A 60,948-nucleotide genomic window follows, 5' to 3' on the forward strand; every position below is an offset into this window, starting at 1 on the left:
TCAGGAGAAAAGTAACGACCTTTAGCTGCAGCTTTGCCCAGGTGAACCGAAACTTTTCCTTAAGAAATATAAAGGTCGTCGTGTGACCAACGCTCGGAGATATTGATCCTATTGCAGCTTTTTTTCGTCTTTGAACTTAGACCAAATTCTGCTGGCCAAAACAAATACTGCAGTCACGTGAAAGTCACTGGGCCTACCGGTCCTTGGTGGTCAGCAGGACCTGAGCTTAACTCTGGTGGGAGACTAAGAGAAAGGCAGGGGTATGGAGCTTTTAAATTTTTTAATATGAAGAAAGGAGAGTGGGAGTAAGAAGGAAAAAAGAAATGGGGTGCATGCTTCCACTGAAGGAACATTTAAAACCATACCCACCAGTGTATGCAAATTAAATTTTTTTGACTATATGAGAAAAAAGAAAGCAAATGTAACAAAATATTGACAATGAATCTACGTGAGGGGTAATTGAGTGCTCATTATTTTATTCTTTCGAGTTTTTTGTAAAAATTTTTAAAACAAAAAATTGAGAAAAACAAGAATGAAACAATCAAAAGCCTCCACTCAGGCTTTTTTTTTTTTTTTTTTTTTTATCAGAAGATCCCAGTGTTACTAACTTTGACAGGAGTTCAAACCGAAATTTTTAAAAGCAATCTCCCTCCACATTAACATCAAAAAATAATTTCGATAATGAATGAAAAAGTGAATTTAAATATTGAATCACTAATGATGTGTGCATATCAGCAGGGCCTAACAGAAGAATGGATGGTAGGACATGGGGAATTTGTGGGGTTTTATGTTCTGCTTTGCTTTTAAAGTATCAATGTTAAAATATTGTTTAAGTATTCATCCTCCTGACTTCCAATCTCCACCTTCTTGTGGGTTTAAATGCCAGAAATTTGTTACTAAATGCCAGATGTTTATTTTCACAAAAACCAGTAATCCCATTGTCACATGTCACCATGGAGACTAACAGAGGCCATTTCTTTTTACTCCAGCTCTCTTCCCACTGAACAACAATCTGTACCCCAAGGATGGAAAAAAAGTAACTAACTTTCAGCATTTTGGAATTGTTCCGGGGGTGGGTAGGATAGTAGAATTTATTTCTCTATATCAGAGGAAATCAACCTTATATTCAGTCAATAACAGTCCATTGTCATCTATTTTTCTGTCACCTGCTGGTAATTTTTGGCAACACATGAGAACCTAGGAAAGAAAGTACAAGTTCTGGGAGCTAGTCACCCTTCTCAACATCAAAATACCAGGAGAGGCCTCATCATTCAGGACAGGATTAAGCCTCCTCCTCTTCTGGCATCACACACCTAAGGGAAGATGGGGGAGGAGTGCAATTCCTTCACTTCACTCCATCTTCTATTTTCTTTTTTCCTTTTTCCATACATTTGTAGATCATATGCCAGACTAGGCATTGAAGTCACAAAATATACTTAATGAGCTCATAATCAGGGGGCACTTAGCTAGTTCAGTCAGAAGAGCATGCAATTCTTGATCTTGGGGTTATTGAGTTTGAGGTCCACATTGGGTATAGAGATTAATTAAATAAACTTTTTTAAAAAAAGCTCACAATCAAATGGAAAACCAAATAAACAAGTGAATAAAAGAATATGGATCAGGGAAGATTGAGTAGTTGTACTTTTCCCTATTCCTCCTGCTAATACAACTAAAAAGCTTGGACACTGCACATAAAACAAACATAAGAGACTTGAAAAGGTGGAGAAAAGGAGGCAGACCAGCTAGGGGCCTAAAGAAGCTAAGGAGCCACACATTGGTGATTTCCTGGGGTTTTCTTTTTGTCTCACAAATCCCAGATGTGGTGCTGAAGAAGCCAGCAACCTGGAAATGCCAGTGGGGACAGCCAAAGGAAAAAACAAAACAAAACAAAAGCAAGCCTGTTCTTTCTAGCCAAAGGACCAGGAAAGAGGCAGCCTAGCAAAATAGAAGACTTGTAGATAATAACACTCCACTCCAGCCAAACACCAGAGAAAGAACTGTTGCTCACTCCAACACACACTAGTAATGGTTGAATGGGATGCCTAGACATCCACCTTCACCAGGCCTTTTAGGAGGTGTTCCTTCTCTTCTCTGCTGGATTAGTTCTAGAGGAGATGTGATAAAGAGCACTTTCACCAACACCCAGTGATATCAAGGTGACCCCCACCCCATCCCTACTATCAGTGGAGACCACGTGGGAAGGAGTAAAAAGGCCTTCCTACTTCTCCCAGGCAGGTTGGTATCAGTGGAAGCCTAATGGGCAGCTGAAAAACCCCTGCCCTCACCTAAGCAGTAATGAGAAGCCCCACTCCTCAGGTATCAGAGGAGGCTGAATGGGGAAACTGGAAGCCTACACCTACTTGGCTGTAATAAGACACTCCCATTTACTTCCTCTGCCACAGTAGTAGCGGAGAAAGCCAACTAAGAAGTTTTAAATAGGATCCAGAGTTCAAAATGTCCAGGTTTTAATAAAAATAGCACTCATCATACCAATGAGAAAGATCTTCAACTGAATGAAAACAGACCACACCTAGATACTAGAATTCTCTGACAAAGATTTTAAAGCATGGGGTGCCTGGTTAGCTCAGTGGGTTAAAGCCTCTGCCTTTGGCTCAGGTCATGATCCCAGGGTCCTGGGATTGAGCCCCACATCGGTCTCTCTGCTCTGCGGGGAGCCTACTTCCTCCTCTCTCTCTCTCTCTGCTTGCCTCTCTGCCTGCTTGTGATCTCTCTCTGTCAAATAAATAAATAAAATCTTTAAAAAAAAAAAGATTTTAAAGCAGTTATCATAAAAATGTTTCAACAAGCAATTACAATGTTTCGCTTGAAACAAACGAAAAAATTAGAAAGTCCCAGTAGAGAAATTAAGTTTCAGCAAAGACATAGAAGCAAAGAAATAGAAAAAGAAAAAGAAGAACTAAAAAAAAGAAAAAAATAAAAGAAGAACAACAACAACAATGATGATGATGACAACAACAGCTAAATGGAAATTTTAGAACTAAAAAATACAATAACCAAACTAAACCAAACCATCTCCGTGGATGGGTTCAACAGCAGAATGGAGGGGGCAGTGGAAAGAATCTGTGAACTAGAAGACAGAACAATAAAAAATACTCAACATGGACAACAGATAACAACAACAACAACAACAAAAACAGAGTCTCAGGGACTTGTGCGATTATAACAACAGATCTATGATATCATTGGATTTCTAGGAGGAGAAGAAAAAAAGAACAGGACTGAAAAAAGTACGAAAAGAAATAGTGGCTGGAAATTCCTCAAGTTTGGCAGAGGGATAAAACCTATGTGTTCAAGAAGCTGAGCAAACCCCAAAGAGGATAAACCCAAACCAAGTCATGCCAGAACACATCATAGTCAAACTACTGAAAGCTAAAAACAAAAAATATTGAAAAGCAGTGAAAAATGACACCTTACTTGTAGGGGAAAAACAATGGCAGATTTCTCATTGGAAATCGTGGAGTCCAGAAGAAGGAGCACAAAATTTTTCAAACACTGAAAGAAAAGATTGTCCACCGAGATTCCTATATCCAGAGAAAATACCCTTCAAGAGTAAAGGGAATACATTTCAACAACAAAAAGACAAACAACCCAATTTTCAAATGAGCAAATGAATAGAACATCTCCAAAGAAGATACTTAGAACAACCAGCAAGCGTATGAAAAGATTCTCAATGTCATTGGTCATTAGGGAAATGCAAGCCTATAACTCAATAAGATACCATTTCACACTTTGGGGCTGGCTACAATTATGGAAAATAACAAGTACTGATGAGGATGAGGAGAAATTGGAACACTTACACTTTGCTGGTGGGAATGTAAAATGTTTCAGCTGCTGTGGAAAACAGTTTGGCAGTTCCTCAGAAAGTTAAACATAGTATATATGACCCAATAATTCCACTCCTAGGTACATTATACCACAAAGCACTGAAAAGAGATACTCAAAAGAAATCCTATACATGCACATTCATAGCAGCATGCTATTAACAGTAGCCAAAGTAGAAACCACCCAAATGTCAATCAATAAATGTCAATCAATAAAGTCACAGATAAACAACTATGGTATATAAATACAATGGCTTATTGTTTGGACATAAGAAGGAATGAGGTACTGATACCAGCTACAGTATGGATGCACCTTGAAAACGTTATGCTAAAAGAAAGAAACCAGACACAAAAGATCACATATTGTATGACTCCATTTATATGAAATGTCCAGAACAGGCAAATCCATAGAGACAGGAAGCAGACTGGTCATTGCCGGATGTTGGGGAATGACTGAATAATGGATACAGAGTTTCTTTTTTGGGGAGATGAAAACATTCTGGAACTTGATAGTGGTGACTGCTGCAAAACATTTTGAATGTATTATATGCTACTGAACTGTACACTTTGGAATGATTAAAATTGTGAACTTTGTTATATGTGTATTTATACAATAAAAAAAAACAGTGAAGGAGAAATCCTAGCAAGATTTTTTGTGGATATAGACAAAATTATTCTAAAAGCTAAGTGGAAAGGCAAAGGAGCTAGAATGATTATGTAAAATGAAGTTTGAAAAAGAAGAATTAAGTGGGATGGGGTGGGAGGGATAAGGTGGCTGGGTTATGGACAGTAGGGAGGGTATGAGCTATGGTGAGTGCTGTGAATTGTGTAAGACTGATGATTCACAGACCTGTGCCCCTGGGGCAAATAATACATATGTTAATAGAAACATTTTTTAAAAGATAAATTAAAGAAAGTTTTGAAAAAAAAATTAACTGGGAAGAATCAGCTTACTCATTTTTAAGACTTATAATAAGACTACAGTGTCAGGATGGTGTGGTATTGGCAGAAGAATAAATGTACAGACCAATGAAACAGAATAAAGAACCCAGCAATAGACCCAAACAAATATGCCAAACTGACTTTTTTTTTTTTACAAAGGTACAGAAGCAATTAAATGAAGAAAGAATAGCTTTTTCAGTATACTTTGCTGAAGAAATTGGACACCCATTGGCCAAAAAACCCAAAAACAAACAAAAAAATCTCTCAACTTTAGTTTCACACCTTATATAAGAACTAACTCAAAGTGGATCAACAACTTAAATGTGAAGTGTAGAACTTTTAGGAAGAAAAAAAAGCTCTTCATGAGCTAGGGCTAGTCAAAGATTTGACACCAGAAGCATGATCCATAAAAGGGAAAAACTGATAAATTAGACTTCATCAAAATTAAATACTTTTTTTTTTTTTTTTTTCAAAAGACCCTGCTATGAGGATGAAAAGACAAGCAGTGATTGGGAGGAAATGTTTGTAAACCACATACACAACAGAGGACCATTACCTAGAATATATTAAAAAACTCTCAAACTCAACAGTAAAAAAACCCAGTCTGATGAGAAAATGTCAAAAGACATGAAGGGACATTTCACCAAAGAGGATATACAGAGAGCAAATAAGCTCGTGAAAGATGTCCAACATTATTAGCCACTACGGAAATACAAATTGAAATCACAATTAGATACCACTACATACCTATCAGAATGGCTAAAATTTAAAAAAAAAATGACTATCAAATGTTGGTGAGAATGCAGAAAATGCAGAGAAACTGGATTACTCATCCATTGCTTTTGGGAATGTAAAATGGTGCAAGTCACCCTGGAAAACAGTTTGGCAGTTTATTAAACAAAAAACATCCTAAAGGGGTGGCTCTCTGCTCAGCAGGGAGCCTGCTTTCTCCCCTCTCTCTGCCTACTTGTGATCTCTGTCAAACAAATAAAATCTTGAAAAAAAAAAAAAAAAGCTAATCCTGAAAGGTTACACACTATATGGTTGTTTATATAACATTCTTCTTCTTTTTTTTTAAGACTTTATTTATTTATTTGACAGAGATAGCAAGAGAGGGAACACAAGTTGGGGGAGCAGGAGAGGGAGAAGCAGATTCCAGGGAGCCTGATACAGGACTTGATCCCAAGACCCCGGGATCATGACCTGAGTTGAAGGCAGATGCTTAACAACTGAGCCACCCAGTTGCCCCTATATAGCATTCTTAAAATGACAAAAATTATAGAAATGGAGAAGATGAGCTTTTACTAATTTTAAGGTAGGGATGGAGATGGGAGGGAAGTAGGCATGGCAACATGAGGGATCCTTGTGATAGAGTAACCTATTTTGAGGTTACTTCTGGGGGTGATTGCAGTATCACACTATAGCTTCCTGTTATGCCTGAGTTTTCGCATCTGAGAGACCACCAAGGAGCCAACATCGATACAATCACACAAGGGTTTATTTGACAAGCTTAAGCTTGGGCCCAAGTATCCCCGACACAGCAGAGTCGGGACTTGGACCCTGAACCAGACTACAGTCAGAGTTTTTAAAGGCAGAGTAGGTGTGGACTCAGAGGTGGGTGAGGACAAGGGGATATTCAGAAGGGCTATCAGGGTAAAGAAGACTGTCAGGATATTGGAGGCCTGGTTATTATCAAGCCAAGGCCGTTTTTCCCTCTAGTGAGGCACTAACATGAAGACAGTTGGGAGTTTCTTGGTGGAATGTCACATTCCTCCTATCAAGTGTCCTTGTTAGTGAGATTTAGCACTGGGACATTTGTAAACTGAGGGAGACTCCTGTCTTGCAGGATTGTGATTCTGCAAGTTAACTATTTGTTCACACATACTACCGAGGGGAGGGGAGCGGGTGGAGAGGGGGTGCAAGGTGCCAGCTTTTGCTTTGTCAAGATGGCTGTACTTATGTCAGGGCTAGACTCAAGGTAGGTACAGTCTTGTTTTTCTTGGCCTCCACATTTCCCAGGGGGTTACCATCGGGAGAAACTGTGTAAAGGGTACATGGGATCTCTCTGTATCATTACAATTGCATATAAAGCTATAATTACCTCAAAAGGAAAAGTTTACATTTAATGAGTACAGAGTTTCAGTTTTGCAAGATAAAGAGTTCTGGAGATTTCATTGCACAATGTGAATATACTTAAAACTACCGGACTGTAGACTTTAAAATGGTTAAGATAGTAAATTTTATAGTATGTGTATTTTACTACAATTAAAAATTTTATAGAGAAACAACAAAGTAACTAAAGAGTAGAAAGATTTTACACACAAACAAAACTAGAACTGAATGAGACAAAATGCAATTAATTTCACCAGAGGGAGTGAAGAAACTCTGGGAACTCTGCTGCACACCAGTAGCAAAGCTTGCAGTAGAATTCATAGCTCCTCTCCAAATTGTTTGAGATTGTCTTTTACTTGGAGCTTTAAGATCCATAGGATTGGGACACCTGGGTGGCTCAGTCGGTTAAGTGTCTGCCTCTGGCTCAGGTCATGATCCCACAGTACTGGGATGGAGTCCCACATAGGATTCTTTGCTCAGCAGGGAGCCTGGGTCTCCCTCTGCTTCCCACTCCCCTTGCTTGTGCTCTCTCTCTCTCTCTCTGACAAATAAATAAAATATACTCATAAGATCCATAGGATCTCCTAGCCCCTTTGTGACATCAGATTTTCCCACACAATGCCAGATGGCATCAATCTCAACTCTTCCTACTGCCCACAGAAATTCCTGTCTACACAGACTTTCTTGTCTTCATCATCCCTTTAGACTAGTGGTTCTCAACTTCAGCCACACGCGAAATTGCACAGGGAGTATTAACAACAAGAATACCCTGGCAGTTGTGTTCCACCCCCAGAAGTTCTGATTTAATTGGTTTGGGGTATTCTCTGAACATCAGAATTTTTTCAACCTCCTCAGATGATTATAACATGCAGCCAAAGTTAAGAGCTGCTGCTTCAGGCACTGAATATACACTTTTCCATTAAGTGCGGTATTACATTTACTTTGCATTAGACTGTTATTTTTCATCTGTGTATATTCATCTCCACGGCAAAACTGTATAATCTCCTAGAAGACCTTCATTCTATCAAATATTTCTAGCAAATTTTAAGTGCTCCATCAACACTTGAATTCTCAACTAGCTGAGAAAGTTCCTTGGGTTGGCACCAGGATCCAAGTTAGTTTTGGCTGATTAATACAGTACAAATCTAAGATGGAACAAAGGAAGGAGATAAAATCTAACATTTGGTGACAAGGACAGACATTATTCCTGATACAGGAGTGGCTGAAGTCCAGGCCTAAATAACTGAGAAATCTTCACCTGATTAGCAATAAATGTCCGGGGACAAAAACAAAAAAACAAAAAAACATAAGGCATCAATCATTAACCCTAATTATCAATTGCCTCTCATGACAAATTCTTCTACCAGTTCGATTTGTTTTAATGACATCATCTAAGTATGCCAAAAGCTCTTTGGTAAACAGAGGAGTTTGTGTATGTTTGGAGTCCAGGAATCATTCAAAATACCCAAAGTCCTTTTGAGGAACAGTCCAGGTGAATATCACCTCTGTAAAACTAAAAATCCAGCAAGTAGACCCAAAGGAGTAGTAATTCACAGACTGAAAACTCACCTTGAAGTATCTCATGAGCTCTGCTAATTTGCAATAATCTATACCCAAGAGGCCTAAAATGTCTGACATGGAGGAGATATCCTGCTGTGTGATTTAACAGTATAAATGTCTCTGGAGCCCACTCAATTTCCAAGTTCTGCTCAAACGATGGGACTGGGGAACAGCCGTAATTATAAAGACTTGGAACCAAAAGAGATACTTAGAAACATATAATCTGTTGGCTTTTCAATCCACTTAAGCAATAGAACTCTTTTTTTCTTAATGAAAGCATGCCCCAAATCCCAAAATGTAAAACAGCTCAAACCAGAGCTGCTCTGTTTAGACTGGGGTGTAGGAAATCCCTACAGCTCTGGGAGCATGGCTTTGAGATCCAAATCTACAGGGAAAGGGGCTGAGGGTTAAATTTGTGTGTCCCCAAGCTTGGGAGGCTCCAGAGAGAAACCAAGAATGTGAAGTAAAAGGAATCAACCGTCTCTCTTATATGAGAGTACTGGGAAGGTCGTGTCCTTGAGCTACACATACACACACCCCAAACCTGTTTCCAAAGCAAGGATGATCCATAATGTAAAAACGCTTTCAGTAATCCAGTTTATCCAGTTTAGGTCATGGTAGTGTGAAACCACTTGGGATTGAGAATATCTAGAAGGTTTCCTCAACCATGGTGGTATCTTTGGGGTAGGAGTGGGGCTTTGGAAATATGCAGGGGTATTTAAAAATTTACAGTGACTGGGTTGCAAGTGGCAACTGGATGCAAGTGACACTTAGCAGGAGAGGGGAGACAAGAATGCTTACTGTCCTGTACTAGGCAGGACAGTTCCACAAAACAAAGAATTGTCCCTTCTCTAATGTTCATAGAGCTCGCACTGAGAAGAACTGCAGGCAAGGAAGCCTAAAAGATTTGGGTTACTTTATACCCAAGATTCCCATGACACGTTTTCACAGAGGATAATACACTCCTAAAACTTGTATAGAACCATAAAAGATCCCAAGTAACCAAATAAAGAAAAGCAAAACTGGTGGCATCACAATGCCGGACTTCAAGCTCTATTACAAAGCTGTAGTCACCAAGACAGTATGGTACCGTACAAAAACAGACACATAGACCAATGGAGCAGAATAGAAAACCCAGAAATGGATGCACAACTCTATGGTCAGCTAATCATTGACAAAGCAGGAAAAAAAGAGTCTTTTCAACAAATGGTGTTAGGAAAACTGGAGAGCAACATGCGAAAGAATGAAACTGGACCACTTTCTTACACCATACACAAAAAATAAACTCCAAATGGATGAGAGCTCTAAATGTGAGACAGAAATCATCAAAATCCTAGAGGAGAACACAGGCAGTAACCTCTTTGACCTCGGCCTCAGCAATTCTTGCTAGACACGTCTCTGGAGGCAAGGGAAACAAAAGCAAAAATGAACTATTGGGACTTTATCAAGATTAAAAACTTCTGGGGCGGGGCGCCTGGGTGGCTCAGTGGGTTAGGCCTCTGCCTTCGGCTCAGGTCATGATCTCAGGCTCCTGGGGTCGAGCCCCACATCAGGCTCTCTGCTCAGCGGAGAGCCTGTTTCCCCCTCTTTCTCTGCCTGCCTACTGTGATCTCTCTCTCTGTCAAATAAATAAAAACAAAACAAAACAAACAAAAAAACTTCTGGGGCGCCTGGGTAGCTCAGTCGGTTAGGTGTCTGCCTTCAGCTCAGGTCATGATCCAGGAATCCTGGGATGGAGTCCCCCATCAGGCTCCCTGCTCAGCGGGGAGCCTACTTCTCCCTCTCCTCCCCACTTGTGCTCTCTGTCGCTTGTGCTCTCTCTCTCTCTCTCTCTCTCAAATAAATAAATAAAATCTTAAAAAAAAAGATAAAGACTTCTGCATAGTGAAGGAAACAGTCAACAAAACTAAAAGGCAGCCTATGGAATGGGAGCATATATTTGCTAAAGATATATCTGATAAAGGGTTAGTATCTAAAATCTATAAAGAACTTATCAAACTCAACATCTATAAAACAATCCAGTTAAGAAATGGGCAGACAGGGGTGCCTGGGTGGCTCAGTGGATTAAGCCTCTGCCTTCGGCTCAGGTCATGATTTCAGGGTCCTGGGATCGAGCCCACATCGGGCTCTCTGCTCGGCAGGGAGCCTTCTTCTCCCTCTTTCTCTGCCTGCCTCTCTGCCTACTTGTGATCTCTGTCTGTCAAATAAATAAATAAAATCTTAAAAAAAAAAAAAAAAGAAATGGGCAGACAACATGAATAGACATTTTCCCGAAGAAGACATCCAGATGGCCAACAGACACATGAAAAGATGCTCAACATCACTCATCATCAGGGAAACAGAAATCAAAACCATGATGAGATACTACCTCACACCTGTCAGAATGGCTAAAATTAACAACACAGGAACAATAGATGTTGTCAAGGACTTAGAGAAAGGGGAATCCTCTTACACTGTTGGTGCAAATTGGTGCAGCCACTCTGGAAAACAGTATGGAGGTTCCTCAAAAATTTTAAAATAGAACTACCCTATGACCCAGCAATTGCTACTAGATAGTTACCCAAAGGACAAAAAAATACTGATTTGAAGGGGCACATGCACCCTGATGCTAATAGCAGCACTATCAACGATAGCCATATTACAGAAAGAGCTCAAATGTCCATTGACTGATGAACAGATAAAGATGTGGGGTGTGTGTGTGTGTATAATGTATATATTATATGTACATAATATGTGTATATATAATACATATTCTATATAATGGAATATATAATGGAATATGTGTTATATATAATACATACACACATACTATATACATATAAAATACATACTATAATGAAATATTTATTCAGTCCTCAAAAAGAATGAAATCTTGCCATCTGCAACAACATGACTGGAGTTTGGGTGTATTATGCTAAGTGAAATAATTAGTCAGAGAAAGATAAATACCATACAATTTCACTCATATGTGGAATGTAAGAAACAAAACACACGAACAAAGGGGAAGGGGCAAAAAAAAGAGAGAGGGGCAAACCTAAGAGACCCTTAACTATAGAGAAAAAAACTGAAGGCTGCTGGAGGGGAGATGGGCAGGGGATGGGCTAAAAAAAGAAAAAAGATCCCCATGACACACCTTATTATGTTCCACCACACCTGAACCCTAATCTCTCTCTCTCATTACTCTCACTGCCTTTGTTCTACCCTCACCAGTTATGCACATTCACCTTCTCATTCAGGAGACTAATCCTTTTTTTTTTTCAGTTGTTAGAAGATCTGTAGCTCCCAGGAGGCCAGGAGCCACGAACATAATCAAGGCCACTATAAAAAATAAAGTCTTTTTAATAGTGTGCCTAATTCTTCACCTGAAGGTGGGGGAAAATAAAGCATAAAAATATTTTATGGCAACATGACAGAACTGAGTTCTTATCCAAAGAGTTAATAGAGATTTTCCCCCTCTGTAAGACCTCAAGATAGAAATTAATATAAACCAAATAAACAAAACTTAATCTGTAAGGGCTATAGCAACTCAGATATTTTTCAGAACTACTTGATGGCCAGAATAGAATTGCTTCAAAGCCACAGGGAAACACTCTTAGAGTGGGAAGAGCAGAATCTGCCCATGGTTCCATTACTGCTTTGAGCTGGGTATTGAGAGCCTTACTGAAGTGTCTGCCTTGCTCTCTCCACTATCCATAGTAAAGAGGTAGCTCCTTGGTGGTCTGGTGGCCAGGATTGAGGGCTTTTGCAGTGAAGAGGAGTCATGTCTATTCTAGACCCCTTGCAGGAGGTATATGTACCCTCAAGAAATTGTAGTTAAAAGGTCAAGGCACATATTTGAACATTTTTCTGAGGACAGGGCTAATATCTCTTATTAGATTTTCAAAAGGAGTTTGTGATCCTCCAAAGTAAGAACCACCGATTTGTAAACTCTCAATCCCAAATAATCCCATACTGCTAACACCCTAATAAATTCAACCAAAAGAAACCCATCTTTTACTGCATTAGCAGTCTTTGATTTTAGAAGCATTTTATTTTTGGAACTCTCTTCTTAATGCAGGGAAGGGCAAGCACTGCTTTCTTCACCTTTCCAGGAAATGATAAAAACACCAAATGTGTAGGTAAAGGTGGTACAAAGTAAAGAGTCTATCTTTACGGAATAGTTCCAAATGGGTAAAATTCCAAGCTATGAAAAATGACGCCTTTTTATTTAACTTTAATTTAAATTCACACTTCCAAAAATATTTGATTTGTTTTCATTTTAACTTTAATTTATCCACAAGAAGTTTAAAGAGAGTTGCAAAAATGTAAGCAACACCTCACATGCAACCAAAACAAATATAACAAAAACTAGCATAAAGATAGAAAATTCAAAAGCTATAGAAAAAAAAATAACAAAAACCCAAGTGTATATAAATACTATAACTAGATTATATTTTCCTCTGAACTTCAAAACAGTTAAAACCAAAAGAGAAAGAAAATGAGTTATAGCATTCTCACCGCCTCTTAAAAGGAAACATATCAAGCTGCCAAAAAAAGTCAAACTTTCCTTAAATGGTGAACTTCTCAAATAGGCCCTTCTACCACAACAATTAATGACCTAATGACCATCACTGAGTTTATCTGAAATTAATTTTGAAAAAGTATCATTTCCTTGTTGTTTCTTTCATTTGACACGAAATAAAAGAGGCTATCCAATGATGATCTTCTATGTTTTCAACATACTGGTAGAAGTTAGAGGGTTAGTTCAAACGTGTTGAACTATATTAGAATTTTGTTTAACTCCTTGGGTATATAAAAGCTGGTTGCCAGCCATCTCTCTTCTTACCCTCAGTGGTGGACTCATTCTCTGAGCCAGTGTTCTAACTTGAAGATCTCGGGACTGTTTTCTCTGGTCTACCTTCTCTCGCATCCTGCCTAAATCTGTATCTTTTGTTTTTTTTTTCCCCTTTTCTCCATCTAAATTCAGCCACCTGGGAGCCTATAGAAAAAGCTATAATGCAAAGAATATTGACTTCTGGGGCAGATAAATCTGGACTTGAATTAGGCAACCTGAGACAAGATGGTCTCTTCAAGCACTTCGGTTCCTATAAAATGGGGATAAAATTTGCCTTTCAGGGTTGTTGTGAGGATTAGAAATGCTATCACCAGATCACTCAGCATAGCATGTGGCACCAACAGATATTCAACAATAATTAAACTATTTCCACTATGATGAGTACCCTTGTCCAGGTGGATCTGATATTTTTGTTTTGTAGTAAATAAGGCAGTGGTACTCCTTAGTACCTTTTTTGAGAAAAGCTATCAAGTCTGCTCTTCCCCTCATCTGCTTAATGCCAGTGGAGATCATTTTTATTCCAGGGAGGTACTTCTTGGGGTTCTCCAAATACTCATCAGTGTCTCCTCTCCCCAGGTGATGCCTTTGTTCTTGTTGGCATCTGCATAAAACAAGTCAGGCCCTTGGTTTATCTTTTGCCCAGAAAAACCATGGAGCTTTGGCCCAGTTTTGTGCTTGCCTCCCTTTTCCACAGTATGGCACTAGGGCACAATTCTGAACAAAAATCTTCTTGCCCTTCTCAACATCACCCATTTTTAAATCACTCTTCTGTTGCAAGTGAAACAAAGGGGTCCATTCACAAGTCAGAGGTCCCTCTCTCTGTAAACTCAACTTTGTTGACTATAAATTTGTTCTGGGCGGCGTTTGGTAGATAGGTTTTGACAAGGATGATGATTAAACACACATACTCAAACACACATACACATACACACACACAAAGGGCTCACAGATAATTTCTGACTTTAAAATTTTGTTATGAAAATTTCAAACATTTACAAAAAGATCCTAGGGTAATGAATACCTGAGTTATCTATCACCGAGTTTGAACAATTATCAGTGCATGTTTCAATCTTCTGTAAGATTGAATGCCTATAAGCATTCCAGCTATCATATCATTTCATCTGCAAATATTCCAAGATAGATAAGCTCTTGCTTTTTAAGAAGTACCACTTATCACACTAACTTTATAAATCATTAAGAATTCACGAATTGTTCATTAGCACTCAAATTTCCCCAACTATCTCATAATTTTTGTTTGTTTTCTTGAATTAGAATCCAATAAAATCCATACTCTGCAACTGTTTGATGTCTCTTAAGTCTCTATTAATGCCTAAGTTCCCTCTCCATTTTCTTCTTTTTCTTTTTCTTGAATTTGTTGAACAATCCAAGTCATTTTGTCCTGTAGAGTATTCTCACAATCTGGATTTGTGCCTCTGTGTTGTCATTTGATGTCTCCTGTATTTCCTGTAAATTAGTAGTTAGCTCTACACTAGATCAGATTCAGACTGAAAGGGCTTTTTTGCATGCCTGCTTCAATAGGTGGAATTTATAATCCACCTGTGATCAGGAGGACACAATCTTTGTTTCTCCCTTCATGATGGATAGTAGCCATTGTTGATCATCACCTAGACACATTAATGTATTAGGAGTTATAAATGTTGATTTTCTAATTATGCCATTCCTTCTTCATTTATCTGCTGGAAAACTTCTATAAAGAGAAATTTCCCCCTCCTCTTGAATTCCCACAGGAAAGATAAGATAAATGTTTGATTCTTTCCAATTATTAACAGTTTTCAAAATAATGAGTTGATCCCCTAGCGCTCTCCAATAATGAGTCTGTGTTTTTAAGTATTGCAGCAAACTCATAGACTTAAGTATATTTGATACAAAGATGATAGTTGAAATATCAAATATGCAAATAGTATCCATTTTGACACTTAAATTAGCCAGTATAAACTATTCTAGTTGCTCTGAGTCCTTTTGATACAGTTCTAATAGTTTTTAAAGGCTTCTTTGCTTATCTTGAGCAATTCCTGACCCATACCTGAAATCAGCCATTTCTCTAAGGGGCTCCTTTCAAAGGAGCTTCCTAGTCAAATTACTGTGTTTTAAAGTCATTTGAATAGTTTGGTTGGCATTTTACATTTTTGTAATAAAATCCTTATGCTATGGACTCATGTGGTTGAGAGAAATCTAAATTTTTCAGAAATAAACGGATAATGAAGAGAATAATACTGTGTAGACCTCTAGATTCTGAATTAAATGCAAAGCCAATTAATCAAATGCCTTAGTGACATTATTTGGAATCAGCCTTTGTAGTCACTTCACTTGGCAAGTATAAGAGATGATGATCCCAGATGCCTATGGCTGCAAAAATACGACATGGCTAAATCCCTTGGTTGCAATATCTTAAAAGGTCACAAGATTGTTACTCTACAAAAGCATCTTTCTGAATCTCTTTTTTCCTCAGTTTCTCTCTCCAAGTCCCCTTCCCCTGTGGATGAGTAACCTTTAAAAAACTCTGTCTCTATTCCTTCTTCACCTCTGCTGTTAGCCTCCTTCTCTAACAATGCAGAAGCTTATATTTTGGTGTGAGTTGGTGAGAGGGAGGGAAGAGGAATGGCTGTATAAACTAAGGGAATGAAATGGATGAGGTAGAGGGATAAACAGCTGCAAGGATCTGGGCTGGTAGACTGAAACAAACCCTCCTCCTAAGCAACTCAGAGCTCAGATTTCTTCTCTGGACAGCTGGCTTTTTTAGTCCTTCTGAAATACTCTACAAAGATGAGGGAGGGGCTGTGAACTACCTCTGCTATGGACCTTATTTGAAGTCAGCTACCTCTTAGATGTGTTCAGTAGAAACTAAATGCAGTATTCAATATAGCAGGGGTGAGGGTGGTGAAAGAAAGGTATGTAATTACCTACTCTAGTTTTTAAAGGCTGGGAGTTTTTTACTGAGAATGCTGGAGGGCTGCCTGGAGTAGGCAGTGACTAGTCACATAACCTGGAAGTGGATATCTGACTTGCCTATGATATTTCTGCCTCCCCTTCCCCACTTGGCACCCTATACTCCATATTCTTTCTAATCCTCCTACCCTCCCCACTCCCCTCACCCATACCCTACCCCCAACTAACCTTCCTGGAATTTTGGACTTAGCTATTTTTAAAACAGTCAACTCAGTAGCCATCTCCCTCCCCCGCTCAGCTGTCCAGTACTCTGGCCAGCCATTTACTCCCCCTTCCCCCCACGCCAAAACTTCTCCGGTTCCCTGACCTCAGTGAGATTGCAGCCGGTGTGGGAACCTGGGGGAGACATGGAGAAAGAGACGGGGGATCCCCTGGCTGGAGCTGACCGACAGAGTAGGCAGTCATGGCTGGAGAATTGGATATCAGAGTAATGTTTGACCTCTGGAAACAGTAAGTCAAAATGAAATTGCAATTCCTTTAGTAACTTTTGGAATGAAGTTAGATTTTCAGAAAATTATGACACCTTCTTGAATGTCTCTTGTACAAAAGCTAGGATCTCTTTCATACCAAGGTGCCCCATCTCCATTTCTCCTGTCTTATTTCTGGTTGCTGGCCACTGGCCTCTTGAAGTTTAATCTTCCATCTCTCCTCTGGCCATTTTAGGCTTCTCCTTACCCTGTTGCCTCAGACTTCTGATGAAGGTTTAGGAGTTTTGCATATCCCCTATTCTGTGGTTTTCTCACCAAGACCAGATTTAGCCTCAGATGATTAGTCATTGGTACCCTTCCACCCTGCTTGTACTCAGCGGTGCCCTTCACATCGGGCTTCCAAGGGTGGGGCTACTCCTTGTAAATTGTTTATCCCCACACTCTAGTCTTGCCACCTTATTCTCCCTCCTGCATGATTCTGACTCCACTCGTATCTTAACCCCAAGAAATGGGAGTTTGGCAAGAGGGGCTTAGGCCCTCCCCAAGGCCTGTCCTCATCAAAAGATTGAGAACTTCTGAATTTGCAAAAGGAAGATGAAAAGAGTGGTTCTTCAGTCAGATTTGGGAAAAAAAAAAAAACAAAAAACTGTTGACTCAGCACAAATATTGATTTGCATGCTTGGTTTGCGTGCCGTTACTCCTTAAGAGAGAGGGATTATACTCTTAGTTCTCTAGCAGATTAATGAGATGGGTCCCTTTCCCTTTGAATACTGATGTTCTAGAGAGGGAACGGGTATTCCACCCTCACTCCTTGCAAAAAATTCTGACACAAAGAAGGAAGAGAAATGAATGATCCCCGGAGGGTATCCCCTCTGGACGGGGAAGGGCAAATAAGAGGTATGTTTCTGAAGTATTTTCAGATCCTAATCTTATTGAGGAGCCCACTGAGATGACTAGGGTCTGATCCATCCACATGATTCCTCCTTTTTTGATATTTCTGTTGTTTGGTAGTTCAGGATGGGGCAATACAGTGGACTCTGCCCATGTCCCCCCACCCCCCGCCAGTCCAGTCAACTTTCCTTCCACCCCCACCTCAGGGTATTGCATAAGTGGCCACAAGAGCAGGGCACAGAGGCTTAACAGCCACACTTCGTTTGGGAAACCCTATCCTCCCCAACTCCTGACCACTCATCCTTTTCCTGATCTTCCCAAATTCTCTTCACATCATCCTGAATGATTTTCAACTCTTCTCTCTCCCCATGCCCAGCCAAATTTCTTTTTTCAGTCCCTTACAGGAGGTCCGGTCAAAATTTACTAGGTAGGAGGGTCATCAGCTGGAAAGAGCCGGAGCCTGGGGGGACCTGGCCGGACAGGTATGGGGAATCCAGGCTGGTCCCCCCATGGCAGCCCCCCAACTCTAAGCACTCTCACCCTCCTGCTGCTCCTCTGTGGACATGGTAAGGAAGGGCTAGGGAAGGGCTGGGGAACCGAGGGTCCTCTGCTGTGCAAGGGTGGGCCGGTGAGCATGTGTGAGGAGAAGGGATGGGTGCTGGGGAGTTCCAATCACTCTCCCAACTCTCAAACAGATATATTTTATTTCCCATTCGCCTTGGGGAAGGGCACTGGAAAAGCGCTTCATCTAGAGGAAGAAGAGATCTATCGGGCTTACACATTTTCATCAAGACCCAGCGAACACAGGAACTAGGGAGCTGGGGGCTGGGGACCCGGGATAGGACTGGAACTCGGGCTCAGTTGGGTTTTAGGAGCAGCTGAAATCCACCCCCTCCATCAGACTTGGGAAAGTTGAGCCGGGATCTAGGAGCCTTCTCACAATCCTCTCCCTTTGTCCTCAGCTCATTCTCAATGCAAGATCCTCCGTTGCAATGCTGAGTATGTATCATCCACCCTGAGCCTTAGAGGTGGGGGTTCACCGGGAGCACTTCGAGGAGGAGGAGCAGGAGCCGGAGCAGGGAGCCGGGGTGGCGCAGGCTCCGGTGGCCTCTGTCGAGCCCTCCGCTCCTACGCTCTCTGTACTCGGCGCACCGCCCGCACCTGCCGCGGGGACCTGGCCTTCCATTCGGCGGTGCACGGCATCGAAGATCTGATGATCCAGCACAACTGCTCCCGCCAGGGCCCCACGGCCCCTCCCCCGCCCCGCGGCCCCGCCCTTCCAGGCTCCGGCCCTGTCCGCTCCTCCGGCCCCCCAGCCCCGGACCCCTGTGACTATGAAGGCCAGTTTTCCCGGCTGCATGGTCGTCCCCCGGGCTTCCTGCATTGCGCCTCCTTTGGGGACCCCCACGTGCGCAGCTTCCACCACCACTTTCACACCTGCCGTGTCCAAGGAGCTTGGCCCCTGCTGGATAATGACTTCCTTTTTGTCCAGGCCACCAGCTCCCCAGTGGCATCCGGGGCCAACGCCACCGCCACCCGGAAGGTCAGGGACTCAGCAGCTCCTCCAAACCCTCTCATGGTCGCCCCACGGTACCACTCCCTCCCATCTTCACTGTTCCACGGCAACGCTGCCATTCCCTTTCCTCCTCCTCCACTTCTCCAACATCTCCCGCCACTCCCTCCCACCAACACTTGCTCCTTAAGTCACTTTCCCTCCCTGGGAATTTCACTCAAATGCAGAAAACATAAAAGAAAGTTGAGGGGAAAGCTGAGGAGTCCTAGGTTGAGGAGTTACAGAAGGGAAACTTTTCTTTTTCCTGTGAGTTGCTGAGATTGAGACCAAAAAGGAGAGGGAGGGGTTGAAGGGACCGCTGGGCAATACTAGAGTACAAAGAGTTCAGAGTGAGACAAGACCACTCTGGAGGCCCAGATCAGATCCCTGACTGTGTGTGAGCCCGCTGGTGGTAAGGGGACAAAGTACTGAGCCCCAAATGAACTGTTTTCCCTCTTGCCCTCACAGCTCACCATTATATTTAAGAACATGCAGGAATGCATTGATCAGAAGGTCTACCAGGCTGAGGTGGACAATCTTCCAGCAGCCTTCGAAGATGGTTCTATCAATGGAGGTGACCGACCTGGGGGCTCTAGTTTGTCCATTCAAACTGCTAATCCTGGGAATCACGTGGAGATCCGAGCTGCCTATATCGGCACAACTATAATCATTCGGCAGACAGCTGGGCAGCTCTCCTTCTCCATCAAGGTAGCAGAGGATGTGGCCAGGGCCTTCTCTGCTGAGCAGGACCTGCAGCTCTGTGTTGGGGGGTGTCCCCCAAGTCAGCGACTCTCTCGCTCAGAACGCAGTCGTCGTGGAGCTATAACCATTGATTCGGCCAAACAGCTGTGCAAGGAAGGGCTGCCCGTAGAAGATGCTTACTTCCATTCTTGTGTCTTTGATGTTTTGATCTCTGGTGACCCCAACTTCACGGTGGCAGCTCAGGCAGCTTTGGAGGATGCCCGAGCTTTCCTGCCAGACTTAGAAAAGCTGCATCTCTTCCCCTCAGACGCCGGAGTTACTCTTTCCTCAGGAACCCTCCTGACCCCACTATCTGGGCTCCTTCTTCTGTGGCTTTGCATTCAGTAACTTGGCCAGCAACCCCATGACTGGTTTGAAATGATCAGGGGATAGAGACAGGCAGGGAAGAACATGAAGAATCCCTGAAGGAAACAGAGGGAACTAGAAGACACATGAAATAATGACATTTAACCAGAGTCAGATAAGGTTGTAGTCCAGGACTGAAATGATCACAGAGTAAGGATTCTGGGCAAAGCTTCTATAATCTAGACTTCTGTAGGGGCTCTTTGTCCATTTTCCCAGTCCCAGTTATGATAAACGATTGTTCTAGTTCATCTACTCCTGAAATCACACCAACAAACTTAGAGGTTATAGGGGTCTTGATGACCAGTAGAAAACTTAAGGGTTGAGACTTTTAAGATGAAAGAATTGAAAGAGGAAGACATGAACATTACCTATGAGAGATGTAAAAATCCAACAATATTTTCTCTTGGAATATGGAAAGAGGAGGAAATGATTAAGGATGGAGTCTATCTGATAAATAAGTCGGTAAGATGTGCTCTTTCTGGCTCAGAAATGAAACAGGGCTTGTCTGGATCTTAGGAGAAGGGAAACTCTACCTTTGGAGCATGGCATGGATAGGAAAGCAGCTAGCATCCCCACCCCTACATAATCTGTTATTAAAGCTATGAATTCTTCACATCCTATTCTGCTGCCTTTGTCGAATCTCTTTACAGATGCTTGAAATGGGAGTAAAGACGACATATTTACTCCATCGAAAAAGGGCTCAGAAGTATCAGATACTATTTCTGCCCTTGGGATGTTTACAGGCTACTAGGGAAACAAAACTGATTGACATGGAGGAGTGATGAGTGTGCAGTTATCCCTAAATTCTGTGATGCAATGAATTCAAATGGGAATTAGTTGATGGAAGATAGATGACACATGAAATAATGGAAGATAATTGATGAGAATTAAAGAAATAATAAGAGGCAATAGAAGGGATGGGATTTGAAGTGATCTTTGAAGACTGGGAAGGATTTGAATTGTTAAGGGCCTTCCAGGGCAATGAAGACAGTCTGGAGTTGTGCATAAATTCATTCTTCAATGAGGAAACCAGCAAAACTCAAATGAAGTAGATAGGAAGGAATGGAATAGAAGATGGGCAGAGGCCAAATTATGAGGGACCTTGAAAGTGAGTCCAAGGAATTTAAATTAATAGCTAACATTTACTGAGAGCTTAATATTACCAGGTAATGTTCTAAACATTTTTAACATATTAACTCATTTAATTTTCACAACTCTCTAAGGAAGGTAATAGTGTCATCTTCACTTTTATATAAGGAAATTGAGGTACAGCAAGATTAAGCAACTTGCCCGCAATCACATAGCATGTAAATGACTGAACAGTAATTAATTCAGTAATTGACAATAACTGTTGAACCCAGGTGATTGGGCTCCAGAGCCTTAACTCTTCATCACTACACTGTGTTGTCAAGGAAACAGAGCCATTGAAGATTCTGGTTGTGGAGGTGGGCAAGGAGTGCAGCTTGTGTGGCTGCCTCCACACAAGTGACTTCCTTCTTAACTGCTCTTTAAATTGGTTCTCTGAACTCAAAAGAGTAACTTTATCCCTCAGATGTGGGAATATCAAGTCAGTTAAGAATTTCATGGCCAACTGATGAATGAGATTTTTCTATGGTACCTGTCATGTAACACTGTTTCTTTTGCCCAAACTTAAGGTTAGCCCTAGTACCAGTGGAGTGTTTATTTAAAAATGGGTAGCTCAGGGGTGCCTGAGTGGCTCAGTGGGTTAAGGCCTCTGCCTTCAGCTCAGGTCATGATCCCAGGGTCCTGGGATTGAGCCCCACATTGGGCGCTCTGCTCAGCAGGGAGCCTGCTTCCCTTCCTCTCTCTCTGCCTGCCTCTCTGCCTACTTGTGATCTCTGTCTGTCAAATAAATGAGTAAAATAAAATCTTTTAAAAAAAATGGGTAGCTCAAAATAAACACATGAAAAGATGGTCAACATTATTAGTCATTAGGGAAATGCAAACCAAATTAGTCACAATGAGAAGACACTACACAACCACTACAATGGCTAACATTAAAAAGACTGACCATATCAAGTGTTGGAAGAAGTGGAGCTCTCACAACCTACTGGTGGAAATGTAAAATGCTACAACTAGTTTGTACAAATGGTTTGGCAGTTTCTCTAAATTAGAATTAAGCATATACCTACCATATGATCTAAACATCCCACTTCTAAGTAGTGACCCAAGGGAAATGATAATGTGTGTCAGCACAAAGACATATGCACAAACATTCATTATAGTTTTCTCTGAAATAACCAAAAAAATTGGAAACAACCCAAATATCCACCAACAGATGAAATCTGATTTCTTAGATTATTAGTATGTTGGTCATTTGAGATAAATTTTATCACAATTTACCAGTTGTGATAAATCCATAGACAACAGAATATCAGTCAGCAATAAAATGAAATAAACTACAAATGCACATAACATGATGAATCTCAAAATAATTATGCAAACAAAAGGAGCCAAACTACAACAAAAAAGAGTACATATTGGTTGTTTCCATTTTTATAAAGTTTTAGAAAATGTAAACTAATATATAGGGACAGAAAGGAGATCAATGGTTGCTTAGGAATGGGTGAAAGGAGGGAGGGATGGCTTACTAAGGGGCAGGAGGAAATATGGGAAGTAACATGTTCATTAACTTGATTGTGGCAGCAATTTCATGGGTATACATATGTTAGAACCCATGAAATTATATATTTTGTTTAAGATTTTATTTATTTGACAGAGAATGAGAGAGAGAAAGAGAGCGAGCGAGCACAGGCAGACAGAGCAGCAGGCAGAGGGAGAAGACGATGCAGGGTCCCCCCTGATTAGGGAGCCGGATGCAGGGCTCCATCCCAGGACCCTGGGATCATGACCAGATATGAAGGCAGACACCTAACCATCAGTCTCCCAGGCACCCCTGAACCCATGAAATTATACACTTTAAATATGTGTAGTTCATCTTACATCAAGTATACCTAATAAAGCTAAAATTAAAAACAAACAAACAAACAAACAGGTAGCCCATCTTTCCCTTTTCCTTTGGTTAATCTGACAAAGGCTTAGAATGACCACAGCATCATAAGGTATATTAGAACAGACTTGTTCTAGGAAAACACAGAAAAGAAGAGGATGACGGGGCAAGGGAGAGGGAGTATTTCATGATTTTATATTCTCTTTTCTACTCCTACCACAAGGACATATTCCTTCCTCCAGATTGTTATTCCAAAGGTCAAATACCATAGAAAGCACATTTTCTGGCTTAAAAACATCAGCCCTGGGCGCCTGAGTGGCTCAGTGGGTTAAGCTGCTGCCTTCGGCTCAGGTCATGATCTCAGGGTCCTGGGATCGAGTCCCGCATCGGGCTCTCTGCTCAGCAAGGAGCCTGCTTCCCTCTCTCTCTCTCTCTCTGCCTGCCTCTCCATCTACTTGTGATCTCTCTGTCAAATAAATAAATAAAATCTTTAAAAAAAAAAAAAAATCAGCCCCGCACCTCATAATTCTGTGTTTCAATTCCACCAATGGTCAGTAGATGGCGATGGTGACTAAAAAGAATTACTCACTGGGGCTGGGGCAAGTCTCCCAGAAAAGGAAATGTGATTTCTTAGATTATTAGGTATGTTGGTCATTTGAGAGAAAATTCTAATAAATATTTGATGGAATAGGCATTTCAGGAATAAATTGGAGGTAGTGGCAGAGTTAAATAAATTGTTTAAATAAATTATTACATATAACCTCACAACAAAGGGTTGTTCAAGAAATGGAACAATGAAAATATATTAGTTGGCTCCACAGTGGATATTATTTACACAGCGACATTAATGTAAACACTAACTATTGATACAGCCCAAACTGTGCTATAATTATTAGGAGAATGAGGTAAAAGGAAAGAGAAGGCAGATATACAACATGATGTGAAAGCTGACATTTCAATTACTATAACAAAAAAGTAAAATCTATGTCTACTATTTCTAAATTAAGAAGTCAAAGGAGAAACACTTCACCTAGAAATAGGAAGTGAATGCCAGATAAAAAAGCTAACTGAATTGGAAGAGACTCTAATGAATGTCTCAGTAGGAGGGCATTAGAACTGGTGTTTTTTGTGTAATCCCTAAATATGTGATTTTAAGCAACATTATTTTGATTTTTTTAAAAGGGAAGACATTCCCACTTTGGCCAGTCCTGAGCTTTTCCCCTTAATTATCAAACTTGTGGCCACCTCACACACTTCTTAGGTCTACCCAATAACTCCCAACCCACTTCACCCACTTTGTGTGCTTTATGGCAAATTCCTCCCCACACTTCTTCTCAAGGAAATAGAGATAATTTCCGTGCTGCAGTAATTATGGTTCCCAAAATCAGTGCCAGGAAACTGCTCCAGCGTAAAGGAAAGGAGAGAAGGCAAAGCATTAGAAAATAAAAGGCCTTCCTCAATTTTTCTGCCTACTCCCAAACCAAATTATTCATCATCCTTCCCAACAGGAAGAAATATATTACATATGTTTCCTGAGATAAAACTTGCATGTGAATGGAAGGTGGGCTTTCAGAAAGTGAAAGAGAAATCAGGCAGGATAACTGGAATTTACCTTCACTACAGGGCTAATGATTTTGGAATCATTATCTGCTCTTGGTTCAAAGAACCAAATATAAAAGAACCTATATTTTTTATATATATATATATAATACATATATATATTATATATAATAATGCATATATAATATATAATACATATATATATAATACATATATATATTAAAAACTATATAGTTGACACAATGTTAATTAGTTTCAGGTGTACAACATAGTGATTAGACAAGTTTACAGTTTAGTGCTATGCTCACCACAAGGGTAGTCACCATCTGTCACCATGCAACACTATTATAATATCATTTACTATATTCCTTAGGCTGTACTTTTCATCCCCATGACTTACTCATTCTGTAACTGGAAGGCTGTACCTCCCACTCCACTTCACGCATTTTGCCCACCCTCATCCCCTCCCCTCTGGTAATCATCAGTTTGTTCTCTGTATTTAAAAAGGGTCTATTTCTTTTGGTTTGTTCATTCATTTTGTTTTTAGATTCCACATATAAGTGGAATCATATGGTATCTATCTTTCTCTTTCTGACTTATTTCACTTAACATAATACTCTATAGGTCCATCCATGTTGTCACTGATGGCAAGATCTCATTTCTTTAATGCTGAGTAACATTCCATTGTATGCATATACCATATCTTTATGTAATCAGCCTTTGATACAGCACTTTTCTCCAACTCCTACCTCTGAGAAATGAGTGGTCAGATTTTTAAAAAATCAGTCAGCTTCTTCATCCTGCCCTCCCAGCCCACCTCACCCTGGCCAAGAATTGAAAGTCCCTTTGCTAAAACTATAGCATCAAAAACAGAAAATATTCTGCTGTGGTATTCTCTGTGTGGAGAATACAGCCCTGCACCTACCACAGACAAGCCTACAGCCTCGAGATGTAGTGATGGAGAACAGACAAGAACAAGAAGGACGAGTCATGGGAGGGGCTATCTATCTACACATTAGCTGATCAGGCTAAAATAATCCTACTGATTGATTTTGACCCTTCTTTAGAATTTTTGAATCACCTAAATTATGCCAGGCCATAAGACAAACATGGTTCTTAACTTCGGGGAACTTGGTTTAGGTGGGAAGAAACACAGATAATTATAAGATAAATGATCAATATTCATAATATTTAAAAGTATGTCCAACATACTGTAGGAATACAAAGAAGGTGGCAATTAAATATGCTAGTAGAAATCAATCTTTACAAAGGAGATTAATTTTCTTTGTTTAAGGAGCAGAGATGGACTACTTAGATTTTAAGCCATAAGTCAGATGAATTTTATCCTAGATGTGTGACCTTAGGCAAGTCAGTTGAACTCTCTGAATCACAATATTCTCTTCTGCAAAATATCTACCTGCCTATTTAGTTAGAATCAAATGTTAATGAAATTGCTTAATAATGCACATGTATAAATAGCTCTATATACACTATAAAATGCTAAAACAAAGAACGTATTGTTAAATGTTAGTCTGGGTAAAAAACAGAAAACTGGCTTAATATATAGTTTCTTCCTCTCAGGCATGAATATCATATTCTTTCCTCTGCTCCTTCTTCTCACAATCAAAGAATCATCTTTGTCATTCAGGGTTTCAGGTCTCAGAAAATCTTCGATGCATTTGAGACAATTATTGGACTAAGGATCTTGACAATACATTAGTCCACCCACTAGGTGGCAGGGCTGAGCAAATGGATTACTGAATTGTGTAAGAAAAAAATTCTCAGAAAAGAGGAAGTTGGGCTAAGCACACAATGTCCCAAATCTCTCATGTTTATAAATATCAACATAGTCCAATTTTCCCCTCAGAAAAACAAATCATCGCCTCTCACTGACTTACCACCCTTGCTCTGATACACTACTGGGCCATAGGCTTTGAGGAAAGGACTGGTTGCATATGTTCTAGTACAGCAGAAGGAAGTGAGGTTGAAATTTAAAGTCTTATACTGGTAAGAAACAATACTAGGTTCTGATTAGTGGCACATTCTATTCTATAGACACACCCCAACCTACCAATTCAATTTATATTTAATAATATATTTAACCTATGAAATGTACTCTGCAAGATGCTATAAAGAATACAAAGATTAAAAAAAAAAAAAAAAAAGACTCTCTAGGAATTCATTGTCCAGGAGAGAAAAGAAGAAATATAAGAAATATAAGTAACATTTGTGTCACGGAGCATTTAAAAGAGTGAAATTCTACTTGATGGCAAGGTGAAAGATGAGAGGCCTGGGAATCAAGAAAGGTTTCATAGAGGAAAGTCATTTGGCTGTCAACAAAAGAGTGGGTAGGATTTCAAAATGCAGAGATGGGGGAGGAAGGTTAGGCATTCCAGGTAAAGAGAAAAGCATAACCAAAGACATAAAGGCAGAGAAGGATGTATTTGGGGAACACTGAGTACTCAGGTTTGGCTGAGGTATAGGGTACATAGATGAGGAAGCAGAGGCAAATGGGACTGGAAAGTTTGGTTAAGGCCAATTTGTGAAGACTTTAAAGGCTAGGTTGAAACATTTGGATTTGATTTAGTAATCAATGGGTTTTGGAGCATCACAGGAACAGAGAGGAGTTCAATTTTGTTAGATTAATCTGATTATGGTCTATTGATTATAGCAGAAAGGTCAGTTACAGGTATTAAAATAATCTAGGCAAAAGTAACAAGGACATGAATCAGAGTGCTGGCAGTGGAATAATAAATAAGAAGTAAATTCTAGAAACCCTAGAAAGATGGCCTCCACAGCATTTGGCAATTGATTGAATGTGGGGAATGTCATATAGATAGGATGGAATCAAAAGCAGTTCCTGGATTTTAAGCCTTGATAATTAGGGGATGTATAATGGTTCCATTAAAAGAAACAAAGGGAAGAACTGAGTTTGAACACAGGGGGAAGATTATGAATTCTATACTGGACAAGTTGAATTTGCTATGCTAGCTGAAGCTTTGGAAACAGGCTAAAGATATAGTAAAAATTTTACATAAGTGATGTACAGATGGGCAAACTGAAGAGCAAAGCTTAAAGGAAGAAAGGGAGAGGGCCAAGGACAAGTCCTCGAGAAAAGCTTTTGGGAGCAGAGAAATAAAAAATTGCCAGAAAAGGAGAAAGTCCAAAACTCAAGATGAATGTCTACATTTTAAAAAGATGTCAATTTCAAACTATATAGAAGCCAAAGGGAATAAGGCCAAAAAAGCATTCTGGTTTCCTCTGGAAACCTTGAAGAAAACCATTTCAGTGGTGGCAGAAGCCAGACTACAAAGAGACAAATTTAGTCAATGCAGAAAGCCTGTATAAGTTATTCTCTTAAGAAATATAATAGTACAGGAAAGAAAACAGAGGAGTAATAGCATGAGAAGGGAACTACATTTCTTATATAATAAGGCAATTTTAAGAAGTATCTAAATGAGTCTACAGTAGTTCTGAACAAATGAATTTACCTTCTCTCCCCATCTCTCCCTGAAGTTGGGCAACTCCTAGATGTCCATTCTTTCCTCCACATGATAGAAAAACAGACTCCAATAAACACGAAGTGTGGGCTTCCAGATAAGGTGTTTTTAATAATTAAACCTAAATTTAAAAAACAAGAACGCTTGCAAAGCATCCTAGAGACAAGAGCTTTATATTAAGTGTTAAGGATCCTGGATTTGGAGAATGGCCCCACCGGTTACCAGCTGTATGTCCTAGGGGTGTGTGTGTGTGTGTGTGTGTGTGTGTCTGTCTGTCTTTTGTGGGGTGGTGGTGGTTGTCGTTTGAAGACTGGTAGAGTCTGCTTTGACTCTAAAATTTTGTGAGTCTTGCCCTGAATCCTTATCCTTTATAGCAAGGATCAAATAAGATACAATGTGTTATGAGAGACAGGACAACACATTAGAAAGACTTCATACTTCAGTCCAGACAAACCTGGGTTCAAGATCTTGCTCTATTAACAAAATCTATGACCTCAGGCAAATTACTTAATCCTCTGAGTCTGACTTAATCAACCCTGAGTCACAGGGTTATTGTGAGAATTCAATGAAATAATCTACCTTAAATCCTTTCTGGAACATACAGATGACAGATTCATTTATAAATAAAATGTTATTGAAATAATTATATTAAGGACTTGGTCCATTATAGGTGCTCAATAAATGAAAAAAAAGTCACTTTGAATATTATTAATGACTCAGAGGCATACACAACAGTTGAGCAGTCTGGAATTCCATACTTCTTTCTACTTTTAGTTGCCTCTAAACTAACATTGTCTACGGGGAAAATGGGAAAGGCTGATAGGTTAGAGTAAAGGGAAGTTCACAGGGTGGAGGTGACAAAGGGGTTAATTTGCTTATCAGACCAGAAGCTAAGGAAAGAAACACAACCAGCTCTAACTCTGACTGGTAACAGAGTAGTGAGGGCATTTCTCTCCCTGAAAGCTTTGGCTTTACTTAACCAACTCCAGTAAAACGAACTATCACCTTTTGATTTTTATTGGCGCAGAGATTGAAGAGGGTGGGGAAGGCACAGGTAAAGACGATCTCGCTTGAAAACTCCTTGACTTAACCTGGCTAGGCTGTCCCTCCTGGACCCCTCCCACCCCCAGCCCCGGCATTCTGCAAGTGTTTGTACCCTGTTCTCAGGACAGGAACTTACACGATTTTTTCTTCCTTTGATTCAGGAACCGAAAAAGAAGAATCAGGGAGCAAATTTTTATGTCAATACCAGGTTATAAGGTGAAAGGTCGTAAACAACTCTGTCCAAGAGGGCTTCATTTCAGAACATGCCTTGGCCAGGGGCCTGGTAAGCAGCTGCTTACTGCCAAAGCTAAATAGTTTTTTGGCATTTAAGGGAATCCAGACATAGCACAGAGCAAACAAGTGGTCTGTACTGAGTTCTGCAAAATGGGAAAGAAAAAAACCCTGAGCCAGAGAGGAATTTATTGCAAGAGAGAATTGCTTGATTTTAAAAAGCTCAAAAAATTTGGCCCTTCATATATGTGCCCAAATAAACAAATATCAGCATCTCTTTTTCTCTAAGATGTCCAGAATCACTACCACCCTGATCTATTTCTATTCACCTCTCCTTCTTTCCTCTCAAAAATTATGTAGCTACATATCACACACTGTTTAACAATATTGACTCATATCTTTTTTTTTTTTTTTTAATGTAATCTCTAAACCCAATGTGGGGCTCGAACTTAACAACCCAGAGGTAAAGATTTGCGTGCTCCACCAATGCAGCCAGCCAGGCACCCCGGATTCATCTATTTCTTTGTAAACATTTTGCTGTTTTGTATTCATGTCCACTTTCATACCCATCAAAATGAAAGTTCTCGGAGTGCCTGGGTGGCTCAGTCTGCCTGCGGCTCAGGTCATGATCCTAGGGTCCTAGGATTGATTCCTGCATCAGGCTCCCTGATCAGTGGGGCATCTGCTGCTCCCCCCCTCTCTCCTCTCTACTCATGCTCTTTCTCTCCCTTGCTCTCTCAAATAAATAAAATCTCAAAAAAAAAAGAAGAAAAAAAAAAAAGGAAGTTCTCCCCAAAGCCACAGTTCTGAATTTTTAAAATTACTTTGGCGAGAGTCCTACCCTGCCTGCTCCTGATAATTCAATCAATATTGCTGACCCACTAAAAAACAACTCAAGCCTTGTTGACTAGGTTTCTAAAACAGGGTGCCACCTCAAACTCACACACCCTAAGGATCAACACGTTCCCCTTTTTGTTCCTGGGGGTTGATAGTGGGTGTGTTTTCCAACAGAGTTTTGATGTCTGAGTCTTAAGCTTGCTTAATAGTGGGGCTGAGTTCTAACTTGTTAGCCTTAGGGTGTCAACTCAGTTATGGTGTATGAGGAAGGAAGAAGGATTCTTAATAGCAATGGATAGCCGCCTTTTTGCTGAGAATAAGATTGCTGTATATCTTAATGCTTCTTATATACTTCCTCATCTCAATCCTGGAAACACTGTCTTCCTCTTTCCAGCACAAAAAAAAAAAAAAAAAAGAGAGAGAGAGAGAGAGATAGGGATGAAAATCTCCTGATACCTCAACACAGAAACAGGAGAGGCCCAGGATTCAAAGACAAGGTGCAGGGCGGGGGTGGAAATCTCTGTATCTCTGCAAGTTTTTCTTATTGCATTTATGAATAATTTATCATGAGATAGCTCCTTAAGGTATCTTATGGCTAGGTTGGGGGAAATCCTCACGGCCAAATAACAGCAGAGTGAGAAGTCAGGGTATCTTTTAGCTTAAACTTATAGTGTCCTAGTGACCCTTCTGTCTTCTTTCTTCACCGGGATTTCTAAAGGGCTTAGAAAAACACTTTTAAAAGATAGGGAAGCTCTTCCTTCAAAAAGGAATACAGCCATCTCTCCACTGACATATTGGTTATAAACAAGAGAACTTTTAACTAGGCTGTGAGGAGTATGGGTAACAGATTTAGGGATGTGCCTTTGATTTAGTGGGTCGCAGAGGTGATGAGGATGAGAAAGAACACAAACAACTCAGAAGCAAAATGGAAAGAGTGAAGCATCTCTTCTCCTTTTCTTTCCTTTCCTGAAGAAGCACGGAGGGAGGGAGAGAGAGAATAGAGCTCAAAGTACACACCTTACTGAAGAGTAATAGGTAACTGGGGGAACATAACAAAGTGTTCCCCAACTTTGCAGGTAGAAACTGAAGAGATGAGTGGATAAGCAACAGGATATGAACACGCCCTATTTCCGTTCCAGAGAACAGAGAAAACAGAATAGAGGGTACAGGCGGTGAGAACAGCACAGGCGCGCGGCCCCGAGCTCTGACGGACTAGAAAGGGGGAGAGAAGGCTGAACAGCACGCCCCCCCCCCCCCATACTCACTGTCCACTGAGGACTGAAGAGAGGTTTACAATCTGTCACAAGTTCTTTCTTTCACAGTAGTTTGGGGGTTGGACAAAGACGCGGGGCAGAAGGACAAAAGGGATCCTCCTGAACAGTAACGCCAGAGCTCCCTGGCCTCCGCCCCAATTCTGAAGTATTCTTGGAGTTATGGGATTATTTTTCACAGGACTTGCGACTTGCAAGCCGGCAATAAACGGTCGCCTCTAAATTAATTGCGCTGGCTAAGGCTAGGCGCGAAATACCCACCTAAGCACATTTTCTTTTTGCCTCAAACCCTGCTCCCAGTCCAGAAGCATCTGCACCCGCCCTCCGACGCCACTAACCCGCGATAAACCTTAGGGTCGGCGAGGCCCCCCGCTTCCTTCGGGCCGGAGGGAAGCCGCTGCGCAGCCCCTTGGCCCCCTCCTCCCTGCGACGCGGTGGTGCACAACAACCATTTTCCCCGCCAGGAGCACACCGTGTCCACGCGCCGCTGCGACCTCGCTGATTGGTTGGGCTCCTGGTAAACAAGGACCGGGCAGCCAATGGGGGGGCTGTGCACGAGGGCAGCACGAGCCTCCGGACCCGCGCTCGCGTGGCCCTGCTCGCCTGCGCTACTATATAAAGCAGTTTCCGGCTCCTACTTGCAAGTAGCCTTTTTTCTTCTCTGACCCAGACGGGTGAACTGCTTCGCCAAGATCCAGAGCGATCTTCCAGCTGTTTGGAGGATAGAAAGGAAAGTTGATTTTTTTTTTTTTTCCCTGGGGCTCCCTTGGCATAATCTACAGCTTACGTTTTTCTGACATCTTTTTGAAAGCTTAGGGGAGAGTTGAAGAGTGAAATAATTTATTCCAGAGGGGTTTGTGGATTTGGAAATTTCGGATTTTTTCCCTCCCCTGTTTATAATTGTTAAGGCAATCCAGCCCAATCATGGTGATGTTCAAGAAGATCAAATCTTTTGAGGTGGTCTTTAACGACCCTGAAAAGGTGTACGGCAGTGGGGAGAAAGTGGCTGGCAGGGTGATAGTGGAGGTGTGCGAAGTCACTCGAGTTAAAGCTGTCAGGATCCTGGCATGCGGAGTCGCCAAAGTCCTGTGGATGCAGGGATCCCAGCAGTGCAAGCAGACTTCTGAGTACCTGCGCTACGAAGACACCCTCCTCCTGGAAGACCAGCCAACAGGTGAGTGGCCGGCTGAAAGTACATTCCAGAGGGTAGTTGAAACGAATGATTGGAGCTTATGCTAAATATTCGAAGTTGCTCAGGTTGAGCAGCTTGAATTTCGTGTTGCTTCCTTTTTTAGTTTTAACTTGCAGATTCTGTCCTCAAAAGGGGTGGTTTCTAGAATTTCTTAGTGTTGTGTTCTGAAGGTGATCCTGAGGGATGTTTGTTACCTTAAGCTGTTAAAAGGTTTCCTGAAAAGAAGTTAATTCTTGTTTTCTGTTTGAGGGGATGGTAGCTTCTCTGTCCTGGTTGAGCCTTTCATCATTGCAGGGCTTTGTAACTTTTTGTCCAACACAATGCATCAGAATCTTTCCTTTTAAGAATATAAGGGGTGAAAATAGGGGAGCTACAATAGGCGTGCATGCTGCCCAAGAATTCCTTATCACACAGATGCATTTTAAGTGTAACAGGAAACCTGATGGGCTACTCTTTTTTTCTTACTCTTAGGTGAGAATGAGATGGTGATCATGAGACCTGGAAACAAATACGAGTACAAGTTCGGCTTTGAGCTTCCTCAGGGGTAGGTGTCTGCTAAATACATCTTTGGACTTTTTTAATGCCTAAAAATTGTCCCCATCTTTGATCATTTACTCTTGGTGGAGAGGACTTTTGGATTATGCTTCTTTTTTCTTGACACAGGCCTTTGGGAACATCCTTCAAAGGAAAATATGGGTGTGTAAACTACTGGGTGAAGGCTTTTCTTGATCGCCCCAGCCAGCCAACTCAAGAGACAAAGAAAATCTTCGAAGTGATGGATTTAGTAGATGTCAATACTCCTGATTTAATGGTGAGATTCATTTCAAAATTCTCTTCTTTAGGTTTTAGGGATGATAAGTCAAGAGTCTTGGGCATCAGATTGAAACACCTCAGGGATGGGAGAGAAAGTTGCCTATTCTCAGTAAGGAGTGGAAAGGAAAAAGCAGAGAAGGATCTCTAGAAATTCTCAAAAGGCCTTATTTTACTCCTCTTGAATATAGGCCCCTGTGTCTGCTAAAAAGGAGAAGAAAGTTTCCTGCATGTTCATTCCGGATGGACAAGTGTCTGTCTCTGCCCGAATTGACAGAAAAGGATTCTGTGAAGGTAAAAACCTTGAATTTAAAATGGTAGACTAATGAAACTGAAACTGTGGTTTTGGGAATGAGATCAGGGGATAGAGAATGGAATAAAAGCCATTAATTGTACTAAGCATCAGCTAATAAGTTTTCATCTTTCTCATTATTAGGTGATGAGATTTCTATTCATGCTGACTTCGAGAATACATCTTCCCGAATCGTGGTTCCCAAAGCTGCCATAGTAGCCCGCCACACTTACCTTGCAAATGGCCAAACCAAGGTGCTGACACAGAAGTTGTCATCAGTCAGAGGCAATCATATCATCTCAGGAACCTGTGCATCATGGCGTGGCAAGAGTCTTCGTGTGCAGAAGATCAGGCCTTCTATCCTGGGCTGCAACATCCTTCGAGTTGAATACTCCTTACTGGTGAGTGAGTGGAGTCAGAGAAATTGTTCATCTTTCAAAATAGCAGTGGTTTCTCCTGAGTTCTAGTCTAATGAACTACCATTTTCCTTTGTAGATCTATGTTAGTGTCCCTGGCTCCAAGAAGGTCATCCTTGATCTGCCCCTCGTAATTGGTAGCAGGTCAGGTCTGAGCAGCCGGACATCCAGCATGGCCAGTCGGACCAGCTCTGAAATGAGTTGGGTAGATCTCAACATCCCTGATACTCCAGAAGGTGAGCCAGACCTAATGTCTTTTCTTCTTTGGCCTGCTTGGGTTTGTGAAATTGTGATGGTCAGGTATTTCATGGGCAGATTTCTTATGCCTATGTTTTTTCCAGCTCCTCCTTGCTATATGGATATCATTCCTGAAGATCACCGATTGGAGAGCCCCACCACTCCTCTGCTAGATGACACAGATGGTTCCCAAGACAGCCCTATTTTTATGTATGCTCCCGAGTTCAAGTTCATGCCACCACCTACTTATACTGAGGTGAGAATTGTCATTTTACCGCTGCGTTTGTCCTAAGCCTTCTATAGGAAGTTGAGTGGGAGAGATTGCTAAACTGGGTGGTTCTTTTCGTTCTTACCCAAACTAAACTGGTCGTTTCTTTTTCTTCTCGCCCTGCCTCCCCCAGGTGGATCCCTGCATCCTCAACAACAATGTGCAGTGAACATGTGGAAGAAAAGAAGCAGCTGTACTTAACTTGTTTCTTTCACCTCTCTTCCTGGACTCTTAATTTTTCAGAGACTCAAGAGTCTCTACAGTGGAATATGGGTCCACCCCAGCCTCTGATTCCACAATGTAGGAGGTGATCAGCAGGCAATCTCCTGGGCCTTAAATGGTGCGCACACGTACTCAGGCAGTGAGATGTTGTGATATGGGAGTGTTTGCTGGATGGGTTTAAAAACACACTAGAAAAACTCAGGCCCATCCCGTTTTCTCAGCTCTTAAAAACTGAGGCATTTTAGTAGTTTTTGAAGAAGGGGCAGAAATGGCCTCCTGACATGGTCTTCCCCAGGTTTTTTGGAGAGGATTATGTATCTTGAACTTTTGTGTTATGTGGAGCAGAGCCAATTTAGCAAACGAGGAAAACAAAAAGGAAAATATCATGGCCAAAAATTTGGGACAAGAAGGTTTTTAAAATAGGTGTTGCCCTTTGTTTTTACACTTATAGAGAGAAAAAACAAAGCATAAACCTTCCAGAGCTGATTTGGTTTGAACTTAGGAGAGAAATTCCCAGGTGAATTAAAGAGAAAAGGCTCTAAGGTTGTCTTTGCTTAGAATGTACTTCTATCTGGCTTAAAGCAGTTGTAACTATGCCCCACCAAAGGTCTTAAAAGCCATTTTTAGAGCCTATTGCACTGTGTTCTCCTGTTGGCAAATGTTTTCATGCAGGAGAATGTGTTTTTCTTATGTGACTCCTTGGAATGGATTCTGAGGTGATAATTCTTAGCACTTTAGTTCCTGTCAAATTTTGGGTGTTTCTTTTTTTTGTTCCCCCTGATCTCAAATGTAAGCTAAAACTGGTCTACTATGTTTCTAGGGGTAAGCACAGTGACAAAAAAATATATATATCATGTTATCCCTCACTTTTGAGACTTTGTCCCAGTGTACAGAATTCTGTCATTCTGACACTCTAATAATTCTGTGAGAAGGGTTGCTGCTATCAGCCTTGGCCACTGTGACTTCTCCACACTTGAGAAGGAACTCTAGATCAAGATGCCCCTGATACTGTGATCAGAGCTTCCAGACATTGCCATGAGAAACAAGAGGGCAGGTCTTCACCAAAACCCCCAGGGCTCCCTTTCTGCCCAGTGTTTAGGAGGCAGGGATATCAACAGTCCTCTCTCACTGCAGCCCCTGGCGCTTGGTCAGTCACCCTTAGCCTTAGCACTTTGTTCACTGTCCTGTGTCAGAGCACTGAGCTCCATCCTTTACTGAGAAAGTATGTGGGCTGAAGGTGGTTTCATTTTTTTTTTGTTTTTTTAACTGTTTATCTTTTTGTATGATAAAAACTATATTTTGTACTTAACCAGATATATTTTCACCCCAGTTGGGGGTATTCTTTGTAAAAAACAAAAAAATAAAAATAAAAGTTTTTTAATGACAGAAATGGTTTTCTTGTCTGTGAGATGGTGTTGAAGCTATTTCTAAGTACGCCTGAGGGAGCTTTGCCTGTACTTCACTGTTCCTGGTTTTGGATATCTTGTGGGGAAAACACTACCTATGTGATTGGGCCCTAAAGATTATAGTCAGAGTGGGGGTTGGGATGAAAAGGGAAGGAATGTGAGCTACATTTAGTTTTAATTCCAATTAACTAAAGAACTGTGGTGGGATATTCTGGTGGTATAGACTAGTTTTTCACAACTGTAGATACTCATGAGGAAACACCTTCAATTTTGGAGTGCATGAGTCTTTAAAAGATGAGCTCTTTGGGCACCTGAGTGGTTCAGTCAGGAGAGCATGTGACTCTTGATCTCAGGGTTGTGTGCGTGAGCCCCTTCTTGGGTATAGAGGTTAATTAAAAAGATCTTTTGAAAATAAAATGAGCACTTGAGATACACAGAACTAAGATTGGAGAGGGGGTTTTAAAGGAAAGGTTATGATTACCTGTTTTATAATTTGGTTTCATCCTAGGGTTTCTTCTCAGCTAAACCTGGTTTATATACAGTAAGACATAAGATGATAATTATTTAGGACTGAAGGATTTAGATGTGTGAGTATTCGTTGAAGGCAGCTACAATCTCTTCTGTTCCTATTGCAGTTTCTATCAAAGAACCACATTATCGTAACTCAGTAAATGTTTGCTGAATATTTAACCCCACCCTCATCCCTTAGGATAGGCTTCTGCAGTACCTATTTCTTCTTTATAGGATGAGAACAATAAATGGATACCACAAGTCCCCCTCTAATTGAAATGATTTTTATTATTCTGAAAGGGGTGATGAGGATGAGCAACCCTGAGACTTCGAAGGTTAATGCACTTTCTGGTTTCTGGCTTATTTAAACTTTTGCAGACAGTTAATCCAGGCCTTTAACTGGGGATTTGGGGGTTGACTTTTCTGTGGACTTCCACGCAGTAATTCCAAATCTCAGACTCCTGAAGTTCATAAAATCAATGTGAATTGAGGAGAAAGTTAGATTGAAAAGATTCTTTCCCACTTCAGTCTTTATCTGTCTTTCAATCTTAGGAGCTCTCCTCTCTTGGCTCTTAGTTTCTCCTTCCCAAGGTGTCTGGCTCTAGCTTCCTGTAGTCCTGGTGACTCTCTCCTTTAAGACTACCTCTGCGGCCTCCTTTTCTTACCTGTATGAAGAGAGTTTGGTGGCTCCTCCTCCCTTCGCTGAATTTGACCAGGAAACTAGGTCAAAGTTGATGGAAAGTTTTTTGCGCAGCTTGTTTTCCAGGGACTGGAGGGGTGGAGCAAGGACAAGAGCAGGCCAGAGGGCAAGAGAGAGAGAGAGAGAGAGAGAGAGAAAGCCTGCCTGTTGGAGTAAATGGCTGACTAATGTGACAAGATAGGAGAAGAGGATAGCAGGGAGAGGGTAGATAACTTACACCTAAGTTCTGCTAGAGATCTGATTCTTTAGCAGCCACAGCACATGCATCTCCTCTTGTTACCAAAATACCTCAAATTCAGCACTGTCCAATAGAACTTTCTGTGATGATAGAAATGTTTGCTATGTTTACTAAATCAGTAGCCACTGGCAATTGAGCTCAAACGTGGTGGTGTGACTGATGAACTAAATTTTTATTTTTGTTTAATTAAATTTAATTAGCTCTGTGTGTGACTAGTATTAAATGACAATACTGAACAGTGTAGCAAAATATGAGAAGGAAGGAAGCTATTCTCTCAGAGGAAACTCACCCTTCCCCTAGACCACCAAAGGCTCCACTCAGACTTCCTTTTGTCTTTTACACACAACTTCTACCTTACCTCAGGACATTTTCTGTATATAGGCTCCTTTAACTGCAACTGGGTAGATTTGGGGCCAACCTTTCCCGTGCTCTTCTCACATGCTTTTTAACTTTTAAAGAGCCAAAACCTACATGTACAGCCATTAGAGGAGATCCAGTTCTTAGTATCATTTATTCATTAGGTCCAATCTGGTATACAAAGATCTGAGAGAAGAGAGCAAGAAAACAATTTAAAGGGAGAAAACTAGAAAAAGTAAAATTAACAAAAAAGTGCAGGTACTTCCACAGCCAGGGTCCTTGGCTGCCTCGATACCTCTGAGCAGACTGAAAACACAAGGGTGTGATTTGGGTCAAGCCTCTGGGAGGGAAAGCGTGGAAAGATCTGTCCGAACACCTGGTCAACAAAAACAATCACGCAGGAACTGAAAGGTATGGAGTGGGGTGAAGGAGTGTCCTTTGCTCAGTTCCCTCAACAGCCTATAGACCACCCTCCCTAGCATTTTCCTTGGACTATCTACGTCTAGGTGATGGAATTCATAAGGGAGACAATGAAAATATTTTACTGACCCTCCAATGGCTGGAACCCCTGTCCTAAGCACCCTGACCTCAACAGTTCTGTACTAGAAGAGCAGACATTTTTGTCCCATTCTCTATTCTTACCCTCATTCACTTCCATTTCCTAAGTTGAAAACCACCCTGCAAAGGGACTGCAGACCCAGGACTGTAGGTCCTGGCCCAACAGGTGAGTCTACAGCCTAGAAAAAGTTCAGAGATTAGCCTCCCTATACCATTTAGGAGAAATAATACAGTGTGGAGTCAAACTATCTGAACCCCAATCCTAATTCCACCATTTAACAAGCCGTTCAAGCTTGGACAACTTGTTTAAGATTTCTGGAGCTACCGTTTGATATCTGTGAAATGGGGGACAACAATAATACCTACCTCAGAAGACTGTTGATGGGGTTTTAAAAATAAATGTGAAGTGTTAGAACAATGGCAAACAAGTGCTTGTTATCTAAAATAAAGAGGAGGCATATCCTCCACCACCCTGATTAGTTCAGTTCCAGGCATGTCTCCAAAATGGTCCCTCCTTTGTGACCTAGCAGAAGTAAGGCCATTCTCTCTTCACTCCTCTTGATTCCCTTCCTGTGTTAAGGGAACAAAACATTCTGAGAAGAGGTCTATGTATGGCCGCAGACTCAGCCTGGAGTTAATCGTGGTAGGGGAGAGGTTGGAACTCCCATCTTCAGACCAGGACAGGCCCTCTGAACACTGCCAGCATTGCACAGTATAGCGCAGTAAGTCCTAGAGTTTTCTCTCTCACAATTCCAGAGAGCCTCATAGGCCTCTGGATTAACCCTATCACTTTCTGGAAATTAATTGAGCTTTCTTAACTTTTTAGTAGACAACTTCAGGAGAAAGTTTCCCACCATTTAAAGTCATAAACTGGGGAACAGAGAGTCCTGGGCAAACAATGTGACACGATGAAGAACTCTCAGACTCCTTATTTGAATGTAATCGAGTTTTTTCCTGAGGTGGACTACACTGAGTGGCACAAACCCAGTGGAGGTGAGCCCTCTGTTGAGGCCCAGTTTAGCCTATTTCATCTATTTCTGTCCTGTCTTGAACTTTCCCTTGGCTTGACCCTGCTGTATTCTTTCCTGGGCCCTTTGTTCCGTAAGGAGAAAAGAATGAACCGGCTCTGAAGGCTGGGATTTTTCTGACTCCCAGTTGGTTGGTCATCTCCAAGCAATGGGAGTGATGGGAGGAGGAGGAGGCAGAAAGAGCATGGGTCCTGGATTGTGGCTCTCATGTGCCTTGAGTCCTAGGATGTCAAGCAAGGTCCATTCTCATTCTTTTTTGGTATGATGGAGCTGCTAATTAGCTCTCTAAGTCAATCAAGGGGTCGGTAAACGGGTTCTTGGAAATGTCCTGGCAGGGCTGGGTGCCCAGCTTCGATATTTTTAACTTTCTGGACAGATGGAGAGAGGAAGGATTTCAGTTGTTGGGAGGGGAGGTGGAGGTCAGGGGCATGAGAATTATGTTTCCCTTATACGGTTCTGTGGCTAAAGACCCTCCTTCTCCACTTCACATATCTAAATTCTGACTTCCTCCTTCATCTACCCAGATTCACAGTGAATCCTGCTTTTGTCTCCTGTTCTCCCATTTCACTCCATTTCTAGTTTTTCATGCCTGTCTTACCTTCCCATTCTAAGGAGACCTTGCTTTCTGTTCAAGTCCCCAAGATGTTTTTAGCTCCATATCTCTGTAGATCAAGGAAAGGGTGGTAGGATTGTGGCCAAAGCCTGCTTTGCTTTTCTTGGAGAAAGAAGCCCGTCAGTGGTACCCAGAGGCTTCTCTTCAGTCCTAGCTCTTCAAGCTATCCTGTAGGAGAGCTCCAAATTTACTTGCAACCTCACGCACCTCACTGCCCTCAACTTTTGGGAATAGAATTTGAGATCTTGAAAGCTCAGATGAGTCTCATACAGCTTTGGAAAATTGAGGAAATATTAGTTGAGATCAGGGCCTACAAACCAGGGGGCCATTGGTGCAATGAGCTTGCAGATGTTTAGAAACCAGTACAATTTCTTCCTAAAAATTTGAATGGGTGGTAAAGATTAAAAAAATCATATTTCACCAAAAGCTACTGTTCTGGCTCCTCTTAAAAAGCAATTATATTTGGTAACAAGCAGCCCACATTCCTTCATGGCGTCCACCCGCAAGAGCTGAAGGGACCAGGCAGGCTCTCGTTTGCTCACTTCTATCACTACTTGTTATATCACACTCCCCAGCTTCACCCCTGTATGTCTGCCTGACTCCTGTCTGGTGTTTAGGTTTGTCTTAAGTTGTTTCCTCTAAGGAGAGCTTCTCAAATATTTCCTCTGAGGGACCCCTAAGATTAGGGAGAATGAACCATTTTCCCTTGGGGCTTCTGGAACACTCCAAAGTCACCTGTCAGAAGCCAAAAATGCTGTTGAAGTACCTATTTTATGTTTAAAAAGGGCAAATTTTGATTTATACCACACAGTACATTTGTGTGGTGTAGCATAAAAATAATTTTATCTTCCTCCACCAGATCCTAAAAGTTAAATTGAAACACTTGAAGATATACTGTCTGCAACTCCAAATATTCCTCACTACATCACCCATAAATAACCCAAGTTAGGCACCACAGTGCTAAAGACACAAGGCAAAGAGAGACATGGAAAAAAAGACACGGAGAGAGCATCAACAAGAGGAAAAGAATATGAAAGACAATAAGAATGAGTGAGTGATAAGCTCTTTCTGGCCCTAAGTCATACCTCCTGACCTGGCCCAGGCCAGCTCCTGGGAAATTTGTAGACATCTCTGATATCTCTGGACAGGTGTTGGAATGGTGGCTCAGGGTGAAAAACAAGTCTCAAAACAGGAGCCAGGCCAAGTAAGGGAGAGGTGAGGGGCTAAGAGCAGCCAAGTATGGTCAGACGGGAAAGATTGTCTAGGGGCCAGGAGAGAGGCTTGGAGACAGGAAGCAGAGGGCTGAGAAAAGGGCTGGTCAGCATTTGCCCTTTCTCCCACTAAGCCCATCTTTGTTTCACTTCCTCTTACTTCCCCTGACTCAGAAAAATGAAGTGAAAGAGTTGCCTTGATCTCCTTATATGAGGGAATCTTCTTTCCAGAATGGCTACATCTTCCGCCATACAAGAGCAGGAGGATGAGTACCAGGGTTCCTTTCCCTGTCCAAATGGGATTTCATCTCTTCTCTCCCCAAGATAGGAAATACTCCAGATCTGTGTTCCTGACTTGGGTGAGTTTATTACCCCCACCCTCTTTGGTAAGGCAAAGACAGGTATAACTAATCTCCCTCCTATTCCAGTACTTTCAATTCTGCCCTGAATGTAACAAAGAATGTCAAAGACAGGAATTGGATATTTCCCATTGACCATTGTGTACCAAGAGAAATGGAATCACAGGATGGGGAAGATTCAGGGAGAGGCAGGAGTCCAAGTTTTGGGAAGCCATCTCACAGCTGAGGATCCAGGGAGTAGGAGGGGTTTAAGAATGGGGAACAGTCTCAGACCCAAAGGTCGTGGCGACATAGCCTCTCCCTGTGTTTGTCAGATCTGTGTCTGAGGAATCCTTGGACCCTAAAAAGGTCTTAAAAGTCTTGGGCCTTAGCCTCTCAGGTCCTGCAGTTAGGGCTGGATCACTGTCTTCCCACTGTGTCCCATTAGGGTGCCCCGGGGGGAACTTCCCTTCCCTTTAGGATGCAAAACAGCAAACTAAGTTGCTGGAGATAAAGCAAAGGCCTTTCTGAGGTGATACTGGAACTTCTTATTTTCAGCTTTCTGATCCCAAATGACCTTGAGGAGATAGTGAGGCTCAGTAGGGGAAAGGTCAACGGCGAAGGGGTCACCACTGGTCTGACTCGGTTAGCTAACTGAGCTATTCTTGTCTAGCTCACATCTCTTCCCTGTCCTCTGGCCAGACATAATATGTCTGGGGAGATGAAGAAGCCCTGCCCCACCAGTCCCTTCCTCAGTCAGAAATTTCTCCACACTGCTTGATGTGAGTCCTGACCTGCAGATTGTGACCTTGACCTGTGATGCAGGGGTTGTCCTCTCCCTGAATAGTTGATAGAATTGCTGATCCTCCTGCTACCTACCAGGGCTGAGGCTGTTTCTTGGAAAGGACTGGCTGCATGCCTGAGGTATCTTTAGCTTGCCCAGGCTGAAAATAGGTGGGGAAATCCAGGGGATGGAATGAGTTCAGGAAAAGCTGGACACGTCTAACCTTTGTTCTCAAAACCATTTAGACTCTTGCAGGTGGATCAACATCAGCCTGAAGTGTTCTTAGTGGATCGCTAATCCAAATTCTGTCTCATTTGAGGCTTGAAGCCTTGTCGTGATTATTCCCAGGGCACAAGGCTGTGGGGTGGTGAAATTCCATAATCCGTAACTCCATAAACATCAGACCATAACTAGTGCTTTGCTCAGTGGAGATGGCAGACTTTCCTTTTGGATTAGTTCTTAACCAGCCCATGCCTACAGGCCACCCTTCCTTCCTTTCAAAGTTTGCGCAGCAATAAAAATGAATTGGAAATAATTGCTTTTTCCTCACTAAGCCATGGGCACCCTATCCACCTGATCGCTGACCTTCCAATTTTCTTGGGTTTCCAATTTTCTGAGTAACATGTTGCATCCAGGTTTTCCATTCAGCTGTCCTTCAAACCACTGGAGTCCCTTTGAAGTTTGCAGACCCCACTCTCAAGCTTCCTGCCCAACATGGGAGGGCACTAGGAGCTACTAGGATGGAACAGAAGAGCAGGGAAGGGTAGGATTCTTGCCAGAGAACCCACCCTGCCTGAGGCCAGCATGGGCCTGGCTATGGGTGTGGGAGCAATCTGTTCAACATAAGCAGGCAGGTAGCAGAGGGCTGAGCAAGCACATTGTGGGTCCTCTCTAAATGTCTGCAGACGGATCCTCAACCTCTAACTTCTCAGCTGGTCCTCCAGAGAAATAAACAGTCGTGACTGGTTACTAGACCTTAGGTTTCAGCCTCAGCCTGCCTGATGGAACCTATGGAAAGTAGGGGAGAGGTCAATGGAAACAGTCTAACTCTGCCTGGAACAGTTCTGGAATCTGGGGAAGCTGCTAGATCTCGTGTCTCTGGCTTTGTTCAGCAAGGTCACCTGCCAGGAGTGGCAGGACGCCAGATAGGAAAGAATCCAAGAATGGTCTGATCTTTCTGACGCTTTGTTTTTGAGGCAGTGCAACCAAACCCAAGTGATCACTCTAACCTTTGCCCTCCTTTCTCCCATTTCATGGGAAAAGATGTATGTATAGAGTGGTGGGGGAGGATTGTGTCCCGGTCCTCCTCTGCTCACTTTTGTCCAGAGTCTTCTTTGCTTCTACTCTTTTAAAGTCCTAGGCTGGCAATAGGTGGGATCTGGGGGGATGGCTATGCCCCCAACATAAACACAGATACAGTTTATCAGGTTAGGACTGGTATATGTGAGAGAGGGGGACAGGAGGCAAAAGATTTTTCAGTGTCTTTCACATTTGTTTCTTGCTGATTTCTCCACAGCCACAATTACAGGCTTAAGTGTGACCATGGGAAACCCCAGTGACAGGTCCCACGGCCCCTCCCCCACCATTCTACTCACCTAACACCTTGGAGAGCTAGAAAAGGAAACAGAACAGTCACCACAAATTGCTTAATAACTCTGGAATGTTCTCTTTCTATTCCTGCTTCTTTCTCTGTTCTCTTGGCTGCCTCTACCTTAATACCAATTACCACAGACAAACCAGGCTTTCAAGGTGCTTTCCCTCAACGGAGTCACAGCCCCTATTCATTTTTTACAACAGGGTCAGAAATACCTAACAGGAGATTGCCAGTCACTATGCCTGAAGATGGCTGGAGAATTTCTTGAAGGTTCTCTTCCATCCCCTCTTTATAACTTTCAAATGTTTAGTAGGGTCGCTATGACAGCATGCCAGCTATCTGTGCCTGCCTCCTTATTCAGTCCCTATTCTGGACACGCACCTCGCCCGTGACCGTTGCATGGCAAGTGGCTGAAACCAATCAGCTCATCGAGGGCTTCATGGGAAGCCAATCAGAGCCTAGGGAAGTGACCTCACCCCAGGGAGAGCTGTGTGGGCGAGAAAGCATCTCTCCGAGCTGTGAGTGTCCCTAAGTCACTCCCCTCCTCCCCACCCTCTTTACTTCCTGTAAAGCAATACCGCCCACCCCCTCTACTCCAAGAAAGGAGTAAGAAAGGCTAACTAAATTCCACAAAGGAAGAATCAAAAGAGAAACTGCAACTCAGCCACAAAGCAGCTTCCGGAAGTGGAGAATGGGGGATCCCTTTGCACAGACCTAGCTTTCAATGTGGGGTCCCCAGGGGCCTGGAAAAGGGTGTGCGATGACGAAGAATCAGCACCTCCTCCCCACTCCCTCCCTGCACCTGGCTTTCTTGACTCTCTCTCGCAAAAATAGCTGCAATCTTTCCTTGTAAACAAGGCTAAGATCAAGGTCAAGTGTGGGAAAGAGAGGGCCCATGTCCCTGTGAACACATGTGAAAAGAGACAATCCCCAGGCGTCCCATGGCCCAAGGACCAGATGCTCAGATGCCAGCTTCAGGGAAAGGGCTGTTCTCTACTACTCTCTCTGCGCGCCTCCTCGATGAGTTCCTGACTGTTCCCTGGCAGGGCTAGATTGGGAGTATGTGTCCCACCAATGGAGTGGGAGGTGAGGAATAAAGGACAGGAAGGCTGTGACCCCCATTGTGTCACAGTGGACTCTGATGCGTAAGGAAAGAATGGCCCAGCTAGGCACTCCCTTCTTTCCTCCAGGCCTCTCCCACCAGGCCTTACCCTGAACAGAGAGACGGATGAAAACATTTTATTTAAAAATATAAAGCTGGTCTTATTCCTCCTAATTGCACACATCCCCAATTATCTTTCACTATAAGAAAGTGGGTGGGAACATACGTTCAGCTGTCTCGGCTCCAGCGACACCAGTGTTTCTTTGACCCTCCTTTCTTTCTTCCATACAGTTAAGCCATTGGTCCTTTGCCCTTTGCCCAAGCTATCAGAGGTGATACACGGAAGGCAGGGGGGAAGGGTACAAAAGAAAGCTAGCTGTCAGCATTGTCCATTCCTATCCCCAGGGCCAAACAGTTCAACTGGGCTCTTAGCAAATGATCTGCCTGTCCAAAAACCAAATAATAGGGACAGTTACTCTCTGTATCTTAAATAAAAAAAAGATCCAAAGGCCCAGGGTGCTGTTCAGGGTCCTTTTTCAGTATATAGCCTCATCCATATTGTCATCACTGTCACCCCCAAAGTCCTCTCCATTGTCAAAATATGACATGATGTAATCAGTTTCCTGAAACAGAACAAATAGAAATCCAAGTCAGGCTTGCTTTCGGCCTTTTCCTTCCTCCCGGTGTGTCAGGCCCCTCCACTCCCCTCCCCACGAAACCATCCCGGGCCTGGGAAGTCCCTTCTGGCTGCAGTTTGCTCTTGAGAAGACCCTAGGGACACATGAAGTGGAGGGCACAATCCTCTGGGGCACATCTCCTTTGGCTCTCCAACCCTCTAGAGAAAACATCGCTGGTGGATGGAGTCGAGACCCCCACAGCTGATGAGGAAGACACGGGGACTGAGGGTGGAAGGAGAGCCCCTTCACCTCTTCATGTTCTTCTTCATCATACTCCTCTTCTTCTTCCTCTTCCTTCTCTTCTTCTTCTTCTTTCTCCTCATCTTCCTCTGAAGTCACTTCTTCCTCCTTTTTCTCCAGGGTCTTATGTGGAGATGAGCAGAAGGAGAAACTCAGACTCAGCTCAGAGAAGGGAAAGAGAGAAGCACACAGAGGCCAAAGGACAGGCAATGAGTCCAGGGTCCAAGTGGTCTCTATGCACATTTCCCCTTACCTCTAGTTTCTGTATTGTTTCTTCCTTATCTTCTGTGTTCTTAAGGGGTCTCTTGGGGATTAGGATGGTGGTCCCTGGTCAAGGAATCAAAAGGTGAACGAACCATCAGAGAGCAAACTTCCTTATTAGCTTTCTACCCCACCCTCTCCCAGAGATGATGTCACTCTGCTGCCCTCATGTGGCCACCATGGCATCCAGCTACAATAGTGGGTGGAGTGGGTTGGAACTGGAAGGGCAGGCAAGACCACCAACTGCCTCCGGGGCCCTCCAGCTGGTGAAGGAAATGTCTCTCCTGCCTCCTTTTCCCAGATACACTCACGTTCCTTTTGTAGCTTCCGCACTCGGATCTTTAGCTCCCGGGGTAAACGTCGCCAATCTGGGAACAGTGGGAATGTAAACGTCAATAAGACCCTGCCTGGGGTCTCCTATGAATAACTGGTTTTAAAAGGAGAGGTAAGAGACAGAATAATGGTGAGGAAGGAAGGGGTTAGCTGGGTCATAGTTACTTAGAACAAAACTGTGTCTTGGAAACCTCCAGAAAGCGGGGCTATTTAATAGGTTTCCATGTAGAGTCAGAGAGTGTTTTGGAACACATCTTGGGCTCCAGTTTGTAAATACTGAATAGAGTGGGGGGTGGGCTGAGAAAGGTGGACAGGTTGGTGGCTTGTGGCATCTTGAGGATTTAAAAAAGGGCAGTAAATGAAAGGGCCCACCACCTACCAGGGTTCCAGTCGATGGCATTGTCAATCGGCCCAGACATCTGGTATTTATCTGAGTAACGCTCCACATCTGAGGGGTCAGAGGCCAAGGGTCAAAGTTTTATCCTTTCAGAGCCCTAGAACAGGGTTGTTCCTGAGGGCCCAGCCCACTCGATACTCAGGCATTGTCTGTTCCTTCACCCCAAACCCAGAACCCAGGGGGTCAGCTTTCATGAGGACCTTCAACATTCTTCTACCTTGTCCCTTGGTCACCCCAAATTATAATATCATCTCCCTTAACCCAAAGGCACAGCCATGTTGAGAGTTATGGAAAGGAAGGGATACTAAAGAGCAAGAGATCAGGGTTTCAGTCTTCTCTGGACTCTTTGTGAAGTTAATGGGTGGGGGTGGGGGGTGGCTACCAGGCAAGTCTTTCATCCCTCTGAGCTTCAGCTTCTAAGGCTTTCGCTGGAAAGCACTGTTTATCAGTACCCTCAAACACTGCACTTCCACACCAGCTGGTAAATATCCACTATCCCAAGCCTCCCAAATGACTCCCTTTCTCTGGTCCCTCCTGGTCTCCCTGACCTCTCCAGAATCCTGCTAACCTTAGGAGGGCTTCTCACACACCCAGCATCAGCCTCCTTTCTGATTGTTTGATGCCTGTAATATCCAACCTGTCAACCATGTTGATATATTCCCTTTATACCTATGAAATGAGCACAGTGATGCTTAATCTCCTACTGTCGTGAGACTGTCATGAGACTCAGAACAAACCATGGATAAATTTCAAATACAGGGGTAATTGTTATGATCTCCCCAGCTAAACAGTCAGCTTCCTGTGGCTCTTCTGGCCTCTCTGGCCCCCCAGTGGTGCTGTGTACAGGGCACTACTCATGAAAGGCATTCAGAACATGATGCTAGCATTCCAACTGACCTCTCTTCGGGACAGCTGGCCGGATGAAGTAGGGGAGCTGCCTCATGGCCCCTCGTAGCTCCTGCTTCAGTGCCAGGACATACTCCCCTTCCTCTCCTGCGGGCAGAGGCACTGGGCGGAATTCCAAGGGCTAAGGAAGCAGGGGCAGTGGTCAGTTCAGGGAAAACAAAACAAACACTAGAGTACAAACCTAGAATGGTCTCTCCTCCCAATTCAATCCAATGTTCCCACTGACCAAAAAAACCAGAGAAAAATGGGGGGAACAACACAGCATTTTGAAAGATGGGGAGCTGGGGGTATAAGAAACTACTTTGCCTGGACAACATCCCATGTGAGTTGAAAGCATAGAGACAGGAGGGGGCAAGCTGAGTTTTATGCTGGCCCATGAGGAATCCAGGCTCATATACAGTCAGCCAGGGGCACACAAGGGGAGAAGATACTCACAGGGAAAAGTGGAGAAGGCTGCAGGGTGGGTGGGGGCAGAGCATCCCCCTTCCCAATGCCCACAGCCTCCATGTTGAAGGTCAGCTGGCCCCGGCCACGACCCCGGCCCCCACCCCGACTGGCCATGGTGGAGGGGGCCTGGGTATTCAGTGATCCAGTGAGAAAAACCTGATAAAGACAAAAACAAAATGAAAAGTATAGTAGAATCATGGGAAGCCAGAGAGGTACAAGATACTCAATCTTTTCTCCTTAGGACCCAAATAGCCAGTGTAATTCAACATATTTTGATGGGGTAGGCTGCACTGTACCAGGCAGGATATTTTCGGAAGTACAGACATGGATGAGACATGGTCCCACAGGATAGATAATTGCAATATAGTGTAACTGTAGAACAAATGGGAAAGTGGGGGTGCCTGATGACTCAGTAGGTTAAGCGTCCGACTTGATTTCAGCTCAGGTCATGAACTCACGGTCATGATCTCAGGGTCATGAGATGGAGCCCTGCATTGGCTCCTTGCTCAGTGGGGAGTCTGTTTGGATTCCCTCTCTCCCTCTGCACCCTCCCTTACTCTCTCTCTCTTTCTCAAGTAAAAGTTAAAAAGTGCGTAAGTGATTAGACCCTTGGCTACTGAACTCTGCTTCTTGTTATCGATTTTGAGGGGTGAGTCAGAGGCAGATAGGTTAGAAGGTAAAGTTACCAAATGAAAATGAAACTTGCAAGAAATGATATTCCAGTGACAAAGAGCACACCTAGCACTCAGATCTTGGTTTCCAATACCGTTTTCCAGCAAAAGGAACATCTTTTTAGAAAAATGGCTGATTCTAGGGCTTGGGCAGAAAATATATAAGGGGAGCCGGGAGCATCTTCTAGTGCCAGAAAGAAAAGAAGTACTCAAAACAACAACACACATACATACATTGGTGGGGCTATTTCAAAAGGGCCTAAGAGTCAACTGAAAGAGCTCCCAATGACCAAAGTTGGAAGAATTTGAGCAATAAAATAAAGTAGTATTAGCTTATAACCCCAAAGTATAAAACAAATATCCATGAGTCTACACTGATATAAATAAATGATTAAGTAAGTTAATACATGGGGGAGAAAAGACAAACTTCTCACGTAGAATTCTGAATAAATTATATAGACTCTACCCTGAAGAGGGGAGTATAACTTTCCACTCCCTAAGTGTAGACTATATATAGGGAATTTTGTCTAATTCAGCTTAGGAAAGGGGAGAGTAACTCTATAGTGGAGAACGTGGACAAACACTACTTCAGTCTGGTGACCAGGTCAACATCAACAATGTTAAATTATGTTGCTAGTAAGGGTATATACCCTTAATAAGATGGGAGAAGGGAGAAATCTAGGAAGAATGGGATGGTGAAATGAGGCTTAATGAATCACAAAGTCTCAAATTTGGAAGAGCTCCCAGAAATCATGTATTCATTTATTCAACAAATAATTACTGAGCATTTACTATATGCCAGACACAGTGCTAGACAACGGGGATCAGAGTGAATCCTCTACTCTAGATATGTAGACTTCCCCTGATAGACCATATTTAGTAAATTTTTTTTTAAGTAAATTGTTATATAGTTTCTATTTACCCATCTTTAGTAAGAGGATTGCTTATCTCACTTCACAAGTTATTCTATTTTGGGGTATTTGTTCTTCAATTAATATCCAACAAATACTCTAAACAAGAAATATACGGCTCAACAAAAATGCCCTAGTTGGTGAAAAAAAAAAAGATTTAGAAATATGTATAAGGTTATCTATTTTGTCAAACACACACATATACAATTTTTATATATACATATACATTTATGATGAAAAAAAAAAGTTGTTCTTGAAGGATACACACCAAAAATTAATACTGGCTAATCTGAGGTAATGGGATTTGTGGGGCTTTTTTTAGGGGGGGTTATGTATATTTTAAAGTTTGTTTTCTATACTGAATATTGTTTTTTAATTTTTTATTTTATTTTTTTTTAAGATTTTATTTATTTATTTGACAGAGATCACAAGTAGGCAGAGAGGCAAGCAGAGAGAGAGAGGAGGAAGCAGGCTCCCTGCTAAGCAGAGAGAGGGATACGGGGCTCCATTCCTTGAGATCATGACCCGAGCCGACGGCAGAGGCTTAACCCACTGAGCCACCCAGGCACCCCTGAATATTGCTTTTTTAATAAGAGAAATAATTTAGGAATATAGCAACAGAATAGTAGATGAGATTAATAATATGTAGCAGGAAGGAGAGGGTGGAAAATGTGTGTCTGAGGAATTTGGAAAGTTTTAGGCTCAGCAAAAAATGTGAGGAAAAATGGCTGTCAGTTAATAGATTAAACTGTGATTTGATTGAAAGAGCATATTAAGGGGCACCTGGGTGGCTCAGTCAGTTAAATGGCTGCCTTCAGGATCAAGCCCCACATGGTGCTTCTTGCTCATCGGGAAGCCTATTTCTCCCTCTCCCTCTGCCTGGCTGCCTGCCACTCCCCCTGCTTGTGCTCTCTCTCTCTCTCTCTCTCTGCCTGTCAAATAAATACATAAAATCTTAAAAAAAAAAAGAGAGAGAGCATATTAGGGGAGAACGGATGTCTCATAAACACTAGAGAAGGAGAATGAATTTGTGAGCATGTCTTCAGGTCCTTTCAAGGGAAGGACACTCTAACCAATGGTTTAGGTTTCTTTCCACCTGACATACACAGTTCTAGCAGTGGGGATGGGAGCTGGTTTGACTGCAAAGCAGTAAGGAGTCAAGAAAAGTTTGTGAGCTTTGAGGTTAGACAAATCAAACTCTATTTCTAGACACTAACCAAGTGACCCCCAAGGATATGGGGTAAAAGGAAGACAATATTTTTACTTAACTGAGGCAATATACTTGTGATTGGAAAACTATAAACTGCCCATCTCTACCAAACTCAGGTCAGGAAGCTACAGTGTGTCTCTTCTATTTAAGATTGTGATTGAGTCTAACTTCTTGGGGATATTTAGGTTATTCTATAATCTGGACCCAAACTGCTTTTCCTTATAGTCAACCCTCCCTAGAGGTCATCCTTGTACTCTCCTTCTCCCAACAACATCTCATATACATGATACTCACTGTAGTAACTGTATTCTGGTGGAAATTATTAAGCAGGTTTCAACAAAACATACAGAAAACCCACTACATCAAATTCCAGAAAGGCAGTACATGTAGTGGTTAAGAACAGGGATTTGAATTCCAGTTCTGTCATTTCCAGCTACACAACCTCCAGCAATTAATTTAATATCTCTAAACCTGTTTCCTCATCTACAAATGGGAACAATAATAATAATAATAATACCATCTTAATTCAGTCAACAAATATTCACTAAGTGCTTGCTATATGCCAGGCACTATTCCAAGTGCTAGGGATATAGCAGTGAGCAAAACAAACAAAAACTGCTATGCCCGTGGACTTGAAATGGAGCTTACATTCTCATAGAGTTACCAATAACAAATATTTCAAGCGATGAGACTGGGTGGAATGCCGAATGGGGTAGATGTGAACAGAGAAAAGAAGAGATCCAGAGACTGAGGCCTAGAGCACTCTAATATTTAGGATTTGCTATATTTATCATTAATATGACAAGGAGTTAACCATATATATATATATATATATATATATATATATATACACACACACTCATGGAAATGAGTACTATATGAACTATAGTTCTATATGAACTATATGAACTCATGGAAATCCAAATGAAAAAAAATCATACCAATAGAAAAATGTGCAAAGGACATGAATAGGTAATTGACAGAAGAATGGTTAATAAAACCACTCTTCACCTATCAAATTGACAAAGACTTAATAAATAGTCAGGCTGCCAGTTTTTTTGACATGGACCTTCTTATACCTGATTGGAAGGATTGTGTTTATACACAGTCTGTCAGGGGAGCAATTTGGTCATTTGAATCGACAGCCTCTTAAATGTTCATATCCTTAATCCAATAACCCTACTTAAAAAAATCTGTCCCAAAGAAATCATCATATATATAATCAGATTTGTAAATACAAGGATGGTCATTATAGAGCTATCCATGGGATCAAAACTTCTGAAATAACCTAAATGGTCCAATGAACAATGAATGGTCAAAAAAAATCGAATATCCATTTTAGACTATTATATAGAAAGAAAAATGACTTCAAGTAATATTTAAAAGGAAAAAAGATGGGTGCCTGGGTGGCTCAGTGGGTTAAGCCTCTGCCTTTGGCTCAGGTCATGATCTCAGGGTCCTGGGATCGAGGCCCGCATCGGGCTCTCTGCTCTGCGGGGAGCCTGCTTTCTCCTCTCTTTCTCTATGCCTGCCTCTCTGCATACTTGTGATCTCTCTCTCTCTGTTTCAAATAAATAAAAATAAAATCTTTAAAAAAAAATAAAAGGAAAAAAATGTTCACAGTATAAAATGGAGAAAAACATGATATAAAATTGTATTTGTTGTATAGCCTGTTTTATGTAACATACACACACACGTATATACATATATATGTATGCAGAAAAGAAATTGAAAGGATAAATATTAAAGTAATAATAATCGTTATCACTAGATCATGGTCATTAAATAATAAGCATTTTGACTTATACCTTTATGTATTTCCAAGTATTCTAGAACAATAGGCATTTTGATTTACACCTTAATGTATTCCCAAATTTTCTAGAATAAATGTATATTACTTCTTTTATCAGAAACCATAAGGGATGGTTTTCTTTATTTTTAAGAATACTACTGGAATTCAAATCCATGTTCTTAATCAGGACAGGTCCCTCTCTTTTACAATGAAAGTGAGGAATGCATTACGTTGAGCTATATATTTGTCTAGAATATTTGTTGGATATTAACTGAGGAACAAATATCCAAAAATGGAATGACCTGCGAAGTGAGAGAGGGAGTCCTCTTTAAAACAGAAGCTGGATAACAATTTACTGAATACAGTTTATCAGAGGAAGGATGCACATCTAAAGTAGAGGATTCACTGTGATCCCCATTGTCTAGCATATGTCTGGCATATAGTAGGTGCTCAATAAATATCTGTTGAATGAATGAATACATGATTTCTGAGAGCTCTTCCAAACTTAAGACCTTGTGATTCATCAAGTCTCCCCTTACCGTCCCACTCCTCCTAGCTTTCTCCCTTTTCTTGACTGTGGGAGCAATTATATTACAAGCCACTAATTTAAGATATCTTAATTAGATATTGTGTTGTATTTTGTCTTTTATTACTTGTTCCCCAATTACGTTAGGAGTTTACATTCTGCTTTCCCAATCCATTCGATTCAATTAACCTTTATTGGGCACTTGCTATTAGTACAAGAACCTGCTTACAAAACCTTATATTCTCAGAACAGAAACATTAGAGAGCCCACTAAGGGCTCTAACGGAGATATGCATAAAACACTATCGTCAGACTGGGGAACGGTTAATTCTTTAGGGGAAAAAAAAAGAAGAAAAAGAAGAAGGAGAAGGAGAAGAAGAAGAAGGAGGAGGAGGAGGAGGGGTTGGAGGAGGAGGAGGAGGAGGAGGAGGAGGAGGAGGAGGAGAAGGAGGAGGAGGAGGAGGAGAATGTAGTCCAGGAAAGCTACAGGTAGGAGGTAATATTTCAACTAAGTCCTGATGGATAACAGGAGTTTGTCAGACTCTTAGACAAGGGAATAACAGGAATAGATTCCAGGGAGGCTGATGCCACAGCAAAGAGTCAGAGATACAAGAGTGAGCATTCCTCACTTTGTGCTTTAATCTCTCTCCTCTATGCACGAAAAGAAAAACTGCAGTTTTCTGGTATATAATCAGTCCAGCAATGGGAGCCCTGGAGAGAAAGGGAAAGAAGAGTAGGAAACTAGAGGGGGCTAGATCCAACAGGCTGCGGGAAAGCGTTGTCTATTTCGCAGCTTGGCCCTGGTGAACTAGTTCGGGAGATGTGGGACAGAACCAGGTCAGGGCCACCCGGACCGAGCCTTACCTGCTGCCCCTCCCCCACGCGGAGCCCACGTCGCAGCCAACTTGAAATTTGCTGGTCTTCCTCTAGCTGGTGGCGCTGTAGGTCCGCCTCTCAGAGCTCCCCATTGGTGAGTTCTCCCGGCCAATCTAGGAGAAGACCAGGAGGGAGATCCGCCCACTTGAAGCCTACGAAACGTAGGGAGGGGGAGAGTTCAACCTGAACCCGGGCTTGGGAAGCCGCCGGCGGCGCGAAGGAAGATGGGGCTGCAAAATCAACCAGGGGTCGGTTTTTTCCGACCTCATCTCAGATGGGGGATCTGCTGGCTAGCGAGAGTCCGCAGACGGAACCTGACACTTAGATCTCACCGAGGGACTCTGTTGAGGAAGCTCCCACAGAAAAATGAAACGGTTGTTCGTTAGGATCAGTCTTTTTGTGACTCGGGCTTCACAGCCTGGCCCCTCCATTACTCCAACCTTCCCTCTAATCCTACACGGCTTCCCTCCAGCACCACCAATGAATACCTCTTTTCTATTTTCCCCCTCTTTGTGGGTTGCTGCCATGTCTATGAGAAGTTGGGAGGAAAGTTTGGGGAAGGAAGGATTAGGAATCAGAGAACCAGAGTTGGGGCAGGACAGGAGCCCAGTGTTTCCTGCATTTTCGCTTGCCTTTCAGTTCTTCCTAGGCCTTGGTGGTGGGGGTGGATGGGAGGTGGTGGTGGAGAGGAATCCTACTTTCATACACACACACATACACACACACACACACACACACACACACACCACAAAAACAACCCCAGAAATGGAGAGAGAAAATAATTCAGAGTGGTGATAAAACCTAGGAGTCAGTCAAGACTGTCCCACATGTCTGAGAAAATGGCCCTGGGAGTGAAGCCTCTGGACTTGGAAGGCTACAGGTGTAGTGGCAAGTGCCCAGTCTTTGGAAAAGGACAGAAACAAAGCTGTGAGGCTTTGGAGAACTTGCTTAACTTTAGTAAGTCTCAGTTTCTTCATCTATAACAAGAGATAACAAGGAGATGCCTATCTTACAAGATTGTTCTGAGGATTGGAAATAACGCATGTGAAGTACTTAGCATACAGCTGGTGTCCAACAAATGTAGCTGGTGCAAATGGGTAGCTTCCCTGCAATATTTCTCCCCCTCCTTCTCCAGAAACACTATTTTTAGTATCTTGTGTCTGGTGGCTTCCAGTCTGAATTATATCAGGTGAGTTTTCCAAATCCTTGGGATTTTTTCCTCATCTTCCACTTCCCCTCATGCCTTCCAGCTGGACACAAACTCCTTCCTAAAATATGCAGATGGAAGCATGGTAACCATGGAGACAGGGCAGGTGGCAAGGAGAGGCAGAGACAGGCAGCCGAGAGACCGATTACGATTGCGACAAATAGGCAGAGAGAAGACTTAAGGAGCAATTGGACAGAGACCCTCAAGCAACCTGGAAAAATAATGAGTCTAAGCAAGACTGAGTGTAAAGAGATGCAATGAGAAAGGGATGTATTACAAGGTTCGCTCTTCTCTCTGCCCCTTTTCTCTCTCCCTCTCACGCTCCAAGAATATGGGGAGGAAGGCATCTGGGAATGCTCCCTGGTGTAGCTAAAAATGACCCAGTATATCCACTCTCCTCATACTTATCTGAGGTCTGTACAAGGGATCTGAGGTTCAAGTTTACGTGTGCTGTGTGTTCCGTTTGGGCGGAGGTGGAGTGAGGATGTACCACTGTGCCTGGCTCCAGTTCTCCCTGACATGTAAACTACAAGAAGGCAGCCAGATCTCTTGCTTCTCTCTGCGCAGTATGGACTCCGGCTGTGGATCTCAATCGCCTTTCTCCGCCTCTGCACAGTGTGCCATTTGCTGTGTGTGGCAGGTCAGAGTGGGCGCATAGGCGCGCATAAACACACCTATCGCGGAGAATGGGGCTCTGCTCAGCGAAGAATTGGGATGGTCCCAGTTTGAGTCGCGGAGGAGTCTCCTAAGAAACATTTAGGTTTGTTGGGGCTGAGGGGAGGTCGGCTGAGCAAGAGAAGTCAGGATTGGAGCCTCTAGGGTTTGAGGCTTTATGTGTGCATGGGTGGGGGAACGGTTTGGTGCCCAACGCCCCCACCAGCAGAGACTAGGCTATAAATAGCAAGGCAGAGCTCCGCCCCCCCCCCCCCCCAGCTTCTCTCCTCCCGAGCCGGCGCCTTGCCCGGGGCGCACCGGGAGGAGGGACCAGGATTCGGTGCCCGGGCGCAGATACTGACACCAAGGGAATCCGAGTGCCCCTCCCCACGCCATGTGGGCCCCCGGGAACCCAGCTCCGCCACCCAGGCTGCCCCATGGCCCTGGCCTCAGTCCTGGCCCGGCGGAGATCCTGCGGAAATTCAGGTATCTATTTGGGCGCACAGCCTGGGAGGGAAAGAGCAAGGAGTGATGGGGAACATAGCAGGGGCAAAAGAAACCCCCCAATTCTCCCCCACCCGTTTTAGGTCCCAAACGCAAGCTGCTTCCCTCCCCCCATTCAATTTTTGGGGCTGTGGCAACCTAAAAGAGGTTAGGAATGGGAATTATGTGTGTGAATGTATGGGTGCATGTGTGTGGGTGGGTGGCGTTCAGCATCCTAGAAAGGGGTATTCCAAGTGCGGATAAGAAAAGGGGGATGCTGGAAAGGTCTGATAAGCCGTGGGGTGAGGGTGGGGTTGCGGTATCCTTGCGCGTGCACGTACGCATTTGCACGCGCGCTCGTCCTTCAATGCGGGTGCACCCTTCCCACCTTCTCAGGCATGCGCTGGGGGGCCGGGGCGGCTCAAAGGCATGAGTTAGAGGAAGTACTAGTGCCGTGGAGATCTCCCCACGCCGTCTCCTTCCACCGGTGCCTCAGTTTCCTTGCCTGAATCCGTCAATAAGATCTCTCTCTTTCTCGCAGGGATTGACTTCGCCACTGAGCCCTCAGGCCTCCGCCAGCCACCACCCCCACGCCCCTAGACATCCTCGGCGGGCCCCAGTCCCGGCTCCATTGGTGCTCTCGCCCCTGCCGCAGCTATGCTGCACACCGAGGGCCACGCTCTTCTTCGGGCCGTGGGTCAGGGTAAGCTACGCTTGGCCCGTTTGCTTCTGGAGGGAGGCGCCTACGTGAATGAGGGTGATGCCCAGGGGGAGACTGCACTAATGGCGGCCTGTCGGGCCCGTTACGACGACCCCCAGAACAAGGCGCGCATGGTTCGCTACCTCCTGGAGCAAGGTGCAGACCCCAACATCGCAGACCGCCTGGGGCGCACCGCGCTGATGCACGCTTGCGCCGGGGGTGGGGGCGCCGCGGTGGCCTCGCTGCTCCTTGCCCACGGTGCAGACCCCTCTGTGCGAGATCACGCGGGCGCCTCGGCGCTTGTTCATGCCCTGGACCGTGGGGACCGCGAGACCCTTGCCACGCTGCTGGACGCCTGTAAGGCCAAGGGCACCGAGGTCATCATCATCACCACCGACACCTCGCCCTCGGGAACCAAGAAGACACGGCAGTATCTCAATTCCCCACCGTCCCCGGGGGTGGAGGACCCTGCTCCCGCTCCTCCTAGCCCCGGGGTCTGCACGTCGCCTTCAGAAATCCAACTGCAGACTGCAGGAGGAGGAGGAGGAGGGGGAGGTGAAGGAGAAGGAGCAGGAGGAGGAGGAGGAGGAGGAGGACGGGGGTTGCTGTCCCCTCGCGCTCAGGAAGAAGAGGAGAAGCGGGACGTATTCGAATTCCCTCTTCCTAAGCCCCCTGATGACTCCTCCCCTTCTGAGCCGCTCCCCAAACCACCCCGTCACCCTCCAAAACCTCTCAAAAGGCTCAACTCCGAGCCCTGGGGCCTAGTGGCCCCTCCTCAACCGGTCCCACCCACGGAAGGGAGGCCGGGGATCGAGCGCCTGACCGCGGAATTCAACGGCCTGACTCTGACCAGTCGACCCCGTCTTTCCAGGCGTCACAGCACTGAAGGTCCGGAGGATCCGCCCCCGTGGGCGGAGAAAGTGACGGGTGGGGGTCCTCTCTCTCGCCGAAACACTGCGCCTGAAGCTCAGGAGTCTGGTCCGCCTTCAGGGCTGAGGCAGAAACTGAGCCGCATGGAGCCGGTGGAGCTCGATACCCCCGGAAATATTTGCCCCGACTCGCCGGAGTGCAGCCGCTTGTCCCTGGAGCGCCGCCGATACAGCGCCTCCCCGCTGACCCTCCCTCCAGCCGGCTCGGCTCCCTCCCCGCGCCAGTCTCAGGAGAGTCTGCCGGGGGCTGTATCTCCGCTGAGCGGACGGAGGCGGAGTCCCGGGCTGCTGGAGCGGAGGGGCTCGGGGACGTTGCTCCTGGACCACATCGCGCAAACGCGGCCTGGTTTCCTGCCTCCGCTCAACGTCAGCCCCCACCCTCCCATCCCCGACATTCGCCCCCAGCCCGGAGGTCGGGCGCCTTCGCTGCCCGCCCCTCCCCAGGCGGGGGCGCCAGGCTCTCCTAGGACCAAACGCAAGTTGGTGAGGCGCCACTCAATGCAGACTGAGCAGATCCGCCTGCTAGGGGGCTTCCAGAGTCTAGGCGGGCCAGGGGAGCCAGGGCGCTGAGACGAGTGAGAGGAACCAAGGAGCGTAGGGATCAGGACCTTGATGGGACAGGTGGGAGAACCAGCTCACACACACACCACGGACATAGGGGTCTTTTGCATGTGCTGCTGGGCACGGTGCACGCACACATGAGTAAAAAAAGTGTCCACAAGCACAGTACTCTTATTCGCAGGGAAGGGTAAGTACTCTCTTTATTGGGCATATAGACACATGCATTCATGTCCTGGTCACTTCACATGCATATGGGAATACTTGTGTACCCAGCCATAGAAATGGCACACACAGGGCCACTTGTGCTAGGGCCCCAAGTGGGTCCCAAAGTCACTTGCATTCGTTCAGAAGCAGTAGGAAAACCCTACTTATGGATAGTCTCCAATCTCTTTGCCCTTTTGCAGAGGCAGTCCCCTGCTTTCCATGTTATGCCCTGCAACAGCCCGTTCATGACTTTGCACATCTACCCTCTTCCTGGATATCCCATCCCGTTGTGTAGGTCTTGCTTCTCTCTCCAGGCCTGGCTCCTTGTTCACACCCTGCTTCCAGCTCTAACCACTTTTCAGGATATCTTCTTCACCCTCCTTGGGATTTTCCTGCAGCAATCCTCAGCCTCAGTTCTGCTGCTACCCTTCTGGCTCTCAGCTTTACTTCTCAACTTCCTGCTTTTTATTCCCACCTTCCTCCCCCAACCAACACAGCAGGTTGTCTCATTTTCCCAAGGAGTGGGTCATGGGCTCTATGCTGCTCTTCTGTCTGAGCTTATGAACACCCCCACAGGTAGAAGTGGGGAGTAACCCTAAATCACTCCTCTCTCCACTTGACATATCAAATAAATGTGTTCAGAAGTCTTTGGTTTGTCACTTCTGCCTGAGGGTTTGGGGAATGAGGAATGGGGAGGGAGGGTGATGCTAACTATAGCTTTAATGATCTAGGGGATACTTAGAGGTTCCAGCCACTTCCTTGCAGGAGACCAACTGACCAACTGTGGTTGCAGAAGAAAAGACAAGTGTCCTGTGTCCTGAAGGTTTTAAGGCATTTGACAGGCTTTCAGTTCACTCAATCTCCCCTATGTCCATCCTTAAATTCTTTAACTTAAGATTTCTACAAAAGTACCTCCTACACAAATTACCTCCCACCACCAACAGATATATCCCAGTAGATCGACTGACCCTCTTTCAAGCTTCTTATTTCATGACCATTCCTAGTTATTCCTGGGGGTTCTAATTTTCATCTCATCAGGTGAATTTCATCCATTTTTTTCCACTTCTTTTTTTTTTTTTTTCCCCATTTGACAGACAAGAGATCACAAGTAGGCAGAGAGGCAGGCAGAGAGTGGTGGGGGGAACAGGCTCCCCGCTGAGCAGAGAGCCCAATGTGGGGCTTGATTCCAGGACCCTGAGATCATGACCTGAGCCGAAGACAGAGGCTTAACCCACTGAGCCACCCAGGCACCCCATTTTTTTCTACTTCTTTTTATTTTTTTATTTAAAATAAATTTAAAAAAGATTTTATTTATTTATTTGACAGACAGAGATCACAAGTAGGCAGAGAGGCAGGCAGAGAGAGAGAGGTGGAGGCAGAGAGCCCCATGCGGGTGATCCCAGAACCCTGGGATCATGACCTGAGCTGAAGGCAGAGGC

General features: G+C 43.4%; 4 protein-coding genes, 1 long non-coding RNA gene and 1 pseudogene across 9 annotated transcripts; 3 read left to right on the forward strand and 3 right to left on the reverse strand.

Moving 5' to 3' along the window:
* Positions 1-13,662: 13,662 nt before the first annotated feature.
* Positions 13,663-14,052, reverse strand: LOC116861541 (annotated as a pseudogene).
* A 2,478-nt stretch (positions 14,053-16,530) lies between these two features.
* Positions 16,531-20,855, forward strand: HJV (hemojuvelin BMP co-receptor). Of its 3 annotated transcripts, none has more exons than XM_032848168.1 (4): positions 16,531-16,707; positions 17,953-18,142; positions 18,539-19,119; positions 19,597-20,855. In XM_032848168.1, exons 2-4 carry the CDS (start codon positions 18,061-18,063, stop codon positions 20,215-20,217), a joined length of 1,284 nt encoding a protein of 427 aa, XP_032704059.1. In that variant the 5' UTR covers positions 16,531-16,707; positions 17,953-18,060; the 3' UTR covers positions 20,218-20,855. The 3 variants fall into 3 exon arrangements, with proteins under 3 accessions (XP_032704059.1, XP_032704058.1, XP_032704060.1); XM_032848167.1 differs by having other exon boundaries at positions 17,971-18,142; XM_032848169.1 differs by lacking the exons at positions 17,953-18,142; positions 18,539-19,119 and having other exon boundaries at positions 16,532-16,707.
* Positions 20,856-32,310: 11,455 nt separating this feature from the next.
* On the forward strand, positions 32,311-36,476 carry TXNIP (thioredoxin interacting protein). The gene is made up of 8 exons (XM_032848142.1): positions 32,311-32,823; positions 33,313-33,385; positions 33,505-33,652; positions 33,843-33,945; positions 34,088-34,344; positions 34,439-34,595; positions 34,701-34,852; positions 34,998-36,476. Exons 1-8 carry the CDS (start codon positions 32,574-32,576, stop codon positions 35,031-35,033), a joined length of 1,176 nt encoding a protein of 391 aa, XP_032704033.1. The 5' UTR covers positions 32,311-32,573; the 3' UTR covers positions 35,034-36,476.
* A 951-nt stretch (positions 36,477-37,427) lies between these two features.
* LOC116861518 lies at positions 37,428-42,421 on the reverse strand. The gene is made up of 3 exons (XR_004381503.1): positions 41,582-42,421; positions 38,412-38,483; positions 37,428-37,463 (listed from the first exon to the last, which is right to left on the reverse strand). It is a non-coding gene; the product is annotated as an uncharacterized LOC116861518 (long non-coding RNA).
* A 3,225-nt stretch (positions 42,422-45,646) lies between these two features.
* Positions 45,647-58,031, reverse strand: POLR3GL (RNA polymerase III subunit G like). The gene is made up of 9 exons (XM_032848148.1): positions 57,959-58,031; positions 54,760-54,923; positions 48,775-48,942; positions 48,331-48,460; positions 47,416-47,484; positions 47,015-47,071; positions 46,696-46,769; positions 46,452-46,565; positions 45,647-46,148 (listed from the first exon to the last, which is right to left on the reverse strand). The coding sequence occupies exons 3-9, from the start codon at positions 48,898-48,900 to the stop codon at positions 46,062-46,064; spliced, it is 657 nt and encodes a 218-aa protein (XP_032704039.1). The 5' UTR covers positions 48,901-48,942; positions 54,760-54,923; positions 57,959-58,031; the 3' UTR covers positions 45,647-46,061.
* On the forward strand, positions 56,634-60,156 carry ANKRD34A (ankyrin repeat domain 34A). 3 transcript variants are annotated; one of them, XM_032848146.1, is made up of 4 exons: positions 56,634-56,738; positions 56,912-57,118; positions 57,220-57,283; positions 57,657-60,156. In XM_032848146.1, exon 4 carries the CDS (start codon positions 57,773-57,775, stop codon positions 59,312-59,314), a length of 1,542 nt encoding a protein of 513 aa, XP_032704037.1. In that variant the 5' UTR covers positions 56,634-56,738; positions 56,912-57,118; positions 57,220-57,283; positions 57,657-57,772; the 3' UTR covers positions 59,315-60,156. The 3 variants fall into 3 exon arrangements, with proteins under 3 accessions (XP_032704037.1, XP_032704036.1, XP_032704038.1); XM_032848145.1 differs by lacking the exon at positions 57,220-57,283; XM_032848147.1 differs by lacking the exons at positions 56,912-57,118; positions 57,220-57,283.
* Positions 60,157-60,948: the final 792 nt, after the last annotated feature.

The sequence above is a fragment of the Lontra canadensis genome, unplaced genomic scaffold (assembly GCF_010015895.1).
Source record: "Lontra canadensis isolate GAN:19392208 unplaced genomic scaffold, GSC_riverotter_1.0 scaffold200, whole genome shotgun sequence".
Classification (NCBI taxonomy): Eukaryota; Metazoa; Chordata; class Mammalia; order Carnivora; family Mustelidae; genus Lontra; species Lontra canadensis.

Bases quoted from the DNA above. Each gene is read 5' to 3' on its own strand.
- TXNIP (XM_032848142.1), top strand. From the start codon at position 32,574: ATGGTGATGTTCAAGAAGATCAAATCTTTTGAGGTGGTCTTTAACGAC. The intron at 33,386-33,504 runs GTAGGTGTCTGC...TTCTTGACACAG, and splicing joins GGCTTTGAGCTTCCTCAGGG to GCCTTTGGGAACATCCTTCA. The intron at 34,853-34,997 runs GTGAGAATTGTC...TGCCTCCCCCAG, and splicing joins CACCACCTACTTATACTGAG to GTGGATCCCTGCATCCTCAA.
- HJV (XM_032848168.1), top strand. From the start codon at position 18,061: ATGGGGAATCCAGGCTGGTCCCCCCATGGCAGCCCCCCAACTCTAAGC. The intron at 18,143-18,538 runs GTAAGGAAGGGC...CTTTGTCCTCAG, and splicing joins GCTGCTCCTCTGTGGACATG to CTCATTCTCAATGCAAGATC. The intron at 19,120-19,596 runs GTCAGGGACTCA...TTGCCCTCACAG, and splicing joins ACGCCACCGCCACCCGGAAG to CTCACCATTATATTTAAGAA.
- ANKRD34A (XM_032848146.1), top strand. From the start codon at position 57,773: ATGCTGCACACCGAGGGCCACGCTCTTCTTCGGGCCGTGGGTCAGGGT.
- POLR3GL (XM_032848148.1), bottom strand. From the start codon at position 48,900: ATGGCCAGTCGGGGTGGGGGCCGGGGTCGTGGCCGGGGCCAGCTGACC. The intron at 46,770-47,014 runs GTGAGTGTATCT...TTCCTTGACCAG, and splicing joins GCGGAAGCTACAAAAGGAAC to GGACCACCATCCTAATCCCC. The intron at 46,149-46,451 runs GTGAAGGGGCTC...GTTCTGTTTCAG, and splicing joins ATGAAGAAGAACATGAAGAG to GAAACTGATTACATCATGTC.